Source organism: Helianthus annuus, chromosome 12 (genome assembly GCF_002127325.2).
Source record: "Helianthus annuus cultivar XRQ/B chromosome 12, HanXRQr2.0-SUNRISE, whole genome shotgun sequence".
NCBI lineage: Eukaryota > Viridiplantae > Streptophyta > Magnoliopsida > Asterales > Asteraceae > Helianthus > Helianthus annuus.
In genome coordinates this window covers 3,577,521-3,649,609 of record NC_035444.2, presented here as the reverse complement: position 1 = coordinate 3,649,609, position 72,089 = coordinate 3,577,521, and the positions used below count along the sequence as shown (strand labels likewise).

General features: G+C 34.9%; 2 protein-coding genes and 1 long non-coding RNA gene across 9 annotated transcripts; 2 read left to right on the top strand and 1 right to left on the bottom strand.

Moving 5' to 3' along the window:
- Positions 1-14,914: 14,914 nt before the first annotated feature.
- Positions 14,915-16,521, bottom strand: LOC110917982. Its single transcript, XR_002580991.1, has 3 exons — positions 16,074-16,521; positions 15,222-15,326; positions 14,915-15,103 (listed from the first exon to the last, which is right to left on the bottom strand). It is a non-coding gene; the product is annotated as an uncharacterized LOC110917982 (long non-coding RNA).
- A 3,724-nt stretch (positions 16,522-20,245) lies between these two features.
- On the top strand, positions 20,246-34,577 carry LOC118484758 (phospholipase SGR2-like). Of its 4 annotated transcripts, none has more exons than XM_035980729.1 (21): positions 20,248-20,828; positions 22,414-22,514; positions 22,639-22,833; positions 22,935-23,090; positions 23,995-24,066; positions 24,149-24,301; positions 24,947-24,997; positions 25,523-25,693; positions 25,770-25,919; positions 26,004-26,069; positions 26,602-26,973; positions 27,292-27,352; positions 28,024-28,124; positions 28,206-28,278; positions 29,682-29,784; positions 29,984-30,077; positions 30,819-30,881; positions 31,872-31,911; positions 31,996-32,099; positions 32,752-32,798; positions 34,063-34,577. In XM_035980729.1, exons 1-21 carry the CDS (start codon positions 20,633-20,635, stop codon positions 34,301-34,303), a joined length of 2,610 nt encoding a protein of 869 aa, XP_035836622.1. In that variant the 5' UTR covers positions 20,248-20,632; the 3' UTR covers positions 34,304-34,577. The 4 variants fall into 4 exon arrangements, with proteins under 4 accessions (XP_035836623.1, XP_035836622.1, XP_035836621.1 ...); XM_035980728.1 differs by having other exon boundaries at positions 20,250-20,828; positions 28,027-28,124; positions 31,993-32,099; XM_035980727.1 differs by having other exon boundaries at positions 20,250-20,828; positions 31,993-32,099.
- A 3,570-nt stretch (positions 34,578-38,147) lies between these two features.
- On the top strand, positions 38,148-70,814 carry LOC110877087 (sodium/pyruvate cotransporter BASS2, chloroplastic). 4 transcript variants are annotated; one of them, XM_035980726.1, is made up of 14 exons: positions 38,246-38,390; positions 38,478-38,580; positions 40,109-40,238; positions 40,313-40,354; positions 41,294-41,407; positions 41,506-41,568; positions 42,892-43,019; positions 43,151-43,232; positions 44,406-44,457; positions 45,305-45,402; positions 47,351-47,509; positions 61,231-61,320; positions 62,473-62,556; positions 70,669-70,814. In XM_035980726.1, the coding sequence occupies exons 1-13, from the start codon at positions 38,279-38,281 to the stop codon at positions 62,548-62,550; spliced, it is 1,251 nt and encodes a 416-aa protein (XP_035836619.1). In that variant the 5' UTR covers positions 38,246-38,278; the 3' UTR covers positions 62,551-62,556; positions 70,669-70,814. The 4 variants fall into 4 exon arrangements, with proteins under 4 accessions (XP_021980939.1, XP_021980937.1, XP_035836619.1 ...); XM_022125246.2 differs by lacking the exons at positions 61,231-61,320; positions 62,473-62,556 and adding exons at positions 48,698-48,787; positions 48,887-48,947 and having other exon boundaries at positions 70,647-70,814; XM_022125247.2 differs by lacking the exons at positions 61,231-61,320; positions 62,473-62,556; positions 70,669-70,814 and adding exons at positions 48,698-48,787; positions 48,887-49,203 and having other exon boundaries at positions 38,148-38,390; positions 40,112-40,238.
- Positions 70,815-72,089: the final 1,275 nt, after the last annotated feature.

The following is a 72,089-nucleotide window of genomic DNA, read 5'->3' as shown; positions in this document are numbered from 1 at the left end:
TGATAATAGTGTTGAAATTATGTCCATGCAAGTCTAAGCTTCAACGTCAATTTAGTGAAGAGGTAATTTTAAAATTTATTTAATCTTTTTTAAATTTTTTTATTCAATATTTGTTCTTTTTTTAAATTTATTTAATCATTTTTTAACTTTTTTATTAAATTTTTGTTTTTTAAGGATCGGAAGTATGAGAATCAAAATAAAAGATCTAAGAGACTCTCTGAATGGAAATGGGTCGAGATTATAAATTTAGATGATTCTGAGGATGATGAGAAAGAAGATGAATTAGATGATACTGCTGATTCGAGCACAAACAAGAAAAACGGATCAAAAAAGTAGAGATTTTAGATGAAATATATCAAGTGTTTTTATGTTTTTTTCATTTTCAGTTGTTTTTGTTTGATATAGACTATCACATGAATAATAAAGTTTATTTTATATTTGAAGTTTATGTTTTGTGTTATTTTATTGCACTTATAATTTACATCTCGATTGAACTAATATACTTTAGTACTTAATCATGTTCGTATTATATAATTTACATGTTCGTACTTGATCATTTCCAAAGAGATAAATTCGATTACCAAGAATGGCCAAAACATGAAAACTACCTCTTGGTTTGGAGTAAATTCAAGATTGTATTTACAAAGCACACTAAACTTATTCAATTTAACAGTCATGTTTCACGAGGATTTCGTATATATCCATTAGTGCCTTCTATAAAAAAAATTGTTGGACGACACGAGATATGAAAAAATAATTATATAATATTATAGATTTTTCGAATAATTTGTATTTCTTAAATAAAAAGATAAAGTTAATAAAGATATAAACTTTTACATCCTATTTTTTTTATAAAAACTGTTTTATAAAAATATGATTTTTTAAATATTTATAAAAATGAAATTTAACATTAGTTAAAGGTGTTTAAAACGTACCTACAAGTCACCTACTATTTTTTACTTTTTACTTTTTACTTTTTCAAAAACAACGAAAATTTTAAAATTAAAGTTTATTGGATGAGTATGATGTGGATATTTAAAAAAGTTATGGACTTTAAACAATAAAATTATAAACTTTATCATTTCACCAACAAAATAAACTTACTTTATAACGATAGCAACTTATTTTTTATTTTTTGTCATTTGTTTAGTATTTTTTATTAACAAACGAATCTTTACATGTTTAAAACAGTTTTTCTATACTTTATTTATTATTAATTTTTATAACAAAACAAAACTTTGATATTTAGTAGAAAGAAGATAAACTATGTTCCAAAGTTTTAGGAATTATTTAATACTAATTTACGGATTAGTAGATAGATAGTAAACTATATCCCAAAATTTTAGGAATTATTTAATACTAATTTACGATATTTAGTAGATAAATAGTAAACTATGTCCCAAAAAATAAGCTATATCCCAAAATTTTAGGAATTATTTAATACTAATTTACCATATTTATTGCAGTTATTCTTGGATATTAATCTAATAATTTGCATTTTTTAATTAAAAAGTAATAAAGTAATAAACTTTAAAGCTAAACTAAAAAACTGAACTTACTATGATATAAAGTTAATAAAAAAATAATTATTTTATAAACATTTTTATAACAAGTAATATAAATAAATTACTCCAAAAATTTACAACCTTTACTAGATAAATTCTAAATTGGGTTCCAAACTTTTAGGAATTATAAGTTTAACTATATTGTTATAGATAATATCAGTCAGTTCTAAAAATAATTATTTACCAACTTGACTAGATACATAGTAGTAGATTGTGTTGCATATTTTTAGGGATTATTAGTTAAAAGTAGACTCATATAGATAAGATTAGTTAGGAACTAAAAATTTGAACTTAGTATGATATAAAGTTAATAAGATATAAACTCTTATCATCCTATTTTTTATAAAAACAGTTTATGAAATCTTATAAAAATATAATTTTTTTATATTTGTAAAAACACGAAATTTAACAATTTAAGTTAAAGCTCTAAAACGTACTTACGAGTCAAATACTATTTTTTATTTTTATACAAACGAAAATTTTAAACTTAAAGTTTATTGGATGAGTACTATGTGGATATTTATAAAAAGTTATGAACTTTAAAGAATAAAATTATACTTTATAATTTAACCAATAAAATAAACAAACTTTACAATTATAACAACTTATCTTTTATTTTTTGTCTTTTGATTATTAATTTTTATACAAAAAAAACAATATTTTTTGTCTTTTGGTTATTAGTTTTTATAAAAGAACAAAACTTTTATATATGTGTAAACTTATGACATATATCCACCACAATAATGTTATCATAAATATTATACGAATAAGAAAACTACCAGAAACGAGTTTTGCAATGCAAAGTGTCGCCCCCGTCGCATCGTGCGGGCACCCTACTAGTTAGTAATAAAATGAGAGCAACAATTGCAGCCATTCTTTTCTTGTTTCCTTGACTTACGGCCCAACCCGTACTCCAATATCCTTGTGTGCGGCCCACACACATACTCCAAATCCAATTCTATTTTGTGTTTTTATACGATACGTAATGCATTAGTTGTATAACACCTCACAATTCAGAAAACCCTACAACACAAAACTGCGATCATACCACCTCCTCTCCTGCTATCGACCGAGATCAGGAGCATCAAGGCTTCAAACTTTCGATTCAAGGCTCAATCGAACTTCCTTTGCAACGCTAGGTATTATCCCTTGTCTGTTATCAATAGTTCTATTTGTTTATACATGTTTTTCGGTTGTAAATTTCTCATTCGTTGGCTGAGTTTTCTGATTGGTGATGAGTTTTGATGTTATGTGCTGATACATGTGATCTATGTGTTAGGAAAATCATAAATTTATGATGGTTTGATCGATTATGGTGTTGGTTAGTCGCTAGGGTTTTGACTATGGATTGAATCTAGTTGGTTCTTGATGCTTTAATGATAAATAATCTGAAGCTGACGATAACATGCGGTGTGTGATGTTTAAATGTCATTGTTGATCGCTAAACACGCTAACGGAACCACTCGAACTCGCATTTAGGCGTTGATAGCTGAAAACAGAAAGTTGTCCTATATTTACAGCAGACTTCCGTTGGCTATAACTGGGTCATAACATACTGAAAACTGAGTTTTCTGGAGTCCACAAAGTAGAGTTTAGAAATACAATTCAAACGGCATTGGAATCATAAATTTTCGACGTCGTTTACTATTTTAAATGGAATTTTTCGTTACAGTGCACTGGGCTGTCCATTTTCTGCAGAAATTGCAGGTCACGATTTCTGTCATATCTAAGGGTGTTGGTGCACTTTCGTCTGTCGACTACGTCTTTCATCGAGTCAAAGATTTGCATAGATTAGATATAGCACGAAAACCTAGAAACATGTGATTGTATAGATCTGCTTATGTGTCATATAGCTAGTTCCGCTTATATGTCATAGTCTAGGTTGGTCCGCTTATATGAACTTGTTAGTTCCGCTTATATGGCATGATGTAGGTCCCCTTATACGTACATGTACGTATAAGCGAAACCTCCTTGGCTATATAAGGTGATCTTTCAAGCGGACCATAACACATAGTTAAGGGTGTATTCTTCCGGTAAGCCACGAAGTGCTGCCGAAGTGCTGTCAGAACGTGTACTCGTGTTATTGATCAATAAAACAGCAATTAAAAGTGAATCCGGCTGAAATTGCACCAAATCATTAGCTTTCGCCTCTTGATTTGGATAGGAATTCTTCTGATCGACTCAAATAGGGCCGAACACGATCCTACAAGTGGTATCAGAGCCCAGGAGGAGGAGTTCGTGCCATTTTAGCTGCATTTCATCTATTTTTCTTCACTTTCTTCAAATTTTCAAAATTTTTCACGGTAAAACCAACTCAAAATCACACACTACACTCGGAATCATGTATTAGTAAACCCTTGAAGTTTTCAGATCTAAAATCGACCTAAAAAGTAGGATTTTAAGAGGTTCGCTTATTCGGACTTGTGCAAAAGATGATGTCATCAGGTAGTTTCGCTTCAATGACAGATTAGGTCCACTTCAAAGTACATAGTTCCGCTTCAAAAGTCAGCTAGTTCTGCTTCGTTGAACATATTTGGATCAGGTCCGCTTCAAATTACCAAATAGGTTCGCTTCAAGGGACAGGTTCCGCTTGAAAGGTCCGCTTATTCGAACAATTGAGGTTCCGCTTGTCCTGGTCCACTTATAGTGACAAGTGGTTCGCTTATTTGGACAACTTAGTTTCGCTTATTTGAACAAAGTGGTTTCACTTTTCTGAACAGTTTCGTTTCAAGGGTCATTTTACCTAAACTTGGAAATTTTTGAACTTTGAACAATGGACACTGAATTCTATAACGCCTTTGCTAGTCCGATTTCAGTTACTCAGAGTGCCTTGATTGAAAATGAAACCGGGACGTCTCAGAAACCGCCTAACTCATGGATATTGATGATTATAACGTATGGTCCGAACGTTTTGGAAACTGGGTCGAGGCTTATCACCTAGATGCATGGGAACACACTGAAGAGCCATATGTTAGACCCACGACAAATGGTGTGCAGCAAACAATTCGAGAAATGAGTACGGAAGATAAAAAGAAATATCGAGATGAGAAATTGATGGTGAGTCTGCTTCAGCAAGCAATCAAGGAGGACATACTGATATTGCTTCAACATAATGGAACTGCATATTCAATTTGGACAGAATTGGAAGCAAAGTTTATTGGAAGTGATGATATGCTCAAGAATAAGATGTCTCTCATGAAGAAAGAATTTGACTTATTCCGGGGTTTGAAAACTGAAAACACCAAGCAGATAATTGATAGATATTGTAACTTGGTGAGAAACATGTCAAAACTTGGAATTAAGAAAGATACTGATGAATTGGTTGAAAAACTTGCAGATGCGCTACCACATGAAACATGGGGAACGTGTCTGATGATGCTTCGATCCAACAGAAAAGATTACAAGAATATGACACTGGGAGATTTCATAAAGCACCTGGAAGCTCAAGAGATGGAGCAAAGGAAGATCGCGAGAATGAAGAATTATGATGGTGAACAAGACATCAGTTTGTATTATAAGAGTGGCGTTTCTGGAACGACAAATCATTCTCCGAAAATTGAAACTGCTTTCAGTGTTAAAGATTCCTCCGAAAAGAAATCATCTCAGGGATCAAGCAGCACAAGATTTTCATCATTCGATCCAAATATTTCTGCAACAAAGAACGGAAAAAGACTTCAGTGCAATATTGTTCTTAGTATTGAAAATGATGAAGATTACACTAAAGAGATTGCTAAAAATTAAATGTCTTTGTTGGGAATGGTATTGGAATCTTATAGTAGTTTTGTAGCAGGAAAGATCGGTAATCCAATGCTCACAAAAGAGGATTACGATCAAATTGATGCTGAAGAAATGGAATTAATGGATATAAAATGGTGTACGGCTAGTGTGATGAGACGTGCTGAAAAGTTTAAACAAATTACAGGCCGAGATGATTTTCGTGATGCAAATGTTTCAACTTTAGGCTTTGATAAATCTAAAGTTACGTGTTTTCGTTGCAGGGAAAAGGGACATTTCAAGAGGGAGTGCAAAAACCGTGAAGCTACTGGAGCCCAGAATCCTTTTGGAAACAACGATTATCACAAAAAGGCGATTTATCATCAAGTCACACCACCAACACAGCATCAGGCACAAACTGCTCATGGGAGAGATGTGATTGATAGTTCAAAAAGAGCATGTCTAAGCAAATATGAAAATTTTTCATGGGATAAATACATTCCAACAAACAGCAAAGTGTGCTTAGCAGAGCAAGATGATGAGAAATTGGCTGAAGGTTTCAATTGGGACAATTTTTGTCCGGATCAAGAATTTATGGCCAAAGAGATGACCAACAACCTTTTTAGTACTCATGCTTTCATTGCTAATGCTTATGATTTGAAATGTGCAGAAAGAACCAGAAGAGTCATAGAAGCTGTTGAAGCAAGACGTAGAAAGCTTGAAGAAGAGGAAGAAGAGGAAGAGAGATTAAAAGCTGAAGCTAAAGCTGAAAAGAAGAGAAGAGCTGAGTTTTTACAATCAAGCAGGACAGTCAAAGAGGTTCCTGAATTTGAAGTAAAAATTGATGCAGAACCAGTCAAAGTTCCAGAAAAATGCATGAACTGTGATTCTCTTATCAAGCAGAACAATGAATTGTTGCACAACATAAACAGATTGAAAGAATCCTATGACACAATGAACAGAGAAATCAACAAATATACGGATTCAAATGGTGAAAAAGTTGTGGCAATGAATACATTGAAGATAGCGTATCTGAGACAGCTTGATGATGCAAATTTTCATATAAAGAAATATGCTGATCTGGAGTTGGAGTTAGCAACACAAAAGATATAAACTGAGAAAGTAAAAAAATTATTAGAAAGTTACTCATGTTCTACTTTTGTTGTTGACAGGATTTATCCAGTTGTGAAAGATTTGAAAACGTTTGAAGAAGTGAAGACATCCGAAGAAAAGAAATCTGTTACAAAATCTGAAGAAAAGGTGAAGACTTCTGGTAAGAAATCAAGTGTGGTCTATAACAGATGTCCGCCCCCGGTCGAAAATGGATATTCACCTCGAAATCTAAATTCCGAAAGAGTCAATAAAGCAATCAATTTATAATGGGAGTCTGGGCCATCGGATAACTTGCCAGAAAATATTGATGTCACATACACGTCATCAGACACTGATCATGAGTCAAAGTTGATAAAAAGTGTGGTCGATCAGGTGTTAGATAAAGATGATAGTGAGGAGTCCAAACCCGAGTCAAAGTCTGGATCCAATGCGTCAAAGCCGACATTCATAAAGGACAAACGGGTTTATGACAAACAATTTTTGCTATCAAAATCTAATTTGAATGATGAATCATTCAAAGTGGCTTATACTTTGAAAGATTCTGACAAATTATATTCTGATGATATTTTTCCAATAAGAAGTGTTAGACTTGAAATGATTCAAAAGGTTTTTAAAATAACGGAAATTAATATTTCTAAAATAAATGATCTAAATCTTATTGGAAAACCTAAACAATACACTTCAAGAGAACAACAAAGATTTAACAAGAAAATGGATTACAATTGTGGTTATAGTTTCCAAAAGAAATCAAACCATAATCGTAATTTCAAAAAGAAAGGTTTAGGATTTACTCAACAGAAAAATTATAAAAATGAAAAAGTTTATAAACCAAAAACAGTGTTTGTTTTCAGGAAAAACAACAGAGGCTGAGAAAGAACAATCATTCAGAAAGCAGAAGAATCAAGAATTCCTTGCGAAGAAGCAAGATGACATGAAGAGGAATGATGTGCCAAAGAAAGTTGAAAAGAGAACTTGTTTTCAATGCAAGATTGCTGGTCATGTTGCTAAGGATTGTCAGAAGACATTCAGACCAAAACAGGAAGTCTTTGGTAAATTGAAAGAGAAAGTTGTTGAGAAAACTGAACTTTCAACCCGAAAGTTTACTGGCTTTGAAAATTCAACTTTTGAAAAAGGAGAATGTTCAAAGAGTATTTTGAAAAGAAAAGAAAATGTAATAAATCAAAAATGGGTTGGGAAAGGTTCAGGTAACAAGTTAGGTGATGAATCTGATTCCATAAAATCAGAGGAGCCACGTGTTGAGAAAAAGATTGAAAGAAAAGTTCCAACTATGAACGATGAAAATTTTCCACCATTGTGTGCTGAAAATTTTATGAAGAAAGTTGGAAAAGTCGAAATTTCAAATCAATTTTATTCTGACAAGAAGAAATTTGATGTTGAAAAGACTTTCAACGGAAATGTGAAAAACATTTTTGGCAAAATGGTTAATGGTAAGGCCAAAGATGTTAAAGCGTTTTATGCTGCCAAAAGAGGAATTCACAAGTCTGTTGAAAGCAAAGATGAACAAGAAAAGGTTTCACCCAAGGCTGGTCAGGCTTGGGTGGACATATTTTTCGTTGAATAGACACCTGACTTGCCGGAGATCCCAAGTTGGTAATAGTGGATCATGAATCAGCATCCTTCTAAATCTGTGTTTAAGTAGTTGCAGGACTTGCCGGAACTCCCAGGTTTGTAAGCGAGGAGTAGGAATCGGCACCTTGAGAATTCAACCAACAGATGGTAATTGGTTGAACACAGGTTTGAAATGCTTAACGGTTCATCTTACAAGTGGTTATATGATTGTGATTGTTACTAGTGGTTCAGAATGTGAACCAGATTGATTCTACAAGTGGTTAATCAAGGTTATTAAATTGAACTTGAATTAACTATCATTCAAAAGATTGGTAAAACAATGTGATGATTTGAACCCCAATTTTGTAAATGGTAAAATCAACAAACTTAGTTTCCAGAAAAACCATTCTGATTAAAACAAACTTAAGTGTTTTGAAATCATAATGGGAAAGTAGTTTTTGTTGTGAGGGGGAGTTCTGATTGTTTAAGCCGAACGGATGGAGATTTGAAGCAATTTGATATCAGTTGTCATGTTCTGTATAGTTTTTTTTCAATTTTCATTAGATGTATTTGAATTTTAGGGGGTGTAAGAAATTTTCAGAAAATCCAAAAGCATCAGAAAATTTGAAAAAGCCAAAAACATGATAAAACTGAAAAATGAGTTTCGTTGCATAAAAGAGGAAATGATAGTACATCAGTGAACTATCACAACATGCTAAAGATATGAAATGTTTAAAAGTGATAAACAATCTTACTGCAGATGTGTCAGTAGATTTTCACACACTTATTAAATTGAAACGAGATATAAATCTAAAAAACAAACTTACTTGATTTGTGGGTAACTATTCTTGGATATATAGGTAACCCCTGAAATCTCGTTTGATAGGTTTCTTTTTCTGATATGCTAGGTTCTTATACTCTGTGATATCTGGGGTATTATCCCGGGACTTCTGTTGAATGGAAGTTCTGACCTAGTCCTCGGATAATATTTGCCATGGTTGTAAAACAAGGTTTCCAAGGCCGAGTACTCCCCGAGTAGTCGCTACAAGGCAGGCTGCCGAGGCGACTTTCTTTGACTCCGCCTAATTACTCGGAGTCGGTCAAACACGGTCAACCTCGGCCAGAATTGGATCTAGTAGGTCAACTCGGGCCTAGTTTGACTTAAATAATAATATAACATAATTTCTATGCCTATCATATTAAAGAATGAATATCATTTTCACGTATTTTGTTATAAATATTAGTAAATTTGTGTTATTTGACATATATTTAATCTCCAAAAAGTAATTTCTTTATAATTTAACATGTTCGAGTACTCCCCGAGTACTCTCCGCGTAGACCGAGTACTCTCAACTCCCCAGTCGACCGACTAGGGAGCGCCTAGCGACTTTTGCAACCATGATACTTGCTACAAAATGCTTGAAACATAGCATTAAGCCCTCAGCTGATTAGACGATAAAATTGATAATCATGCTGTTGTAGCTAAAAGATCTCCTAAAGGGGACACACTGAAAAGTCGAAGCTGATATCTCTCTGCGCATACGGAAGTATCGACCTGAGATCCCTCGGCCCTCGCATACCCTTTAATTTATATACAGATATCATTTGTAGTATATTTACCTGTAAATCTGAACATTGAGATCTGGATACGGGAGTATATTCAAGTGGAGTGATACGCAATTAAGTTCAAGTCTCTAAAACATTAATATTGTATCTCGAATCAATTGAAATTTGTATGAAAATTTAAAATGGACCATTATACTGACAATCGAGGTAAATTGTTTAGAACTGAGAATGTTTAAAGCTTAACGGTGTTAGTGATATGTTTCATAACTGATATGATCCTCTTGCATGTTCTCACAAAAAAATATTGTTTGTAAATATTTCATTTCTGTATTTTCTTAATTCTTCAAGTAGTTTTAGAAAATTCAAAAATATTTTCGACGACTGGTATTGGAAAGTGGATATTCAAAATTCTAAGTGCTAAACATGAAGAAAAGGTTTGGGAGAGAGTATGTGATGTTATTTAGTTGGTTTGAAAAGAGACAGTAAAAGAGTCTGAATGCAAAATTATTACTGAAGTTTATCAACAAAGTTTCTAAAATTGTTGGAAAGATATAATTTTTGAAGAAACTTATGTTTGGGTAGAGTTTGTGCAGGTAAAGTTTGTCAGGTGATGATCCTGAGATAGAATAGAGTCAGGTTACAATCTTGAACCTGATGGAAGCCTGATCACGATCTAAAAATGAAGTTGTGAATTCCAGACTACGATTCTAGCAGTTTGAGAGGGGGAGTCTGAAGACACCACGTCAACATCCGAGAGAGAATTTGTTTGATAAAGATAGAGATTGAGGATTTTTGAAATGACAAATATTTCAGAGGAAGATCGAAGACCGATAAAGACTGTAGATTAGAAATTGAGAAGACTCGAAGACTCCGTCAACATCCGAGGGGGAGTTTGTTGGTGCACTTTCGTCTGTCGACTACGTCTTTCATCGAGTCATAGATTTGCATAGATTAGATATAGCACGAAAACCTAGAAACATGTGATTGTATAGATCCGCTTATGTATCATATAGCTAGTTCCGCTTATATGTCATAGTCTAGGTTGGTCCGCTTATATGAACTTGTTAGTTCCGCTTATATGGCATGATGTAGGTCCACTTATACGTACATGTACGTATAAGCGAAACCTCCTTGGCTATATAAGGAGATCTTTCAAGCGGACCATAACACATAGTTAAGGGTGTATTCTTCCGGTAAGCCACGAAGTGCTGCCGAAGTGCTGTCAGAACGTGTACTCGTGTTATTGATCAATAAAACAGCAATTAAAAGTGAATCCGGCTGAAATTGCACCAAATCATTAGTTTCCGCCTCTTGATTTGGATATGAATTCTTCTGATCGACTCAAATAGGGCCGAACACGATCCTACAAAGGGTGTATTGGGATATAAGTTACGAAATTTAAACTGTAGGAAATATGCGAGTGAACTGAAATTCTCCAACTGGATTCACCTCGTTCGGAGACTCGGTGATTTTTAAATAAAATAAACGGTGGGCAGGGGTCAGATTTGTAACAATTCAGATCACTGTTCATTGCTCGATCTTTTACGAAAAATCTGTAAACAAGTAGACTTTGAAAATTTTACAGGAACATGTCGAGACCTTTTCACATGTCATATATTTTTTTGGGAATTAATTGTGACCTGTAACTATTTTATAAAAATACCCGAAAACAGCCCAGTTTTGAGTATTGAAGCTGAAACGTATTAAGTCGCAATGTGTGCATCTGATTGTCAGTTATGTTATCTGATAACGATCCAACTTGTTATATGTCAATGAAAGTGTTATGTGAAATATCGTATGCTTGTTGGTGCGTAGTTATAGGTGGCATGTATATATGGGTGTGAACTGTTAAAGTGAGTGCATGTTATGTGATAGATGCGTGTAGGAACTACGTGCTTTGTTTGAAATCACTAATAAGTTAAATGGTAATCATACTAGGACGTGATTGACCAACCCCGGCCATTAGCTATTTTTAAGAGTCCAACCGAGCAACCAAAGGTGAGTTCACACTCTTTCCAAGGCATGGGATTCCCAAGGGTTGGGAATGGGTAAATGAACTAAAGGGTAATCACAACCATCCTCTGGGAGTAGGATGCCAAGTATACACACTGGACCAAACCTCTATCATTGAAGTCCCTCATTTATATCGACTTAATCGCCGAGGCCTATGGCGAGCGGGTCATTAGTTAATAGCGCTATTAGGTTTAACAAACCTCACACCGTGTCGTTCGAACGGGCGTGTACTAATGGACTATGGGCAAAGGGTCAATGCTGATAGACATTGACTTAGGGCACCTCTTACATTTTCGTTGCAGTCGATACACTCGGTCTAGTAACGCATGGGAAGCCCCCACTAATCTTCGCAAACATGTCTAGGAGACCGCGATACGAATTAATACGATACATGGTTTACAAAACGAACATATGCTTTACAAAACGAATACTATAACTGAACAACCAACTGTGAACTCGCTCAACTTTGTTGTTGACTCTCTGTTACATGCCTTGCAGGTCGTTAGGTACTCACGGAGCTTGCACAGGGAGGCGCGGTCGTTGTGGGACATGGCAGTGTGTGCCATGCTAAAAACATTTCTTTATTTCATACTTAATACTCACATTGGGTTTTACAATTATGCTTCCGCTAACACTTAACTATGTTTTTGAATTGAAACACCTTTCATATTGTGTGGTTGAATTTACTTATTGCTTGCTATGTTCAATATGATTGGTGGCTTGATCCTGATCAGTCACGCCTCCAAGCGGTGGTACTCCGCGTGTGGATTTTGGGGGTGTGACACCTTTAGAGACCCTAAACACTCTCAAGTCTTCCAAACTCTCTCTAAGTTCAAGTAAGTTTGTTCTTTCAAGAACTCAAGTTCTAGCAATCCTTTAAAGAATTTAGGCTTTTAATTCATGAAAGAACTTGATCATACTTCGAAATAATAGATAAATCACTCTTGAACGACACATTGATGTGTATATAGGATCTTCATGTGGTGATAGAGGAATCATCCATCATACTTGTGTATGTGCAAGGATGCTACTCAATGATTCACCCAAAACATGAATACACATTCAACACACCAAAACTAACATGTTCTATGCATCACATCTTGTGTTTCGATTAACAATTTTGAAAGATTCTTGAAATAATATCACTAATAAGTTGTTAAGATAATAAACATATAATTAATATAATTAATTCTGAAAATGGCCTTCAAATAGTTGGAAACTAATATATGAAAACAAAAGGTGTTAAAAATAAGCTTGAAATAAGCATTAAACTACGAGATGTTTTCTAAAGGGTCTAGATCCACCAAGTTATGACGGATCTGCAATTTTTATACTTGAACCACTTTGGGTAAGTGTTTGATGAGGAAAAAGTGGTGAAAAACAATACCAAAAAGACAACTAAAGGGTTTTTGCTCGTGCGATGCGCATGAGGAAGATTGACGCTAGTAATCACGTAAAATGTTTATTTTTATAAAATAAAAAAAACTATAATGATACCATAATTAATGCTCGTTTTTGCGGTGTAACTTTTTTTTAGAACATTAACGTACGAAAAAGTTATGAATCAACATAAATAGTGGGGTTATGGAGTTAGCATGGTTATGGAATAGTGGGGTTATGGATTTAGGATGGTAATGGATTTGTGTGGTTAGTAATATTGGGTCAGGTGTTACAAGTTATATTTGGGCCTTATGTTAGAACTCTACATGGGCCGGAATTATTAGTTGATTTGTGGGTCGTTTCGTAGAGCTTATAGTTTGAAAGAAAAAAAAAGAGGAAATTTGTTGAATTTTGGAGTTTTTGCAAAGAAAAAGGGATTAATTTTTCTTAACTTATTTGTTTCTTTGCAAAACTGAAATGCTCGTTGAACGTAACTGAAACAAAATCATGTTATAGTTTTGGATTTGATTCCTCGTGTCGGATATGGGTGATGACTAATTATGTTGATCACTTAATTCAGAAATCTCACATCAGATGAACTAATTTGGGTTCTCACTGTGTGTGATGATAAAATTAGGCGGGTCAATCTTTCTAGTTACTCTGGTTACATGATGATTACTATCGAGTTGGTGTGGTTGATTTTGTCAAGTGTGTTCATGATTCAGTTGAGTGTGTTTGTGATGAAACTGATTGGCCGTTGGACAATTAGTTGAAGATTGAACATTTATTATATGATAATTATAGTAGAGATGATTAGCATTCTTAGTCCTCTTCCAAGTTGGTTATTCCCGAATTAATCTGGAGGCCCTTACCTTGAGGGGGAGATCAGATATGAAAGACATCAGTTAATTGGTGGAGTCATGAAGATACCAGATGAAATCAGACACATCTGTTTAAGAAGAAGATCAAGTTTTGCTAGTTGTACAAAATATCGGACTTCAATTTGTTATTAACTTATCGAACTGAATTTCTTGTCTTTGTGGAAACAGATTTGTTGGATATTGAGCATTGCAATTTCATCCTCTCTATCATATGTTGGTTAAGTCCACTACAAGAAAAATGAGTTTTTAGTACACGCAAAAGCGTCCTAAAATGCTATTTTATAGGACCTTTCATTTAATAGGACCAACGATAAAAGCGTTTCATGTAAAGGGGTCGTAATAAGTCCCGGAACTAAAAAAGCGTCCTAACATCTCAAATAAGATTATGAAACCAATTTTATGGTCGCGTAATATGTCTTTGAAAAACCAAAATAGTGTCCTAAAAACATATTAGGACACTTTTATGATGTTCTAACATGTGCTTACATACTTTTAATCTTTTGATACACTTATAAGCATCCTTAGAAATTAATTGATAGGACCCTCATAATGTAACATTATAGCTAATTTAGTACCAAGAAAAGGGTCCTAATATACCAAATAAGATCATGAAACCAATTTTATGGTCGCATAATATGTCTATAGACAACTTTAATAGCGTACTAAAAAGAACATATTAGGACACTTTTACAATCACTACCAAAAATGCCATCTAGTGGCACACAAAAAGTGCCACAAAAACAAAAAAAATGCCACTAAAGACCATTGTTGGAATGGGCGGCACACAAAAAAGTGCCACTAGAAGCGGTGAGCTAAAGCCTTTTAGTGACACTTTTTTTATCTGCCGCTACAAACTTTTGGGATTTTAGTGGCACTTTTTTGTTTGCCACTATATAGTTTTGAGCTTTTAGTTGTACAAATTAAACGCCACTATAGACATTTATCATATTAGTTTTGATTAATTAAAATCATTATTTATTTACAATATAACATAAAAATAAAAATAAAGGTATAAAATATAGAAAGCATAATATCATAACTTCGATTAGCTTCCAAATGTCTAACAAGTGTCACATTAGGTCTAAATATCTAACATATAAAACAAAAACCTAACAAATATTTAAATAAAAACTCGAAAGTTCATTGTGCTCATAAATAATATCCTCATCAATTGTGTCATTCTTGATGGTTATCACCAACTCCCATTATACAAAGTTTCATATCACGTTCACCATTTGGTCCTTCACCCTCCTTACACTGGTTTGCAACAGATGACTTCCATCTTGCTAAACCAACAGCTCCCTGATTGAACATTGAAGACAAAAAGTATTATTTCTAAATTCCAGATGCACAAGTTAAAGTTTTAAAAATATTAAAAGAAACTAATTAATAGCAACAAGCTTTTTCAAGTGAAATTTACCATGAGAAGAAGCAAGATTCTATAATCATTTGCCAATTGAAACAAAAGTGGAACTAAGATCAAGGGTACATAATAAACTTAAGCCATGGTAGTAGCCATTCCACCCTGTCATGTAAAATCGAAGACATAATTAGTTGCAAAGAGCAAAATATTTAACATGTGAAAGTTGAAATTAGAGTTAGCCATTTTAGCCCATTTAATAAAGAACTAGCAAGTGCACCCGTGCATTGAGCTGGGATCGTGCTATTTGTAAATTTCAAATCTATCTATGATTAGCCATCTTTGAGAATAAAGTAGTACTAACTATAACCATGACGACCTCGTACTTACTTTAACAGTAAATACCGGTACCGAACTATAACCATGACGGTTATCTTTTATACCGAAAAGAGTTATTCTATTCCGGTTACTTTAACGGTAAATACAGATACCGAACTGTAACCATGACTGTTATCTTTTATACCGAAAAGAGTGAACATCAAGTTACCCAAAAAATCATGAACACCTTTACCATGTCAAGTTCTAATTTTCATATAAACATGTATATGTTTTTATTACCATTGATAATTATAAAATCCTACCATTCTAGCATCACATCATCAATTTCATCCCAAACTATTTTAAATCATGGCTTTTATAAAAATCCCTAATCTAAACATTTAATCCTACCATATGAACTTATGTCACATTGTGCGAAGAACTCAGTATTATCCTATTATCAAGAAATTAATAATCATGATGCAAGAAATGCAACTTATGTTATCTCGCTGACATCATTACTTGATAATGGCACAGGTTATTAACTATGTGATTATCATTATAATACAATCAAAGGAATGCAAGAAATCTAACCGATCAACTTGTGAACTGAAGAGTTATACACAGCCATCGTCCCATCTGCTAACATCATCTACCGGAACTGATCGCGGATACAAATCTTCGCCGCTGTGGCCCGGCGGCCACCGCCGCCGTCAGCCACCACCGCTGCCATCACCACAATCGGAGCTACTGTGCCACTGCTTCGCCGATGGCGCCACCGTCGTCGTCTCCCGCTCCTCCAGCCTATCTCTTTCTATTAGTTCAGTCTCTCTCTTTCTCTAATTTCTGGGTGCGTGTACGAAGATGATACCAAAAACAGTGGGTTTCGTGAGTGTGGGTGAGGTAGACATAGAAGAAAGTAGGATGTTTAGGATTGCTTTTCGGTCTGAAAGAGAGGGGCGTCGGAATCCATCTTTGGCCGCCGGGTGTTCTGATCAGACAAAGGAGGGAAATGGGGAAAGGGATTTCGCTATGTGCGACTATAAACAAAAGTGGGTGTTTTGGGTTAAAAAAAATGGTTAAGGGTTTTATCTAAAGAGTAGGGTTTTAGGTTTAGGAAATTGGGTTGGGCCTAGCCTATGAGTATATTCCGTATAATATTAGGAGCCCCGTTGTTAATGAACTGGTCTGTTTGACATAGCACTTAACTATGACGGTAAGTAAATAAATAGGCAAATATGCATGTGTGTGTAACGTGTTCGATTCGGGTTATCATTTAAATGATGCGTTCCTCTCGCCGTAGTTTATTTTTTAATAATAATAATAATAATTATAATAATAATAATGATAATAATAATAATAATAATAATGATGATGATGATAACAAAACTCCCTTTTCTCGATGATCGGGATCGAGAGTAAGGGTTGTCACAACCACTCATCACTACCTCTCACTAGCACCACTCACCAGCCACCACCACTACACACCACCACCACCACCACTCACCACCACCACCACTCACCACCACCACTCATCGGCCACCACCAGTATTCACCACCGCTACCACTCACCGGCCACCACCAGTACTCACCACCACCACCACCACCACTCACCGGCCACCACCACCACTCACCACCACCACTCACCGGCTACCACCACCGCCGGCCACCACCACCTCCGGCCACCACCACCTCCGGCCACCACTCTCCACCACCACCGGCCACCACCACTGCCGGCCACCACCACCACCACTCCCCACAACCTCTCACCACCACCACCACCGACCACCACCACCGGCCACAACAACCACTCACCGGCCACAACCACTACTCACCACCACCACCACCACCACTCACCACCACCACTCACGAGTCAATAACCTAGTGTTATTATAAACTCTAGGGAATAAACGTCCTATAAAACTTATGTTTTACGACTCATATATCAAGTGTCTTACTAAGTTATGTTATAATAGAACTCTAGCGAATAAACGTCCTATAAAACTGATGTTTTATGACTCAAATATCACGTGTCCTATTACAGTGTATTATAATAACACCACAATGATTAAGCGTCCTATAAACGTTAAATTTATAAGACCCAAGTGTCAAGTGTCTTTTTAAGTTATATTATAATAAAACTCTAGCGCATAAGCGTCCTATAAAACTAATGTTTTATGACCCAAATATCAAGTTCCCTATTACGGTATATTATAGTAATACCACAATGATCAAGTGTCCTATAAAGTTTAAATTTATAAGACCCAAGTGTCAAGTGTCCTATTAAGTTAAGTTCTAATATGACTTCGACTAGAAAGGGTCCTAGAACACTAAACATTTATGACTTAACTACAACGTGTCCTATAAAGTTATGTTATAATAGAACCCCAGATGATCAAGTGTCCTAATACAGTACCACATAATGGGACACTAACAATTAAATGTCTTATAAAGTACTCTATTAGGATCTACATTTTAAGTGTCCTATTAAATTATATGATAATAGGACCCCAAAAAAGTATCCATCCTATTAAATAGTTTTTTAGGACACCGGTTTAGTAGAGTATATTATAAAAGGACCCCAAAAGTTCATTAGTCCTATTAAATAGTTTTTTAGGACCCTCTTCTACAAGCGTCCTGCAGAAAAGGTCCTAAAAAGCCATTTTTGTTGTAGTGGTCTGAAGATCAGAGAATCGAGCGTTAATACCTTAAGTGGTTGGTTCGTGTTAGCTTAATTTGGAGGTGGTTACAGTTAAGGAGATAACTATGGTGTTTGATATTGGATTCGTCGGATTTCACAAAACGACCATACAAAATTGATCGACAACAAGTCTTTAATTAGAAGGGTCGAAGATCACAATGCAGATCCAGAAGATCAAGTCTTGCCAAAGAAGAGTGAAGACCTGATATGATCAGTCAAGGGGGAGTATGTTGATGCAGTATTTGTGACCGGTGATTATTAGTGTTGGATGATGTAGCTATCGTGGGCTAATAAAAAACAAGTATTTTGTACTTAAATACCTTAGTAGTATAGGTAAGTAAGGTTCTATCAATAAATTTTAAAAGTTTTATTACAAAGAACTTTTAAAATCAAGTAAAGTTACTTTTTTTATTTTCCTTGTATACGTCTTATAGTATGGATTTAGATAATTGAAGTTAAACCATATAATCAACAAACTAGGGATGAAAATCGAACCTGATCTGATGGATAAACCAGAACCCTGATACATTTGGGGCAAGTTTGGGTCAGGTAAACAAGTAGTTTGGATTAGCTTTTAGCTTTTTAGTGGGTTTAGGATGGGTTTGAGATTTGGTGATATATCCATTACCTAAAAGGCCAAATTCCCAACCGTCCAATCCGATTATATATCTTATGGCTTTTGAGTTTCTTGACGTTTCTCATGCTAACAATTACCAAAAATTAGCTTACCATACACGATTCTTATCATCTATGTATTTGTATACGTTGTAGTTATTTATATATTTTTGAGTAAATTGCCATTTTAGTCCCCGAGTTTTGTCCAAATTTGCCATTTTAGTCCAAATAGTTTTTTTTGCCTCCGGGTCCCTGACTTTTCCCTTTTGTTGCCATTTTGATCACATACACTAACTCCATCCAAAAACTCCATCTTTAACCAAGGGTATTTTGAAGATTTTCATTTTAAATGTTTTCAATTGCCATTTTGATCCAATTCCAAAAAATCAAAAAAATTCCAAACAATTCTAAAAAATCATAAAAATGCTAGAAAAATCCAAAAAATCCGTTTCGGCGCGAACCGTTTCGAACCCGAACCGTTTCGAGCCGAACCGTTTCGACCCGTACCGTTTCGGCCCGAACCGTTTCGAGCCGAACCTTTTCGACGCGAACCGTTTCGACCCGTACCGTTTTGAGCTGAACCGTTTCGACGCGAACCGTTTCTAGCTGAACCGTTTCGAGCCGAACCGTTTCGAGCCGAACCGTTTCAAGCGACGCGAACCGTTTCGACCCGTACCGTTTCGACCCCAATCGTTTCGATGCGAATCGTGCCTCGAAACGGTACGGGTCGAAACGGTTCAGCTCGAAACGGTTCGGTTCGAAACGGTACGGGTCGAAACGGTTCGCGTCGAAACGGTTCAGCTCGAAACGGTTCGGTTCGAAACGGTTCGGCTAGAAACGGTTCGGTTCGAAACGGTTCGGCTCGAAACGGTTCAGCTCGAAACGGTACGGGTCGAAACGGTTCGCGTCGAAACGGCTCGGCTCGAAATGGTTCGGGTCGAAACAGTATGGGTCGAAACGGTTCGCGTCGAAACGGTTCAGCTCGAAATGGTTCGGGTTCGACCCGGTTCGCGCTGAAACGGATTTTTTGTATTTTTTTAGAATTTTTATTATTTTTTAGAATTTTTTGGAATTTGTTTGATTTTTTGGAATTTTTTTGATTTTTTGGAATTGGATCAAAATGGCAATTGAAAACATTTAAAATGAAAATCCCCAAAATACCTCTGGTTAAAGATAGAGTTTTTAGATGGAGTTAGTGTATGTGATTAAAATGGCAATAAAAGGGAAAAGTCAGGGACTCAGAGGAAAAAAAAAACTATTTGGACTAAAATGACAAATTTGGACAAAATTCAGGGACTAAAATGGCAATTTACTCTATATTTTTTTCGTGAAAATGCTAAATATAATTTATTACTAGTTACCCAATAGATATCTGACGGATTTTGATACCCAACGGGTAATTCTTTTAATTAACTGGTTTACCCGAAACCCGCAATATACCCGATAGCCGTAGTTATCCGATAAAACCCGTGCCATCCCAACAACAAACAATCGCAAACCCCCCAAATCAATTCAAACTGCCTGCATCCTTCGTACGCATACCATGCAAGATTCTTCCATTGAACATCAATGTCGATTCGAATGATTTGCCTCCAATTTATCAATATATTAACGCATATCTCTTCATGTTCTTGATTGAAATGGCATCATCAGGCTACCCATATTCGTAACTTACTTCATCAACAAGGAACGTGTCTTCAATCATACCTAGTCTCACACCCACGATTCTTGATTAAATGATTCGAATTTACAACAAAATGGGTGTTTCTTGGTAATGCACGCCACCTGTTTGATGAATTGCCTGAACGAAACCTGAATCTGTATTGGGTCATCTCCAATGGGGGAAACTGATGGGGATAAAGAGGAGAAAAGTAGTGCTGATTTGTTGAAGAATACCGCGTCGAATATAATGAGATTGGCTGATGAAATACATCAGTGTGAGGGGAGAAAGAAGTATCTTGCACACACCAAAAGCCCATCTGATGGGGGTGATGTTAGGTGGTATTTCCGTAAGGTTCCGATGGAGAAAAATGGTGAGTTTGTTGGTAGAATAGTTGTAACAATGTGCCACATTTTATATGTTTTGATAATTTGATCCAAATGGTAAATACTTTTGTAGTTGAAGTAGTTGTTATGCTATACATTGCATTTTGGCCTGAAGTTTTTGAGTTTTTAAGGTTCTAGTTTGGTTAGGGTGTTAGGAATGGAGCGGCAAAGTGGTCGGCAAACGGTTTTGCCGATCGGCAAACACCGCTGCCTACACTTTGTCGTTGCCGACAAACGCTTGGATCGGGGAGGGGAAGCCGACGCGGTGAGGGGAGGAAGGAGAGAGACAGAGGGTGTGTGGGTGGGGTCCATTCCATCTCTCAACCAATCACACCTTTTTCCTTTTTTTTTTAAGTTTACCACTTCACCAAGTGTCTAAACCATTGCCAACACTTTTCACTAAAGTTTAAACACTTTTCACTGATTGACGTGACACACTCTCATTGGTTGATTTTTTAGTTTGCCACTCTCAAGTGTTTAACCACTCCTAACACCCTTATTATTTTGTGGAGTAGCAAACATGGTATTTGGTCTTGATGTCTTAGGAAGTTATCTTTACACCGTTTTTGTGTTGTTTTGTGTTTTTAAGAAGTTCTAGTTTATAAAGATGTTAGATATAAAATTATGAAACTCTAGAGAAATTATTTTTTTGGCGATGAACGATCTCTTATAACTTATTTGGGATCTAATGATTCCTGAAAGACGGAGAACCATTGAAGATGTTAGTCTTACGCAAAAGTAGGGTGTATGAACAACAAGGATAAAGACAGGATATGTTTCATTTCAATGAACAGGACGAATTACATAAGGATAGCAGGTAGAGGGGCAACAAACTGCGCCGCCATCCCCTTCTGAATAGAAAACCCTAATCTACTAAAAACAAAGCCTCGCCCCTGAGGGGTCGAAAATCAGACATTTCCATTTAACTGATAGGATATGTGGTGTATGACATGGTGATTGTTGATATGATTTATGGGTCTTATGTTGTTGGCATTTAGTAGTTTTCCACGTAAGAGTGGACGTTTGGCAAAGCTATGAATAATATTGAAAAACATGTTATAGCACCTTTTCTTGAAGATCATATCGTTTTTCCCGAACATAGTTAGGATCATATTGTTTTCCTATAACTTAGGTAACATCACTTTTAGTAGGTCAACTTATATTTATTCAACTATTGAGACTGTTACGAAGAAGATTATATTTCTAGCAAAATAGCAAGATAAATACAAAAAAGTGATATTAATATGAACAAAGGATCTTGTGTCTATCTCTTTCTCTCTCTCTATATATATATGCATGCACACACATATATAACGAGTTCGCACATCTTTAATAAATTAGCTAGGCGTCAACTTCAAGATTAAATTTTTTTCACGTTATTATTCCACGTCAAAATTCCATGTACTGGTGATATAGTTTGTATACAATTTGTTTTTATTTCAAATTTCAAAATGCCTCGAAATTACAGATTTCCATGTTTGGCGTTATGAATAACTAATTACTTTCCTTAAGGATATTAGCCAAACAATTTATACAATAATGTGTCATCTTGATTCCACTGCTTATGTGCAGAGGTAGCTGCTGCGGTCCCGCGTGCAGAAACAGTAGAGAAAAGTGAATATTTTCGATTTGGTATGAGAGATTCTCTTGCAATAGAAGCATCATTCTTGCAGGTCATACTATAAGTGTTTGCAGTTATTAATGTTCATCATTATTATATAAACACTTCCCTTTATATAAACTTTTGTACCGTAGTATACAAATGAATCATTATATATATATTTGTACATATAACAGCAAGAAGAGAAATTGCTATCTATATGGTGGAAAGAATATGCTGAATGTAGTGACGGTCCAAAAGGGTCACCGGCTTCAGTTTCCAAATCAGATCCGCTGCTAAAACCGTTTCCGTTAGAGGACTCGAAAGCAGCAGAACCGTATTTTAATGAGGAAGAAAGAGTCGGTGTCCCTGTGAAAGGAGGCTTGTATGAGGTAATACGCGGGTTCGGTAACAGGTCTAAATAACAAATTGAAATTGCTTCGTCTAGTTCTTATGTAGATATCTTGGAATCATTTTATTCTTTCAATTGTAGGTAGATTTAGTAAGAAGACATTGTTTTCCTGTTTATTGGGATGGAGATAATCGTCGTGTTTTAAGAGGCCATTGGTTTGCTCGTAAAGGGGGTCTTGATTGGCTGCCACTTCGTGAAGATATTTCCGAACAACTGGAGTTTGCTTATCATAGTAAAGTAAGTTACTCATAACCCATTTATAAGTTCAACTTTTGTTTTATCCTACACCGGTAAAATAAAGAACCTAGCTTCTGGGTTTTAAAAAGTGCGCCTGAGGCGCACCTAGGCGCGAGGCGCACTAAGGCGCAGCCTCTGGGGCTTTTTCGCTCAGCGCCTTGTGTAATTACAAGAAGCGCCCAAAAAGCGCAAATTTTAGGGTTTTTTTGGGGGCTTTTTGGCCTGAGGCGCGCGCCTCATGTATCTGAGGCGTTTAACTGCAAAAAAATGTTGTACCTTGGGTTTTTTGACTTGTACATGTAAGTAAAATGGTATAAAAGCCTTATTTATAGCTATATTTTGGTTAAAGGAAGCTAAAAACCTATGGGATATATAAAATTATATAAACATCTTGCGCCTAAGGTACGAAAAGCCCACCGCTTTTGCGCTTCGCGCCTCAATTTTAGACCTCGTCGCTTTTGTGCGCCTCTCGCTTTTTAAAACCAAGCCTAGCTTCAAAGGAAATGGGTTAAAACTTGAAAGTCATCGTTAAATGCACAAAACCTTGTAAAAAATTCCGACAAGATGTGTTTCAAGTCAACCCGGCCTGTAAAAAGTTACCATTGTGACCCATGATCCTGTTAGGTCTCAAGCGGCGTAGCGGAACCAACACACACGCACAAACGATATAATACGCAGACAGAAAATAAACACGACACGAGATCTTACATGATTCAGTCCCAGTGGGGGGACCTACGTCCACAGGCTGCAACTAAGTTATATCATTAAGCCCAGACAAGTTTTACAATTGCATATGACATGATACACATAGAGAATAATATAGGGTTTTAAGCTTGATGAACAAGAAACCCTAATGGGTCTATAAATATCCGAAATAAATGAAATGATCGTACTTTTTTTGTAGGTTTGGCATCGAAGAACATTTCAACCATCTGGACTATTTGCAGCTCGAGTTGATATGCAAGGGTCTAGTCCTGTATGTTGTTTAATGCAAATTTAATTTAGTTATCATAGCTAGTGTCTATCTTTCGTATTTGCATCTTGCTTGTTGCCTACAGGGGCTTCATGGTCTTTTCACCGGAGAGGATGATACATGGGAGGCTTGGTTAAATGTTGATGCCTCCGGAATCTCGAGCATTGTTAAGTTCGGTGGGAAAGGCGTTAAATTAAGACGTGGTTATGCTCCATCGAAGTCACCAAAGCCGACCCAGGTCTAGATCTATTTCTTATAGTATAACATTTTGAGTAAATTGTCATTTTCGTCCTTGAGGTTTGGCCACATTTGCGACTTTCATCCAAAGGTTTGCTTTTCCGTATCTGTGTCCTCGTGGTTTCAAAATCTTGTCATTTTCGTCCTTGAGGGCCAAACCTCGAGGGACGAAAGTCGCAATAAATTGCGAAACCTTAGGGACGGAAATGGTAAGTTTTTGAAATCCCGAGGACCCAGATGCGAAAAAACAAACCTTTGGATTAAAGTGGCCAAACCTCAGGGATTTATCTAACACTCAACCACAGCGCAAACAATACATTACGAACATTTCAAAACACTAAAAAATTCCTATTTACTTATTCCATAGTAAATAAGATAAAACCACTTACTGCCTTTTCACTAAAGAAACGTTAAGAAAATTATGTGCTGTGATGATTGACTGTAATAACATATTAACATTGTTATCCTATTCGTTTATCTAGTGAAACAGATTGTTTTGAATGATTGACTTTTTATTAATTTATTAATCATAAACTTGGTATATACGATATTTTTATTGTTCTGAGAGTGTAGCTTTGATATTTTGAAAATTTAAAATTATATTTAATATATGTGTGTATCTTAACTAATAGATTCTAATTTGTAGGATGAGTTACGACAACAAAAGGAGGAAGAAATGGATGATTACTGTTCCCAGGTAAAACTCTGAAACTTTTTCATACAATCTCACTTATAATAGACTTGGTTTTAAAAAGCGAGAGGCGCACAAAAGCGACGAGGTCTAAAATTGAGGCGTGAAGCGCAAAGCGCAAAAGCGGTGGGCTTTTCTTCCCCAAGGCGCAAGATGTTTATATAATTTTTTTATATATCCCATACATATCCCATAGGTTTTTAGCTTCCTTTAACCAAAATATAGCTATAAGCAAGTATTTTATACCATTTTAATTACATGTACAAGTCAAAAAACCCAAGGTACAACATTTTTATGCAGTAAAATGCCTACGGTACATGAGGCGCACGCCTCAGGCCAAAAAGCCCACAAAAAAACATCAAAAAATGCGCTTTTTGGTCGCTTCCTGTAATTACACAAGGCGAGAAGCAAAAAAGCCCCAGGCCCTGGGCCTTGCGCCTAGGGGGCGCTTTTTAAAACCAAGATAACAGAGATTCTTTCTGTTAAAACATCATTATATCTTTTTTTCTTTTGATTTTTAATTTATTTAAGGTTCCAGTTCGGCATCTAGTGTTCATGGTTCATGGTATCGGTCAAAGGTTAGAAAAAGCGAATCTAGTCGATGATGTCGGCATTTTCCGCCATATTACCGCCAGCCTTGCTGAACAACATTTGACATCGTACCAACGTAGAACTCAGCGGATTCTTTTCATTCCATGTCAGGTTTGTAATTGTATTTACCAAAACATGAATTTTTGTGAAATTGTTATCTTTGATGTGACGGGATTTGTGTTACTAGTGGAGGAAAAGTTTAAAGCTTAGTGGTGAATCTGCTGTAGAAAAATGTACATTACCTGGTGTACGTGGATTACGTGTAACTTTAAGTGCGACGGTTCATGATGTTTTATACTACATGAGCCCCATCTACTGCCAAGATATTATTGATTCGGTATGTTTTAATCAATAACATACGTTATTCTATAAGTTATATAATGTGATATTTTACTTAGTGATACAATGGAGTTTTGGGCAGGTTTCGAATCAATTAAATAAGTTATATTTAAAGTTTCTTAAGAGGAATCCTGGTTACGATGGGAAGGTGAGTGGTTGGTATAGCCGTATAGATCATGCACTTAATTATACTTCATTAATTTTTGTAAACTGCCATTTTGGTCCCTGTGGTTTGGTCACTTTTGCCACTTTAGTCCAAAACTCAAACATTTTGCATTTGGGTCCCTGTGGTTTCAGTTTTATTGCCATTTTGGTCCAAAAATGAAATCAGATCATATTTGTCTTATAAAATCCTGCAATTTTGTCATTTTCCTCAGGGGTAAATCAGGTCATATTTGTCTTATAAAAATATGGTATTTATTTATAAAAGAGAAATGATCATTTTGCCCCTGCGGAAAATGACAAAATAGCAGGATTTTATAAGGCAAATAGATTTTATAAGGCAAATATGACCTGATTTCATTTTTGGACCAAAATGGCAATAAAACTGAAACCACAGGGACCCAGATGCAAAAAGTTTGAGTTTTGGATTAAAGTGGCAAAAGTGACCAAATCACAGGGACCAAAATGGCAGTTTACTCTTAATTTTTTTATAATTTAAAGTTGACGAAATTGCGCAGGTTTCTTTATACGGTCATTCTTTAGGAAGTGTTCTTTCTTACGACATTCTTTGTCATCAAGAAACTTTGACTTCACCGTTTCCAATGGAATGGATTTACAAGGATAAGATTAAGTACGAAAGTTGTACACCGAATGACATGAAATCATCTGGTCATGATTCACGGGGCAAGAATTTCAATGATATTGTCACGTTGGATCAAGTTGGTCTTGGAGTTGACCGTGGTCAAAGTGAAACGGTGTCTGGGGAGGAAGATGGCCCGGATGATTGCAAAAAAATCGATGGTGAAGTTTTAGCTTGTGGCTTGGATCAAACCGATGAGGATGTATATCGGCATGATGAAAATACCACAGTTAACTCACTGAGGGATGAGGTAACCAAATATTAATATTGAGTAAAGTACACGCATGGTCCCTGTGGTTTGCACTTTGTTACGCATTTAATCCCCATCTAACAAATCTAAAGTTTTTAGCAGCTCCAAGTTAGGGACTAAATGCGTTACAAAGTACAAACCACGAGGACCATCCATGTACTTTTGGCAAAAGTTGGGGACTGAATTTGTTACAAAAGGCAAACCATAGGAACCATGTGTTTACTTTTGGAAAGCTTGGGACCAAATCCAAAATTTTGGTCAACCACAGGGACCATCCGTGTACTTTACTCATTAATCTTCCATTTGTAAAAAATGCAGATTGACCGTTTGAATGCCAGAATTAAAGAGCTAGAATCAAAGAAGGCTGAAGGTGGTCAAGGTACATTTAGACTCTGATGAATAATGATAATTTGTTTAGAATGATCGGTATCGGTTATTTAGAAGACCTAGTTTATTATTATATGGAATATTGGATTTTAATAATCCTAACTATTCGCCGTTGGCCGCCAACAGTCCCAACTTTAAAAATAACCACTGACAGTCCTAACTTTTAACCTATTGGCCTCCAATAGACCCTGACTAATAGAACCCTAACGTCGTTAGTCTCCAGTCGCTCGCTGGAAAAACGTTTTTTGTCCGGAAAACTCAACATTTGTCCCGAACCTCTTTATAACCTTATTATGGACCTTTGGGAACCTTTTTCTAGTAAAAGCCCCAACTATTAAAGACGCCGGAAAACTCATTTTTCGCCGGAAAACTCAACTTTTTGGCCGGAAAATTCAGCATTTTCGTCCCAAACCTCTTTGTAACCTTAGATCGGACCTTTAGAAACCTTTATCTGAATGAATACGGTTTTCCGGCGACCGGAGACTAACGGCGTTAGGGTTCTGTTAGTCAGGATCCATTGGTGGCCAATATGTCAATAGTTGAGACTGCCAGTGGTTATTTTTGATGTTGGGACTCTTGGTGGCCAACGGCGAATAGTTGGGATTATTAAAATCCAATATTCCTTATTATATTAAGATAGTAATTTGGTAATCATAATTACTGCAGTGGAAAATGAAAGTGTTTCCAAAGGTTCTTCATGTCACCAAAATGAGACACTAAAGAGTTACACGCCCCTTATAAAGTACACAAAGTTGGAATTCAAGGTAAATATCTATCAACTTGTTTGTTGAACGTTTTTAATATATATTTAATTTGGTCATAATTATATTTTAATTTCATGCCAGGTTGATACATTCTTTGCTGTGGGGTCTCCTCTTGGTGTGTTTCTTTCCCTTCGTAACGTCCGTATAGGAATCGGTAAACTCTTTTTTCTCTTAATTTGAAATATGTTTTTATATATTTAGCCCTTATATTAATTTATGGAAAATCGGATTTTAACATATTGTCCGACAACAGTAACAACTAAAGAAATGTTTTGTGACAGTCCGAACTTTTAACCTATTTTCCCTTGGTGATCCCATACTAACTAAAAGTTAACCCTGTTAGTTTTTGCTGATGTGGATCGCTTATGTGCCAAAAAGTCAAAGTTTTGCTGAGGAGCCTGACGTGAAGTGCTTATGTGGCAAATAATTCATGTGGACTACTTATGTGGCAAAGTTTTGATGATGTGGACGGCTTATGTGGCAGCCTACGTCAGCAAAAACTATCTGGGTTAACTTTTAGTTAACATGAGATCACTGAGGGAAAATAGGTTAAAAGTTGGGACTGTCACCGGCCAATAAGTTAAAGTTGGGATTATTAAAAGAGTAAAGAGTTAATTACTGTTTTCGTCCCTGTGGTTTGTCAAAAATCACTATTTCAGTCCATTAGTTTAAAAATTGCGATTTCAGTCCCTATGGTTTCACTTTCGTAACCATTTCAGTCCCTGTGGTTTCACTTTTGTAACCATTTCAATCCATTTTTCTGTTAAGTACAGGGACTAAAATGGTTACGAGGTGGACTGAAATGGTTACGAAAGTGAAACCACAAGAACTGAAATCGCAATTTTTAAACTAATGGACTGAAATAGTGATTTTTGACAAACCATAGGGACGAAAACAGTAATTAACTCAAGAGTAAATTACAAAAACCGTCCTTATTGTATGTCACTTATTGCAAACTGTGTCCTTTGTCTTCAATAATTACAGAAAACGTATTCGATGTTTGCAAACCCTTGCAAGTTATGTCCTTTAGACCTAACTCAGTTAATTTTTGTGGTTAAATCTGACTAAATGGACCCCACATGAGAGTATTTTTGTGGTTAAACTAACCAAATGGACCTCACATGAGAGTAAAATGACCAAAATACCCCCATGTGGGGTCCATTTGGTCAGATTTAACCACAAAAAATTAACTGAGTTGGGGCTAAAGGACATAACTTGCAAGGGTTTGCAAACATTGAGTACGTTTTCTGTAATTATTGAAGATAAAGGACACAGCTTGCAATAAGTCACATACATAAAGGACGATTTTTGTAATTTACTGTTATTAAAATCCAATTTTTCTTAATGCATGATGTTTCTTTAGTCAGTTTGTTACACATAGAATAAGTTTGTGGCAAAATAACCTACATCTTTCATTTTGTTTTTTCAAATATGTTTTTTTTCTTTTGAAATATGCATAACGATTCTTCCGTCAATTATTTGCCCAATATACAGTTGTTATTTCGCATACGATTCAATAGATAAAAGTCCATAATTTTTGGATCTTTATTTCCGCAGGGAAAGGAAAAGACTATTGGGATAATGAAAATATAATTGAAGAAATGCCATCTTGTCGGCAGATGTTCAACATTTTTCATCCTTTCGACCCTGTGGCATATAGGTAGCTCCGATCCCATTTACATATAAACGGGTTGATTTCGTTTATGTTTCTAACGGGTCAAATGGGTTGACAGTTATTCGAGCTGCACTACAATGCATAAAACCTACTATGTGTATTTAATATAGAAGTTAGATAATTATTTTAATAATATAGTTTTTATAGTCATAACCACACTAAAAGAGTTGCCCCTTTTTGACAGAGTCGAACCACTTGTTTGTAGAGATTATTTCAACACGCGCCCGGTCATTATCCCGTATCATAAAGGTGGAAAACGATTGCATATCGGATTTCAGGTGGGGCCTATATAGTGGTACAACTTGTACCTATTTACTTGAGTAAAGTACACGGATGGTCCCTACGGTTAAACAAAATTTTGGATTTAGTCCCTAGTTTTTCAAAAGTACATGGATGGTCCTAGTGGTTTGCACTTTGTAACGTATTCAGTCCCCAACTTTTGCCAAAAGTACACGGATGGTCCTTGTAGTTTGCACTTTGTAATGCATTTAGTCCCCAATGTTTAGTGACTAAATGCGTTACAAGGTGCATACCACAGGGACCATCCATGTCCTTTTGGCAAAAGTTGGGGACTAAATGCATTACAAAGTACAAACCACAGGGATCATCCGTGTACTTTAAAAAAGTTGGGGACTAAATCCAAAATTTTTGATAACCACAGGGACCATCCGTGTACTTTACTCTATTTACTTATTAATAAGTTGAGTTGGTTGTGTTTTATCTCTAACATCTAAATTATAAAAGATTATATAGAAGGCGAACAAGTCAAATGAGTCGGGTAAACATGTTGAAAGTCGCCCAAAGTCTTCAAGTATATAACTATACAACCTCCTTAATCTTTTTCTATTAAAATATTTAGATCATTTTTGTAGTAATATCATGTTCATAAATATAATATAATTAACACAAATTCAGTTATAAACTTATAAAAAATGTTCATAAAACGATCGTGGGCCCAACCTGACCATTTTGCCACCTGTAGGTAGTAACATTCAATGTGATATTGCTTAATGATTCAGGAATTTGTAGAAGACGTTGCATCAAGTTCCCACGGGGTAATGGAGCGCATGAGTTCTGTAAAGGTATGTATACCGGATTTGATTCAATTTATGTTTGTCAAATAATGAGTTATTGACTTTATGAACAATCGTTGGTGGATTTTTGTTACAACAAATCATGGTTTTTGAAAAAAACTCAATGGAACACTACTTTTGAAATGTTTATTTTAGATATATGTGCACAACTTATTATAGACTAAATTGCAATTTATGACCATTATGCCCTCATGTGAGTGGCACATGTTAAGAGTTAACAAAAAAAAAATTAACAGGGTTAGGGCATAAGGACACCGTCTGATGAGAAAGAGTAACATAAAGGACATCCGGTGTAATTTCGTTAGTTAAAGGACAACACCTGCAATTTGGCCAAAACTTAAAGGACGTAAATTGCAATTTAATCTTTATTATATCAACTCACTCTTGAAAATACAATGTTTGTATACATTTTTTTTGCTAGCATGATGGTTAGTCTTCAACTAATACCCAAGCATGATACCATGATGGTACAAAAAGTCAAGCACGTGTCACATTTAGTTTCATTCTAATATAATGTGTTATTCTTCCCTAATGTTACATTAATTTTGTCATCATCATCATACTCAGTAAATTCCACCAATAGCAAAGCAAAGGTAGGGTCTGAGGAGGGTAAGATGTAGACAGCCTTACCTCTACCCCGTAGGAATAGAGAGGCTGCTTCCAGTGAGACCTCCGGCTCGATAGTAGTTTTGCATCAAGCCTTGGACATAAGGCACATAACACTCAGCAATCGGGACAAAGACCAATTAGTGCATGTACCCTTTTGTCTTTCGGCTATCAACGCCACCACATGATGCATGATTAACCGTCCTCAGCTTTTAACGTTATTTTCACGAAATTAGTAAAATAACGTTAAAATTAGTGCACTTTCACTTTTCCCTAATGTTACACTAATTTTGTATGATAACTAATTTGGATACTTGTTACTTTATGGTCAAGTGAATTATGAACCATTATTGAACTTCTTACCTTTTGTAGGGAAAAATGCTGGCCCTATTGGATGGTGATGTTGTTGGAGGTACCTTAAGTGTACATATTTATTGTGTTGAACATATTATTTATTAATATATAAATAAATATGCATTTTGTTTATGCTCAGAAGAGACGACACCAGAAGAACCAGAAGTAGTGGAAAGATCATATGGTTCAATAATGCTGGAGACGTTAACAGGGAGTGAAGATGGGCGAATCGATCATGTTCTTCAAGTATGAATTCTTAATTTTTTTTAGAGTGAATTTCAAGGATTGTCCTTTAAGCGCTGTCCTTTATGTTCAAAATTGACGAGTTTTGTCCTTTATGTTTTCATATCATACACGTTTTGTCTTTTAGGCCTAACCCAGTTAGTTTTTTCAGTTAAATTTGGTCATGTGCTTTGCACATGAGGGCATTTTTGTCAGTTCAAAGGTTGCAGAAGCTCTGCGCTGTAAATCTGCCGTTGAACTTACCATTGAATTGACAAAAATGCCCTCATGTGCAAAGCATATGACCGAATTTAACTGAAAAAACTAACTGGGTTAGGCCTAAAGGACAAAACGTGTATGATATGAAAACATAAAGGACAAAACTCGTCAATTTTGAATATAAAGGACAACGCCTGAAAATGGGTATAAAGATAAAACACAATTCTTAAAATTCACTCTTTTTTTATTAGTCTTTTGATAGAGATTCTTAACTAATTTTCTGGATCAAGCCTCAATTCAAGAAATTCGTCTTAAATTGGTTTTCGATTAAATTTCAAACATGGCTCGTGCGTGTATATAATCTGTCTCATGCTTTCTATAAGTGTTGCTTTTGATGATTCAAATTAATAAAAGCTTTAAGTTACTTGACTTTCTCTTTTTAAATTACTCAATTCAGGATAAAACATTTCAACATCAATACATTTCCGCCGTGGGAGCACATACGTAAGTATTTATCAATTTTGAAATGATCAAGAAATTAATTTTTAGAGGAAAATGTCATTTTGTCCACGGGGTTTTCGTCAAGGTTTGTTTTTCCGCATCTGGATCCAAAAGGTTTGAAATCTTGCCATTCACATCCGGCTCGTTAACTCCATCTATTTTTCTTCATTAAGTCAGGGGTATCTCTGTCTTTTTTTTTACTTAAAGGGAAATTCAGTCTTTTTCATGGGTTCAATCTTTTTACATAAAGTGAAAAAGACCGAATTGCCCTTTAAGTTAACAAAAAATACGGAAATACCCTTGACTTAACGGTTTGAAATCCAAAAGGTTTGTTTTTCCGCATCTGGATCCAAAAGGTTTGAAATCTTGCCATTCACATCCGGCTCGTTAACTCCATCTATTTTTCTTCATTAAGTCAGGGGTATCTCTGTCTTTTTTTTTACTTAAAGGGAAATTCAGTCTTTTTCATGGGTTCAATCTTTTTACATAAAGTGAAAAAGACCGAATTGCCCTTTAAGTTAACAAAAAATACGGAAATACCCTTGACTTAACGGTTTGAAATCCAAAAGGTTTGTTTTTCCGCATCTGGATCCAAAAGGTTTGAAATCTTGCCATTCACATCCGGCTCGTTAACTCCATCTATTTTTCTTCATTAAGTCAGGGGTATCTCTGTCTTTTTTTTTACTTAAAGGGAAATTCAGTCTTTTTCATGGGTTCAATCTTTTTACATAAAGTGAAAAAGACCGAATTGCCCTTTAAGTTAACAAAAAATACGGAAATACCCTTGACTTAACGGTTTGAAATCCAAAAGGTTTGTTTTTCCGCATCTGGATCCAAAAGGTTTGAAATCTTGCCATTCACATCCGGCTCGTTAACTCCATCTATTTTTCTTCATTAAGTCAGGGGTATCTCTGTCTTTTTTTTTACTTAAAGGGAAATTCAGTCTTTTTCATGGGTTCAATCTTTTTACATAAAGTGAAAAAGACCGAATTGCCCTTTAAGTTAACAGAAAATACAGAAATACCCTTGACTTAACGGAGAAAATGGATGGAGTTAACAGGCCGGATGAAAATGGCAAGCTTTCAAACCTTTTGGATCTAGACGCAAAAAAAAAAAAAGAAACCTTTGGACGAAAGTCGCAAAACTGGCCAAATCTCAGGGACGGAAATGGCATTTTATTCTATTTTTTAATTATTTTTTCGTATTTCCGTAGCATATATATATATCTATCTTTCATAACTTGTAGATGTTCTTTTGATTTTGACAGAAATTATTGGAAGGACCTCGATACTGCATTATTCGTGTTAAAACATTTATATCGCGACATACCAGAGGAACCCGAAGCACCAGATGAATTCATGGAAAATGAATCAAATGACGGAAATAGTGACTGGAACGGGTGGTATGATACTGAAGAGTTAGCTGAGGAAGATCTCCCTTTAACCTTTTCGAATATTAAGTCTGTGAAAAGGTTCACTAGGAGAGCCAAAAGTTTTATTGGTCCCTAACTTTTTTACTTGTATAAATGCCGTAAAAACATTGTAGTTTGCAAGAATGAAGGATTTTAGACGAATTATCATAAGATTAATTAACCATAAATTTATTTGAAAAAAAAAAACGCTCATTCTTGAGAACTGTAGTGTCGTTATTGCATTTTAACAAGAGCAATTGATCGTTTGCAACAGAAATACGAGTACGATTGTCAAAAAGTCGATTGTGGCTTTTGCAAAGATGCTTGTACAGTATGTAATATAGGTTTATTTATCCAGGATTGTACATGTTTTTTTTTTTTTTTTTGCTAGTGCTGAAAAGTTGATTGTGATTATGTTGAATTGTTGAGTAATGGTTTTAACTGTTTTAGTTTGAGCTGTGAAACCAGATGGTTGCTACAACGGTCTGTCGGGTTGAGCTTGGTTGTCAGTTTGGTCCATGCTTGCAAACATTGTAAATGGTTCAAATGGTTAACATTTTTTACATGACACGAATATAATCAAGTTTTGGGTTGTTGTATCCAAACCCTTTTAATAAAAGGGCCATGTTAGATTGACTTGTTTACTAAACAGGTGAAGAAACACCAAGTTAATCTAAGGATTAGCTTCTGGTTAGTGTCTCGTCAAAATAAAGTTTAATCTTCTCCTGAGCACGATGAACAACTGCTAATGATCTTGCAAAACAATCAACACACCGTGAAGCTCGTTACAAGGAGGAGAATAGGGGGGGGGGGGGGGGGTTCTCCTTGTAACCACCCTCCGGCGTGAGAATAAAAACTTGTTTTGAGGAATAAAATGTGTATTAAGTGAGAGAGCAGAAGAGCGATGCTTGAACCTGTAGTCGTAGTTCTCTATTTATATCCGAGGTGAAATTCTGAAGGAGATGGGCTGATGGGCCTTGGACCTGAGCCCGACAACAAGGAATATCCGGTTTGCCTCCCCTGTCACGACCGTTAGTGTTTATAGGCGAGGGCATCGTTGGCGCACGTTGAATGGATCCACGTGTCCTGACGATTATCCTTCTTGTCTGGCCTGTCATCAGCAGATAAGTGGAGATCATGGAGCAGTGGTCGGCGCACACTGATTGGTGCCACGTACGTGTCCTTGTGTACTTCTTTCTCCTGCACGATTGCTCATCGTGCGGCACGATAGAGTACAACCTGTCATGCGCTTATTGGCCAGCTGCTCTGCTGATCGTACTTTCTGTCATGTCCAACGTTGGCGTGCTGGCGCAGAGATCTCTGCGCTTACTGGACTAGTGCCATTTCGTTTGAAGAAAAGGCTGTGTTAAACTTGATTTGTTTTGGACTTTACCCCGCACGTGACCTATGGTTAGCTTATATAGTCGGCGCAAGGTCAGGAAAACCCAGTCTTTCGCTAAGTGTTAGATTTGAACTGTTTTGGGTATGGTTTCTCGCACGATCTGAGGACAACTCGTATGGTCGGCGCAAGATTAGGGACCATACCCCTTCAACGGGTCATACTCAAGTTGACATATTTAATCTATTTAAGTAAATAGGTCGACCTTGTATAACCCATTCATTACAACCACCAACCCGATTAACACGTTTGCAACTTGATTACTACCTGTCATTCTGCAAACTCATTTTACACGTTTAGGTTAATGAGTTAAATGGACCATTCTCCGCAGGGGCGGACCTAATGTAGGTTGGGGCGTAGCACGGGCTACGGCTCAACTTTTTTCCGGTAGTGTAAAATTTTATTTTATTTTTTCGATTTTTATACTAAGGACACCTCTCAACAAGTACTAGGACACCTCTAAAAAAAAATTTACAAACTGAAATCAAGCCCAAATAATACTGATTATATTAGCCCAAAAAAATGATAGCCCAATAGTAATTAGCCCAAATAACCAAATAATAACCCAATAGTGTATTAGATTGTTGTGCTAATTGTGATTGTGAGTTGTGAGTATTCTTTATTTCTTTTCTTCTTGAGTTCTTGAATTGTTTAATTTCGATCTAAAAATTAAAAATAAACCTAGCCCAATCTAATATCTAAAAACTTATTGTCAATATTAATTCATAAAGCCTAGCCCAAATGTGATATGCTCAATATTGATTCGTTAACCTAAATACTAATAACTTAAAAAAAAACTAGTTTATAAAATTTAATTCGGTAAGGCCTAAGGGCCTTTTTTTGGCTCACCCAGGGCACTTGAATTTTCAGGATCGGCCCCGCCCCGTAATGCAGGTAAAAAAAATTTGTTCTATAAATGTATCGTAAAAAAATTTGGGATACCCCTGAATATTTCTTCTAGTTCCGCCACTGATTCTCCGTTTAGGGTTTTACATGAATAAATATACGAGTTGAGTTTGGGTTGAACAATTCAACCGGGTCACCCTTATCTATATTCAAAATTAGAGGTCAGGAATAAATAATAGTAACAACAGGGACCTGAAAGGCTGAAACTAATGAGCCCATATCGAATCTGAGCCTAGTAAGGTGCTCAATATAGGTGGACAGATGGTACATCTACCTTAGGCCTGCCTAAACAACAAAAAAATGTAACTATTTTAGGGCAAACTACACAATTAACAAAAAAAAAACAACCAAAAAAATTAACTATTTTAAGGCATACTTTCATAACTAAAAGTTTTATGGTCAAATTATAAAAGTTCATTCATATCTCAAACGAGCCCACAAGATGTTCTTGGTTGACCTTAGGTAAGACGAAAGATAAAAATATAGTTGTAAAGATTTTAAACACATGCTTATACCAAATACCCTAAAGTATTTATGTTATGGCCTCTATTTAAGATTTCTCACCATAATAATACTACTAAAATCAAAATCAAACACATCATTATGAATATTTTGCATTTCTTTGTATATCATTTATAATACTGATTAAATAACACACCTCATTTGTATTAAGATTAGGCAATTAGTGATGTAAAGTTTCCGGTAATCGGGCCGGCTATCGTCTAATCTCGTACATGTCCCATACCTACAAAATTTTAGAAACTAACCCCATATACGGCCGATGCCCGTCGGGCTTCAAGTATATCCGTCCCATATGTTCGGGTTTCAGGTGTACCCATCGAGCTCGGGTTTTTTTTGCCATTCCTAAGTTTATGGACCTTGAAACCGGATAGAATCCGATCCGGATTTTCACAATCCGATTTTAACCATCATTTTATCCGTATTTTCACAATCCACGTTATTCTATAAAATCTGGTTTGCGCACCTCTACTTCTGTCATGTTCACTTAAAACGTATGGTTCACAAGTACCCGATCCGTTAACCTGTAACTCAACCGTGAACTTACAACCCTTATTTTCAATATAAATTTTTGAGTTAAATGCCATTTTAGTCCATGTGGTTTGGGCCATTTGCTAGTTTAGTCCAAAGGTTTGAAACGTTGCCATTTTAATCCAAACAGTTTCAAACGATGCCATTTTAATCCACTAGGTTAACTCCATCCATTATTTCTGTTAACTAGAAGGGCGTTTTGGTCATTTTATATGTAATTCTGTTAACTAGAAGGGCAATTCGATCATATAAAATGATCGAATTGCCCTTCTAGCTAACATAAAAAATGGATGGAGTTAACACAGTGGACTAAAATGGCAATATTTGAAACTATCTGGACTAAAATGGCAACATTTCAAACCTTTGGACTAAACTGGTAAAATGGCCCAAACCACAGGGATTAAAATGAAATTTAACTCTAAATTTTTATTCAACAAAATCACCAATGTTTCCTTTTATAGCATACACCCACTAAACCTAACAATATTCAATTTTCCAACTTGATAACAACATATCATGTGACATTTGTGGTTTAAATTGGTACGAAATCTGGTGTGTGGTTCCTTTGGTTTCCACGACCCCCTCATATCCTTTCAACAAAATACCGGACCCATCTGGCCATCTCACTCTCTTCACTCCCCAATCACATAAATACCCAATCGTATACTTAAATAAAGATTCAACCCCTTTCACTATCGCCACTTTTCTTGAACATTCATGGCGTCTATTTCAAGAATTGTCGCTAAAGATTGCAACTTTCGGTCGTCTAATGCTGTTGTTCACAGACCCAGATGTGATTTGCCTGCAAGAACGATTACCAATCATGTTTGTATGTAAATTGATTAACTTTGTTTGATTTTTGTATTGGTTCGGTGATGATTGTGTGTAAAGTTTTGATTTTTATGTGAAATTGCAGCTTTTGGAAAGAGGGTTTGTTGTTTTTCTGGTGATGGTAAAGGGTGTTTGGCTATTCAGAGTAAAAGATTATGTTCAGGAGTTGTTCAGTCTTTGGATTACAGGTACTTGTTTGGGGTGTTTGGGAATTGGGATTTGAATGTTTATGGGAGGTGATAAAGTAATTTGGAGTGTTTGGATGAAGAAAAGTGGTTAGGTGGATAAGTTGTTTTTGAGTAAGATGTTTGAGATATATAGTTATTTGTGGGTGTTTGGATAAAGAAAAGTGGAGTTAAATGCCATTTTAGTCCCTGTGGTTTAGGCCAGTTTAGTCCAAAGGTTTCATTTTTCGCTTGTGGATTCAAAAAGGTTTAACCGTTGCCATTTTAGTCCATTGAGTTAACTTCATCCATTTTTTCTGTTAACGAGAAGGCCAATTCTGTCATTTTATATGTAATTCTGTTAACTAGAATTGCACTTCGGCCATATAAAATGACTGAATAGCCCTTCTTGTTAACAAAAAAAATGGAAGAAGTTAACTCAGTGGACTAAAATGGCAACAGTGAAACCTTTTTGGACCCACAGGCGAAAAATGAAACATTTGGACTAAACTGTCAAAATGGCCCAAACCATAGGGACTAAAATGGCATTTAACTCAAGAAAAGTGTTTCAAATAGTATTTGTATTGCTTATTTCAAAGATACCATTTGGGGGGAGGGGGGGGGGGTGTGCGTTTAGAATTACATGTTTACCCTTAGTGCGGAAAAAAAAATCAGTTTTTGATAAGTCGATTATCTGTTTCTGATTATAAGCATAAACAAACAAACCAGACAAACAAACGTACCAAGTAAAATCTCACTCATAACATGGTTGGTAGGGTTCGGGATTTCTTGGGGGTATTCTTCTTTGACGTAACTCGCCACGCTGGTACGAACTAATGCGGGCCGGGGAGTATAAGCATAATAAGATATTTGATTATGGAATCTGAAACACCTTCTAAGGGAGTGTTTGGATGTGCTGTTTGAAAGTATTTATATAATATTCAGCAATCATATTAAGATATTTATTAAAATTTTAAAAATGGATTTGAATGTATGCGTTGGCAAGTTCATAAGACACTATGACCTATGGCCATAGTTGTCGATAGCGAATAGCGACAAGGCATGGCTAGGCTACGTAGCGAATAGCGACAAATAGCGACGGCAATTTTATAAATAGCGATTACACTAGAGAAAGAATTTTGAAAATTTTTATATGTATATTTCATCAAAATACCCTTGTATATATGCTATTTTACATGTATATTTAACAAAAACCTATAAATCTAGCTATTTTATAGCTATAACCCTTTATAACATTAAAAAAAAATAAATAAATAATAACTGTCACTAAAATCGCTATTCATCGCCATGACCAACTTAGCGACACATAGTCGCATCGCCATAAAGCGCGCTATAGCGACCGCTATGGTCGCTATTAACAACTATGCCTATGGCGCACATAATTTTATAAATAATAAAAAACTTGGTTTATTTGAGAAGGCTTTGTATTTATTTAGTATTTTCCATCTATTTAACAATGTATGTTAAAAAGATGTTACATTAATATCGTTTCTTTGGCTTATCGAACGATTTTGTTTGATTTTGTGGTTAGAAGTTCCAAATTTCGGTGCCAAGCAGCAACAAATGTACCAGGAGATGTTCCTACCAATGCAAATGCTTCAAGCGGAATGTCAACATATGAAAAAATAATTGAAACTTTAACGACCCTTTTTCCTCTATGGGTATGTTAAAACGACGTTTTCAACACAATTTTGATATTTTGTATCTACTAACTAAAATATAATGCAATTGACAGGTTATTTTAGGTACAATAATCGGGATTTACAAGCCTTCTGCGGTATGTTTATTAAATCATTCAAAATTACAAAAAAAAAAAAAAAAAAAATTATAAGTTGTAAAAGCCATTTAACTTCTTGGAAACCGTTATAGATATCATCCATATCTTGAAATCATCACAAAAGCTGGGGTTGATTTGGGCTGTGTTTAATCTCAAATGGGTCAAATAAAAAAAGTTAGCCAAACGGGTTAAAAGCCGCCCAAAGTATATTTTAAATGTGTATTTCCTAAGGGGATGGTTCAAATGAAAACCACTTTTATCGCGAAAACTCGAAAACTAACTAAAAAAGCCTAAAAACATACAAAAAAAAAATTTTTCAATTTTTTTTTTTTAAAATCGCTAGTTTTTTTATATAAAAAAAACTTAAAAAAAAAATTTGTAGTGCACATGTGTAATAATTCACATGTGTAGTACACATACACATATGTACTATTACACATGTGCACCACAAAAACATTTTTTTTTTGAAAAAAAAGTTTTTTTTATATAATTTAAATAGTTAAAATTGGTATGCAAAAAAAAAAAAAATGGTATGTTTATTAGGCTTTTTTAGTTAGTTTTTGAGTTTTCGCGATAACTAGTGGTTTTCATTTGAACCTTCCCCTATTTCCTAAATCATTTTATTCAAGGATTTATATAATTATTGTACTAACATTGTTTTTATAACCATTGTTACTGCATTAATTGGTTATAAAATAAATGAAAAATAACAAATAAATATGTCTGCCCATTTCACCCGAATCCAGTTTGACCCGTTACCATGTTCATCTTTCCAATGCTAATACAACTCATTCAACTCCATCAATTACATAACACACTTTTTTTAACTGAATTTTATCATTTATCAAAATAATCAATTTAAAAATGCATGTTTCTATTTATTGCAATTTACGGTAGTAAAATGGTAGTTAATTTCGGACCATTTGAGTCAACATGCAGGTTACATGGTTAGAAACAGACCTTTTTACCGTTTGCTTGGGTTTTCTCATGCTTTCAATGGGACTTACATTAAAATTTGAAGATTTCAGACGTTGTTTAAGGAATCCATGGACTGTAAGCATTTCTTGTCTCTTTTTTTTTTTTTTTTTTTTTTTTTTGGAGTTTATCTTCTGTATTGGATATCAAAGAGGAATATGTTTTCGGTTTTTTAGGTTGGCGTAGGGTTTCTTGCTCAGTACTTGATCAAACCCTTGTTGGGATTCTTCATTGCAATGGTACGTGACAATGCCTATGGATATCGAGTATTAACTATTAGAGTAAATTACGTTTTTGGCCCCTGTGGTTATATCACTTTTACTATATTAGCCCAAAATAAGAATTTTTAACATATCTGCCCCCATGGTCTCTATAACTAACCATTTTGGCCCCCAAGTCTACAGATCATGGGGGCTAAAATGGTTAGTTATAGAGACCATGGGGACAGATATGTTAAAAATTCTTATTTTGGGCTAATATAGTAAAAGTGATATAACCACAGGGGCCAAAAATGTAATTTACTCTAACTATTAACTAAAAAAAGGTTACATGAAAGTGCACTTATTGTGAATATTGAGGTCAAATGAACAAAAATTATATTTTCGTCTTTAAATATGAGTTCGTTAAATATTTACAAAGCTGTAATTACCATGTCAAAATATTTTATAAATGCTATGAGTTAGACGATGTGGATGCTATATTTGTTGCTCCATAGTTTGTACTTTTCGTAAAGAGTAAATTACACGGATGGTCCTTGTGGTTTACCAAAATTTTGGATTTGGTCCCTAACTTTCTAAAAGTACATGGAGGGTCCTTGTGGTTTAAAATTTGCAACGCATTTAGTCCCCGACTTTTACCAAAATTTTGGTAAACCACAGGGACCATCCGTGTACTTTACTCCGTCGTAAATGAATAGGAAAATGTTTGACCGTAAAAGGGTCAAACTAAACATTTTTTAATAGTTGAGAGTATTAACTTCAAATCCACCAAAGTAAAATTCGTTGCTTTTGTTTTTTGTACTAATCGGCAACCAAAGAATATTATTATAATTTTTTTTGGAGTGAATTTCAAGGATTATCCTTTATCTTTATACCGATTGTCTGACGCTGTCCTTTATGTTCAAAATTGACGAGTTTTGTCCTTTATGTTTTCATATCATACACGTTTTGTCCTTTAGGCCTAACCCAGTTAGTTTTTTCAGTTAAATATGTGCTTTGCACATGAAGGCATTTTTGTCAATTCAAAGGTTGAAGAAGCTTTGAGCTGTAAATTTGCCGTTGAACTTACCTTTGAATTGACAAAAATGCCCTCATGTGCAAAGCACATGACCAAATTTAACTGAAAAAACTAACTGGGTTAGGCCTAAAGGACAAAACGTGCATGATATGAAAACATAAAGGACAAAACTCGTCAATTTTGAACATAAAGGACAACACCTGAAAATGGGTATAAAGATAAAGGACAATCTTTGAAATTCACTCTTTTTTTGCATCTTCATTTTTTTAGATTTACTGTTTTTTTAGGGTGTGTTATTGATATAAAAACTTGAATTGTATCAACAGACTCTAAAATTGTCGGCCCCACTTGCAACGGGTTTGATTCTAGTTTCATGCTGCCCCGGGGGCCAAGCATCAAATGTTGCAACTTATATATCGAAAGGAAATGTAGCACTTTCTGTTCTCATGACAACGTAAGCTTCCGTTCTCTTGTTTAATATAATCTTTGTTGTAGAGTATGATCCAATTGTCCATAGTATAACCCATTTAGTGCTTATATTTATATAAAGAATCTAACAAGCAATCTTTATGTCGGTTTTTCCAGATGTTCGACTATTGGAGCTATTATCATGACACCACTGTTGACTAAACTTCTAGCTGGTCAACTTGTTCCGGTTGATGCTGCAGTAAGTGGTCAAATTGCCATTAGAGTTAATTACTGTTTTTGTCCCTGTGGTTTGTCAAAAATCACTATTTCAGTCCATTAGTTTAAAAATTGCGTTTTCAGTCCCTGTGGTTTCACTTTCGTAACCATTTCAGTCCACCTCGTAACCATTTCAGTCCCTGTACTAACAGAATAAATGGATTCAAATGGTTACGAAAGTGAAACCACAGGGACTGAAATGGTTACGAAAGTGAAACCACGGGGACTGAAATCGCAATTTTTAAACTAATGGACTGAAATAGTAATTTTTGACAAACCACAGGGACGAAAACAGTAATTAACTCTTGCCATTATCTGAAGGAGTAAATTACAAAAATCGTCCTTTATATATATCACTTATTGCTAACTGTCTCTTTTGTCTTCAATAAAGACAGAAAACGTACTCGATGTTTGCAAACCCTTGCAAGTTATGTCCTTTAGCCCTAACTCAGTTAATTTTTGTGGTTAAATCTGACCAAATAGACCCCAAATGAGGGTATTTTTGTGGTTAAATATGATCAAATGGACCCCACATGAGAGTAAAATGACCAAAATACCCTCATGTGGGGTCCATTTGGTCAGATTTAACCACAAAAAAATTAACAGAGTTAGAGCTAAAGGACATAACTTGCAAGAGTTTGCAAACATCGAGTACCCCAAATGAGGGTATTTTTGTGGTTAAATATGATCAAATGGACCCCACATGAGAGTAAAATGACCAAAATACCCTCATGTGGGGTCCATTTGATCAGATTTAACCACAAAAAATTAACAGAGTTAGAGCTAAAGGACATAACTTGCAAGAGTTTGCAAACATCGAGTACCCCAAATGAGGGTATTTTTGTGGTTAAATATGATCAAATGGACCCCACATGAGAGTAAAATGACCAAAATACCCTCATGTGGGGTCCATTTGGTCAGATTTAACCACAAAAAATTAACAGAGTTGGAGCTAAAGGACATAACTTGCAAGAGTTTGCAAACATCGAGTATATTTTCTGTAATTATTAAAAATAAAGAACACAGTTTGCAATAAGTGACATACATAAAGGACGATTTTTGTAATTTACTCTTATCTAAAGTTATAAGTTTTTGTTAAAGATGAAATCTAAGTTGATTTCTTATATTTATAAATTTTCTTTCAAATTCATTTCAGGGTCTTGCCATTAGCACATTTCAGGTCGTGTTGGTACCGACAATCCTTGGAGGTAATTTAGAGGCATTTATAACTAAATTGAAGCTCCTTCTTAGCAATTTATACCGAGATTTCGAAATTTGACGTAAAACCAGTGACTCGATGATTTGACGGGTCAAAACCGCTACCAAGAAAACTTTTCAATGGTACACTTAATGATTAATAAAAAAAGGTAAATTGCATATTACATCCTTTAAGTTTCAGCAAAATTGCAGGCGCTGTCCTTTAACTAACGAAATTACAACGGATGTCCTTTATGTTCTAATTTCTTTACAGGCAATGTCCTTTCTCCCTAAAAAGATTACAAAAATAAAGGACATCCGCTGTAATAAAGGACATCCGTTGTAATTTCGTTAGTTAAAGGACATCGCCTGAAATTTTGTTAAAACTTAAAGGACGTAAAATGCAATTTAGCCTCAATAAAAATGTAAAAGTTCATATTTGGAGAGGGGATAGTAAATGAAGTCGTCCCTCTAATCTTTGTAGTTAAATAAGCCTTTTGAAATCTTTAATCCAAATTTTTGTAGTTGGTCAAAGTTTTTTGATGGGAATCAGCTATGAGGGTATTCTTAAGGGGCTAAAGTGTAATATGGGGGGTAGTATAAGTAATAGAGAATAAGGCATGTTAGAGATAGGATTGAGTTTGTTAGATCGATTAGGGCTCCTGCGTTTGTGCAGTGAGAGAGGGCGTAGCCCTGGGATCACTTCGGTGATTGCTTATCTTCGATTTGTATTTCAGTTCAGTTTATCGCAATTATCATATATCGATTCCTATCATTTTTTGTCGTTGACTAAACTTTGTAACCACTTTATAAATTGTGTAAGCATGGTTTTTTTTTTTTTTTTTTTTTTTTTTGCAGTTTTGATGAATGAATTCTTCCCCAAATTTACTTCGAAAATCATCACGGTGACACCTTTGATTGGAGTTCTCCTTACGACTCTTCTTTGTGCTAGCCCGGTTAGTTCTCAATATGGCCTATAGCTTCTAATTTAAATACGCAAATTGGGTGTGTTTGGGTTTGCATTTTGAAATTGATAATCTCATTATTCCAACTTATCAATTTTTAACTAGGTTATAACCCCGTGTATTACACGGGTAAATAAATGAATTTTATATACCAAATAATAAAACATTATCTTTTTAAAAGCCTCCTTTATTGCACGGGTTGAAGAAATGTAATTTTATATATTAAATAATAAAATAAGTTATATCTATAAGAACCATATGTATTGTACGGGTTAAATAAATGTAATATTATATACCAAATAATAAAAAAATTATATCTTTAAAACCATTGTATTACACGGGTTGAATAAATGTAATATTGTTTACCAAATAATAAAAAAAGTTATATTTTTAAAAACCCCCTTGTATTACATGGGTTGAATAAATATGATTTTATATACCAAATAATAAAAAAATATTATTTAAAAAAACTAACGGATTTTTTTATATTTAAAGTAGGATAAGATTGAATATTAATCTGAACTAACGGATTTTTTTTTATATTTAAAGTAGGATAAGATTGAATATTAGTCTTTATTTATTTAGTTAATATAAAATTGAAAAATCATATGATTGAATAGGTGGGAGGTTGTATGATGATAAATTGGTTAACCGTACTGAATGATAAAGATAATAGTGATTGTTGAACAAATTAATTAATCGAACTTAACAGAAACATTTATGATGTTAGATGGATTTTTTTTAATTATTTGAAAGTTAATATCAACTTTGGAATTCGTATGAATTCTTATTAGATTTGATTAAATATTATTGATAATAAAAATTTGTATTAGATTAGATTTTAGATTTGATTAAATATTATTGATAATAAGAATTTGTATTAATTTAGATTAAATAGTATTATTATTAGTATTATTAATAATTTTAATCAATTAAATGAGAGAATGACAAGTGTCCCAAAACAGGTTTCTTTTATTATAGATTACTAGGTTAGAACCCGTGTATTACTTTGGTTGAATGAATGTAATTTTATATATACTAAATAAAAAAAACATTATATTTTAAAAACCCCATTTATTACACGTGTTGAGTAAATATATTTTATATATTAAATAATAAAAAAATTATATCTTTAAGAACCTCGTTTATTGTGCGGGTTGAATAAATGTAATTTTATATACCACACTATAAAAAAAGTTATATTTAAAAAAACACCCTGTGTATTCACGGGTGGAAAAAATATAATTTTATATACTAAATAATAAAAAAAATTATATTTTAAAAAACTATGTGTATTGTACGGGTTGAATAAATCTAATTTTATATAGCAAATAATAAAAAAATGATATATCTTTACAAACCCTGTGTATTACACGGGTTTATCTATTGTTAAAAAAATCTTTCTAAATCAAAATGGATTTTTTTTACTATTTTTAAATTAGGTTAATACTATTTTAAATTTTTGGTTTGATTAATAAGTTGTTTAATATAATTTCCCATAGTTAACAATAATAACATTAATAATAAATAATATGCATGTTTATCTACTGTTAAGGGAAACAATGCTTTTTAGTAATAACATTAACAATAAATAATATGCATGTTTATCTCCTGTTAAGTAAATCAATGTTTTTTAGTTTAGATAAGACTTTACGATTTGAAGTTAAGTTTATGCCAATTAAGGATGGTCTAGAATAATGACAAGTGTCCCAAAAGGTTTCTTTTATTATATAGTATACATGTTTGAAATAAACAAATTCTTTGTGTTTTTTGGATTTACACTAGAATTTCTAAACCCTCAACATATGATTACTTTATTGTTACAACTTAAACACCAGAAGCACATCCAAACATTATCCTCTGCAATCATAATTATAGATTATCTGATTCTTTTTAGCCAATAAAATCGGTTATTGATTTGTTGCATCTTTGGTTTTAGATTGGACAAGTCGCCGATGTTTTGAAAACACAAGGTGCACAATTGCTACTTCCAGTGGCACTACTACACGGGGCGGCATTTTTTATCGGTTATGCAATTTCTAAATTATCATTTGGTGAATCGACATCTCGTACCATCTCCATAGAATGTGGGATGCAGGTATAGCTTATTTTTTCGCTACGTTTTTCCATTTCATTTGTTTCCTATCTTCTAAAGGTGGTAAAATTGGTAGGCCAGGTAACGGGTCAAAATAAAAGGTCAAGCTGGTAATTTTTTGTACTGGTCGGTTTGACTTTGACCCGCACGCACTTTTTGTCCCTTTTCTAAAAGGACAAGTGACAGAATAGCAATATACTTTTGCTTTTGGTTGGTTTTGGTAAATTATGCTTTTTTGTAATCTATTTTGTAATTATAAGTTTTGGAACAACCGACTTTGGTGATTAAAGTTTTGAGCAAAGTACTAAAGTACACGCATAGTCCTTGTGGTTATTCAAAATTTTAGATTTGGTCCCTGGCTTTTCAAAAGTACACAGATAGTTCCGGTGGTTTGCACTTTGTAACGAATTTAGTCCCCAACTTTTTGCTAAAAGTACATGGATGGTCCTTGTGGTTTGCATTTTGTAACGCATTTAGTCTCTATCTTGGACCACCTGAAACCATTAGATTTGTTGGCTGGGGACTAAATGTGTTACAAAGTGCAAACCAGAGGGACCATCCGTTTACTTTTGGAAAGCTAGGACCAAATCCAAAATTTTGGAAAACCACAGGGACTATCCATGTACTTTACTCTTATGAATGGGTAAATTACTTTTTGAGTCCCTGTGTTTTAGTGGTTTTAACTAGTCGAGTCCAAAAGCAAAAAGTTAAACGACCTGAGTCCCTATAAGCATTTTCATTAACCATTTGAGTCCAAATTTTAACCTTTTGAGTCCAATTTTTTGGACTCAAATCGTTATAAAATGAACAAAATTGGACTCAAAACGTTATAAAATAAATGGCTAGGGACTCAGGGCGTTAAACTTTTTGATTTTGGGCTCAAGTGGTTAAAACCACTAAAACACAGGGACTCAAAAAGTAATTTACTCCTTATGAATAATTAGTGCGTTAAATATGATTTGCACAAAGTACATTTTTAAATAAAACTATGCTCTTCTAAAATTGAATTGTTTAGGAGATTTTAAGCATTATAAATACACTTTCATCGCTTTCGTCCATTTCCATCTCACTACAACCCAAATCGACCCGTTTATAAGTAAACGGGTCGAAATTCATACCTCTACATTGTCTTCTAACAAACGAAGATTAACCCACGAAACAGAAACTTCATTAACTTTTTTGGATCTACAGAGTTCTGCTCTAGGGTTTTTGCTTGCTCAAAAACATTTCACCAATCCTCTCGTAGCCGTACCTTCTGCCGTTAGCGTTGTTTGCATGGCGGTACAAACCTTTTTCCCTTTTCTTCAAAATTTTAAATTAATAAGTTCTTTTCCGTCCCGAAAATAATTTAATTTATTGCATTTTTTTTATTAAATGCAGCTTGGTGGAAGTGCTTTAGCTGTGTACTGGAGGAACCAACCGATTCCTGTTGATGACAAAGATGATTTCAAGGAGTAAAAAAGGTTGTAGCTTTCTGTTTTCTTGTATTCGGGTTTGACCATTTTCAGCTTTCTGCGAAGAAAGACCGAACGTTAGGCGATTATGCGTTATTTGATGTTGTAAGAACGTTTTCGATTTGTTCCGGAAGAGTAGGGATTTTGGTAGTTAATGTGTTGCTAGTTGTATGCTGTTGTGTTGGATCAGTGAAGCTGCAAGTGAAAATTATTTCAAAAAGGAAATGGTAAGACTCATCATAATTATGAATCCAGAATTGAACAATGAAACAACTATGAGTAAAAGCATTTAACAATATTTGTATAGCCAATGATCTCTAGATCAAGTGGTAGAAGGTTTGCATTTCTCTTGACTCTTGAGAGATGCAGGTTCGACTCTCACTTGGTGAAGAGTGAGGCGCTGGTGGGCAATGATAGGAGACCCAGTGAAACCTGTGTTGGATCCTTGAGCCGAACGGGTTTTACTGGTAATTTCACCATCGTGCCTACGGGCGGGTTGGTTACTGGGTTTTCCTCGGAATTGGTGGTGGACTCGGGTTACTCTCGGAGTACTCCGTTTGTCCAGTGGGTGCCCTAAGAATGCTCGGGATTGATTCTGTTGGCTGTTTAAAAAGAAATTATATGTATGCTAGTTTTATATTTGACTTTTTTTGATATAAAGCATTTAACAATATTCTTTAGGTTGACTTAGCTATTTTTTTTTAGTTTCACGGGCTTATGACAAAAAAACAACTTAAATTGACTCATTCATAACATAAATATATCAAAATTGACATTCTTTTAGCTATTGTTAACAATATTTTTAGCTTGACTGAGCTACTTTTAAAACTTTTCACAAGTTTTTAAAAATTTGGCAAATTGAAATTTAATAATCCGAACCGGCTCTTTGTGACCGAGAATAATCCCAACTCAGTTAATTACCCACAATAATCTGAACTCTTCCATTTTGTTTGTAAAATAGTCCGTTGTTAAAAAAACATAAAGGAGTTAAGTTTTTTTCTTTCCAAATTACAATCTGATGTTTTCGGGCTTTTGAAAAGAAAGAACGAGGATACGAATCGATTGATGTAAAACTTACCTCGAAACAGTTCTCTAAATCCATATATGCCATGTGCCTTAGTCCTCAGTGGTAATCACCACAAGATTCAACATAAAAGATGCCATATTTGATATTTGAGTGAAAGCAGGGGCGGACCCAATGCTTTAGCAGCCATAGCACAGGCTACAGCTCAAGTGCGCATTCATAGTGTATTTTTTTTTTCCCAGTTTTATACCAAAGATACCCCTAAAATAATAAAATGATACCCTAACCAACCCAAACTTGTAGAATAAGAGAGCCCGATTGAAACAGTGACCCGATTACCCAAATTATTAATAATATGATTGAAATTCTGGCCCAATTAGTTAGGTATTTGTTTTAATTGATTTATTTATTGTCATTTTTTTATATTGTATGATTGTACGGTAAAAAAAAATTTGGGATACCCCTGATTTAATGGGCTAGTTCCGCCACTGAGTGAAAGGCTGTAGGGTTTGATTTGTACTTCGAACTTGAGGGTAGTAAAAAAGAAGTTTCGGGGGAACGCCAGAGAGTGTTTAGCTCTTGTAGTGGCACAACGTCTGTTAAGTGGCAGTCGACGGTATGGTTTCCCGGGGTAACGCCCAAACCAAACTCTGAAGCCAGCATGGACCCAGGTAAGACAAGATGGCTGGAATGGAGCAACGGGACTCTACAATTTGGGAAGTGCGGTGGACTAACACAAGAAAGATGCCGTTCAAAAAAAAAAGAAGTTTCAATTTTCTAACCAATATTCACACCTAATTATTAGGAATCCTGTAACAAGAAATCTAACTCTTTTTGTGGTAAACGTAATGATGTACTTTCTAAATTATATTAAGTTGACACGTTTTATAAAATATAGTATTTACACTTCTTGTTAGTTAATCCTCAAATGAACCTACACCTCGTTTTATAAAATATAGTATCTACAGTTCTTGTTATATAATCCTCAAATGAACCTACTCCTGTTAACCAGATTTTTTTAATAAAAAAAGATCAAAGACAGCGAAGCTTATTATGGACTTCATATAAATTTATTGATTTTTTTAGAGAGGAATATGATCTAAAGGCATGGATTGACAGAAAACCCCCACTAACGAGATAACTAAAAAACTAAACAATAACCATTGATCTTACAAGATCTATGGTTGTAATTAAAGGATATGGGAAACTAAAAGGGGTTGGGTTTTAAGTAAGGGAGGGTAAAATTGGAAATAAAAAATGCACTAATCAATTCCCCTCATTCATACTAATGGGAAGTGTGCTAATGAGGTGGTGGTGGAGTGATAAGGGAGAGATTTAGTGTTCTAAGGGTGTACGAGGCGTTATCGGGGAAGGGATCGGTGACCCTTGTCCCCGATCGGGAACACCGCCGCCATCAAAGCGGGGACCCGAATCGGGGGGGTCGATCGGCGTGGGCTTACCGCGTGGTTTGGCACATTTTTCGAAAGAAGACCCTTGTCAAACGGTCATTTTTATAAAAAAAAAAAAAAAAAATCAACTTTTTTAAACAATATATATCTAACCAACCTAAATCAATTTTTTTACCACACTCACCACTCTCAAACTCACACCAAAACTCTCAAACTCAAATCTTTCAAATACAAAATGGATTCCAAGCTTCCGTTTCTTTCTACCCTACCCGACTTTCCCGACGATGGAGATGCATCATCAAGCGATAGTAGCTTAATTTTCTTCCAAAATCTCATCCAACAAGCGGAGCTACTAGACACGGCATCGTCTAGTAAAAAAAATTATGTCCGTCGAGATCGTGAGGGGGGCCATGAGACACTCATGGCCGATTATTTTGATGAAAATCCAAAATTTAATGACGATACTTTTCGTCACGGATTTCGTATGTCCAAGTCTTTGTTCCTAAAAATTGTTAGTGACGTGGAAGCATATGACGAGTGGTTTAAATAAGGCTTAGACGGGAGAATGAAGAAAAGTTTTACACCGTTGCAAAAGGTTACTTCGGCAATTAAACAACTTGCAACCGGTAACCCACCAGACGAGGGGGACGAGTATTTAAATATGTCTGAAAGGACCTCTCGTGAGTGCCTTGAATATTTCTGCGAGACGGTCTGTAAAAGGTATGGCGGTGAATTCCTACGTAGACCAACGAGCCACGACGTCGCGCTATTGTATCAGGCTCATGAGGAGAGGCATCACCTACCTGGTATGTTGGGTAGTCTGGATTGTACACACTTCGTCTGGAGAATGTGCCCCACAGAATTGCGTGGACAATACATGAGAGGCGATCATCAATACCCGACGGTTATGTTAGAAGCGGTGGCGTCTCAAGATTTGTGGATTTGAATTGCTTTTTGTGGCCCGGCGGGTTCACAAAACGACATCAACGTGCTGCAACAATCTCCATTATTTCTTGCTCAACGAAACGGAACGGCGCCAAATTGTCCATTTCAAGTGAACAACCACTTATACAAACGCGGGTATTATCTTACTGATGGGATCTACCCTACCTGGTCTGTGTTTGTGAAGTCTTTTCCATATCCACACGACTCGAATGAATAAAAGTTCAAGAGGCAACACGAGGCCGCAAGAAAAGATGTGGAACGGGCGTTTGGTGTGTTAAAGTCGAAGTGGGGAATACTAAATCGTCCAATGCGTTCGAAAACGGTGAGAAAGATAAGGTCCATCGTGTATACGTGCCTTATTTTACACAACATGATTATAAAAGACGACGGAAGGGCGATAGCACCGGTACATATTCAAGATCCTCCAGTCGAACCCGTCTTCGATGATACAGCTTATACGGAGCTCATTGACGAAGACACGCATTGGAGACTAAAACACGATCTCGTTGAGCATCTCGGAAGTTTAGATCTGCCTCACCTTGAAGTTGATTCGGACGACGAGTAGTTTGTTTTTATATTTTTCTAGTTTGAATGTATTAGGGGAGTTTAAGAGGGGAGTTGACGTGGCACTGATTGATTGGTTGGGCGTAAGAGAGGGGACTCACCTCTTAGGTGAGCACCCCTTACACCCTAAGAACCCAAGCTCGATTCCTGACATTCCCATTATTTTCTGCGTTACCCCGTGATGATGGGAGGCTAGTCGAAAAGGTGGAGATCGATAGTTCGATCGTTGAACTGAATGGGTTTTACCTCACCACATTGTCGTGTCTTTGGTCGAGTGTTCACAGGCTTCGGCCCTAGGTGAGGGTTTTCCACAGTTTGGAGGCGAGTGTATCCCGATGTGGTGAATTTCGCCATTGCGGATTCGTTGGCCGTTCAAAAAAAAAAAAAACTAACTGGAAGTCCTTGTTCTCTCTCATTGGTCTCTCAGACAACATTTTAGGGTTTCAAAACACTGTAATTAATCGACAATCCACTATGAAATCAGTCAAACTAATGAAGATCAATATCAGGTACACACCCATATTAGTTTTAACCTCGCATTATCATCATAGATTGTGAGACTGAAGATATGGGCTGGATCAGATGTGATGAAGACTATTGGTGAGAAGTGAAAGCATAAACCTAGGGGGAGATTGTAAGGCTTGTATTATTCGTTTACGCTTTAATATTGTTTTGTTAGTGTTTACAAGTATCTAGTATAACTTGTAAACATTTTGATGATTACTAGTGGGTTTGGTAATTGGTTTGGGCTTGGGGTGATTTACCTAGAGACCTATATAAGGACATATTTTGTCCATTATTAGGGGAGACTTCTATATACTATCATAGAAAAACGCAGGAACTCTAGGGTTTATATACTTGAATTGCAAATGAATACAAGTGTGCATTGAGGCCTACACATTGTGTGTTTGTGTGTTCTTGAATCACAACTTTGATTAGATTCCGCCTAATCAAACTGTTTTACTTGATATCATATTGTTAAAGATCCGTCTTGAGACTTACATAATGTATAATATAACGAGTTAAATTTTGTCTCTCGATCCAAACTTTTTTATTCATATCCAACTAAATTGTATCGTTTAAAAGTTTTCTTTTCTAACCCACGAAATTAAGATATAAACAAATTAAGTGTAAGTTCATGAGAATTTGATAATAAAATATTTAAAACGGTGGTTTAATTTGCATGAATTTTATGTGTATATATGCTCATATCATTTAATCCCAACTACGACCATTCGGAACTCTTTCAAGTGATATTCGCGTGAAACCGAAGTTTCACCTCTCCTCAAAACCGTATGGCCAATACAGGGCAATCGTAAACAAAGGAAGTTCAGATAAATCAGTTCGAGTGTCACCTATTAGGGTAGTGTAGTAAGATCGATTATAATTGGAGATTTACTAATATATTTTAATACCGTGACGGGTTAAAAAATATTTTGGACGACTTATACCATAAGTCGTGCGCAATTTAGTAAAATTAAATTGACGTTTGTTCGTGATAAGTTTAAAACTCCTTTCAACTCTCAACACAATTGATTTTAAATACCCTATTAAAACTATGTTAGTTGTTTATCGCAAAATTGATTTTGAACTAATAAACTCTTTATTAATTGCGCTATTAGAGTAAACAAATTTAATTTAAAATCCAAAACTATTTTATCTTTTAATAAAACTCCTTTTATTAAATTACACCAGTGGGGTGCCCGCGCGTTGCAGCGGAGACCGCAACAGTTCAGTTGGTGATTTTAAGGGTGTGCACAATGCGGCGGGAACGCAACACTTAGGTTAGTGATTTTAGGGGTGTGCATCGGGCACTTCGGTTAAGTTTGAGTTCTGTTTTGAGGCATAGCCATATAACAAAACCAAATTAGTTATAAAACATGACATTCTAATGTACGTAGTTGTAAAAAATAAAATTTACTCTTATCTTAGACCTACTAATTGAACAGGTTTCATCTCCTGTTTATGGTAGTTCAGCCCCTTTATCCAAACTAATTATTTTACTTGTTTATGGTAGTTCAGCCCCTTTATCCAAACTAATTATTTTACTTACTATGTGAATAGTTATGAGATAATCAAAATTGGCTTGAACTTGGACTCGACTTATAAAAAAACTTACATGCACAAAGGAAATTTTCACTTGTGTATTGATAGAAAAATTGTGATAAGAAATATATTATAGAAATATAAAAAGTAGTTTAAGTAATAAGAAGATGAACTGATGAAGTATCATAAGAAAACAAAGCGTAAAATAGTAGCCATGTTCTTTCAATAATATAGTCCTACAACAGAAATAAATAATACATACATACATACAACTTAAGGTTAATTTTCTATCTTGGCGGGTTGTTTTAGACCGACTTCCTACAGTAGTGGACTTAGCTCGGCTGAAACATTTCTGTCCCATCGGTTAGATGTAAAATTCGTGACGAGGGTGACGAGTCGGCAGTCCATTTGTTTGTGACATGCAGACTGGCCAAACAGTTATGGGATTTCTTAGCCCATTGGTGGAAGCTCAACTCTTTTTATGCTTTAGAAACAAGGGATCTGCTTACTGTTCAAAATCAAAACCCTGGCTCGGCAAAATGGAAGAAGGTAACTCTGTCACTTATTTAGATTGCTTTGTGGGTTTTGTGGAAGAGCCGAAATGATTTGGTATTCTAACAAAAGCAACCAGTGGTAATTTCTGTAACTACGACGGTAGACTTATTTAGAAAGAAAACTGCGGAGGTGGTGTACCATGGTGATTAAGATCGAACAGAATGGCAATGGGGAGTCATGAAATTGAGATGTGATATATATACTTAAGAGTTGCTCATCATGGCTATTCAATGCTAACATAACAATGTTTAATTTTCATATAATTGCCATAAATCTGATCGGTTATTAGACGTCCTTTCAAATCCCTCCTCGTGGCCCAGTGGGTATCCCCATGTGGTTAAGCTGGGCTGGCTCCTCCTTGGAGGTCACCGGTTCGACTCCCACCTGTGGCATTAGGGGGGGGGACGTCCCAATGATGGCTCGTTTCCTACCGAGGCATGGTTCGGGCTGGAGGGCAACCCGGTTTTACCCAGCTGTTATCCCAGCGAGTCTCTCATGTGGGGGCAGTATGGTTTCCGGGCGGAGGTCAGCTTGCGAGGGGTCGGGGCCCGATCGAACATCGCGTTCCCAGGGGCTGGGCTGACGGGAGATTGTCTTTGACAAGCTCTCGGTGACCTATGGTCAGTATATAGAAAGTCACCTTCCAAAAAAAAAAGACGTCCTTTCATATTTTGAGTCTTGAGATGTCATAAATCCTAATTAATTTTCATATTAAATTTACGTATTAAGTTTTCATTTAATTAATTTTTGCATGTAGAAAGACTTACTAGAGCCAATGATCTCTAGATCAAGTGGTAGAAGGCTTGCATTTCTCTTGAGAGATGCAGGTTCGACTCCCACTTGGTGCAGAGTGAGGCACTGGTGGGCAATGATAGGAGACCCAGGGAAACCTGGGTTGGATCCTTGAGCCAAACGGGTTTTACCGGTAATTTCACTGTCGTGCCCACGGGCGAGTGGGTTACCGGGTTTTCCCCGGAATTGGTGGTGGACTCGGGTTACTCTCGGAGTACTCCGTTTGTTCAGTGGGTGCCCCGAGAGTGCTCGGGATTGAGTTTGTTGGCCGTTCAAAAAAAAAAAGAAAGACTTACTAGAAATTGTTAAACCTAGTGATTTATGTTCATTAAGTTGGGTAACGATTCATTAACTTATCATGGTGCATAAAGACAAATTTACCCCTCAAACATAATTAATATATGCATTTTGTGTTGTATCCTAAGCATTTCTACTTGTACCTCTTAAATTTTAAGAAGTTCTTGAGGAAATATTTTATAATATAGTATAGTATAGAATCTATAGATTACATTGCCGAGTTAACTTAAAACACCTCTTAATATATCTAACCACACCTAAATTAACTCGAGTTAAAATTGGCAAGTTAACTTACGTTGCCAGAGTAAACTTAAAACTCCTTTTTTGTATAATTTCCTAAATAATATATCCAACAATACATAATTAAAAGTAATAAACTGAGTCTCTAGTGTGGTTTGTTTGTTTTGTTCAAGCCATTGAACGACTCCTGAACCAGTCTAAAAGGGGACAAAGATTAACTTTTTATCGTGTTGGCTCTTACTTAGTCCAAGATCTCTATCTTCACGTTCGGTCTGTCTTTGTCTTCGGTCTTCAATATCTTGTGACATAGGGACTATCGGAGAAACGAGTGTACAAACGGTGGGGATCAAGGATGTAATTTTAGAAAGGTGATGACTATAGGAAAAATTTCAACAAACTAGGGATTATCCGGACATTTTCTTTAAATTGATTGTTCTCTGTTAGAACAATCAATGGCTATACACAAATCACTAGGAGTATTATTCCTAGTGTGAGAAAAAGAGAGGGCAATTTGTGAGAGGGGCATTCTGTTTGTACTTTTTAATGTCAATTTAAATAGACTCTGTGATCACTTCATCTTTATCATTGTTTATTGTTTAGTTTTAGTGTGAATTGATCTAATTAATATAAAAATAAAAGATAACATGTAATAAAAATTAATATATATCAAATCTAACTCGTAAACTTTAATCTTATATTAATCTCATGATACTTACCATAGTAAATCGCATTTAAACATCAAATTATTTAACCACTTGGGCTAGCTCAAGTGGCCACCGACATCCTTGCTAAAGTCTCTCGGGGACCCTCATTTGGAGAGGTCTCGGGTTCGATCCCACTCGAGTACGACTAGAGGATATTTTCTGCCAAGAATCTTTGTTGGGTAGTGAACTGGGAGGGGAGATCCCCTCTGCGGTGGGGGTTACCGTGCAAATTAACCTTCTTTACCATAATAAAGTTCAAAATATTTATTAAACTCACAATTGGGGCCCTTCGTTATTTTGTGAAGATCAAAACAGTTAAGCCTCAAATAAGTTTTGGTTAACATCGCATTTAAACATCAAATTATTTTTATATTTTCTTTATTATTTATAAAAAAGAAAAGAAGGCCTATAAATCAATTTATTATATGATATATAATCGTTAAGAAATTACAAACTATGACTCTTTGATATCGATGGCTACTTTCATACCCTTTGAACAATGAATTGTGCAAATGAAATAGTAAATTTTAACTTTATAAAGGACTGAAAAGAAGCCGTCTACGTCAAAAACGGGCGGGATAACAGCGGTGGTGTTGCATGTGTCGTACGCCTCCTTTGATGATACTTCTCCGACATTATATTTTCGTTCTTTAATCACCCAATAAAAATGATCGCCTTTGATGAATTTCTTTCCTTTGGTCCATGCTTCATAATGGTTGGGGTTTTGAGGCATAGACCACCCTTTGGCACCACCGACTACATAGGAAGTTACAGCCAACGTTGTGGGAAAATGCATACATGCGATCACGATGGTCGTAACCACCGTAAAAGTTAGTCTCAAAGATGCCATATATGATCCTTTAGTTAAAGGGCTGTATGGTTGATTTGTACTTATAGACTAAGGGTGGTAAGAAAGAAGTTTTGGTTTTCCAACTAGAATTCACACCTAACTTTTAGGAATCCTTCAACATGCAATCTAACTTTTCTAGCAGTGTAATGGAACCTCAAACTAAACTTACACACATACACACACACACACACATATATATATATATATAGGGAGCCGCTAGAATGAGAACCACCTCGAGTTGTAAGAACCGCGAGAACTACACCCCACGGAGCGCCGTTCGCCATGATTTTTTTTTACAAGTAGATGTGTATATTATAAACACAGCCGTAAAAAATCATGGCGAACGGCGCTCCGTGGGTGTAGTTTTTTACACCACAAGTTTGGTGAAAAAAAAAAGAAAAAAGAAAAAAAATTAAAAAACACCAAACTTGTGGTGTAAAAAACTACACCTCACGGAGCGCCGTTCGCCATGATTTTTTACGGCTGTGTTTATAATATACACATCTACTTGTAAAAAAAAAATCATGGCGAACGGCGCTCCGTGGGGTGTAGTTCTCGCGGTTCTTACAACTCGAGGTGGTTCTCATTCTAGCAGCCCCATATATATATATATATATATATATATATATATATATATATATATATATATATATATATATATATATAGGGGAAAGATAAATCGAAAACCCATGTGAGTTGAGAAAACCCAAATAAACCCTATGTAACATTTTTATTTTTTTCTAAAAAAAATAGGGAATGTAACATAAATGTACACGGACCTATTTATGAAAAAAAATGTAAAAAACGCTTACTAGTTTTTTTTTAAAAAAAATGTTGAAAATTTGTATGTTAATTTTTTTGGGCATAGATATTATGTAACCTGAAATTTGTAACATTTTTTAAAAAAAAAAACTACTCGGTGTTTTTTTGTGTTTCTTTTTTAAAAATGTTCAAATATATGTATATTACATTTCCAATTTTTTTTAAAAATGTTTCTTGAGTTTACATGGGTTTTTACAAAGGTTTTCTAAGTTTTCTCAACTCAAGTTATATATATATATATACTAGCAGGATGCCCACGTCATGTGGGGGGGTGTGATACATCGCATTGCGATACCTGTTTTTGAAAGTTTTCTTATGCATATAATATTTATTGTAGCATCATTGTGACAGATATACATTAAAAGGCGAAGGAAGTAGGGAATCCATTTCATTATGTTGTGCATGGTTAGGTCAGTTCTGTTATTATCCTCAACCGAAGCCGAAGCCAAAGTCATTCGTTAGTCTATTTTATTAATCAATCGGTTTTCGGTTAATCACGTTGATTTATTCGGTTATATTGACGGTTTTTGGTTTGGTTTATTTAATTTCGGTTAATAAAAAAAACCAAACTTGGGCTAAAACTTTTGCTTAGAAATATATGAAATTGAGGTATAAATACAAGAAATGAAAGTATAAATATATGAAATAAAGACATAACATACGAGATATATGAACTGGAAATATAAAACCTAGAAATATATGAAAATATCAATGATTCGGTTCGGATCAGCTAATTTTGGTTAAACGAGAGTACAAAAAAATTGATAAACGGTTTTGGTTAATTTGGTTTCCAGTTATTTCAGTTTTTGGTTGATTTTGGTTCGATTTGGCTTAGATTAACGATTTAGTCATTGCTCATCAGTAACCCGGTTTTGGTTAATAAACGATAGGCGTGTGCGCGAGGCGGCGGGAAACAAAAACATTGCCAGGGTGTGCATTCTTCGGTTGGTTAGATTATTATCATCAACCAAAATCGAGGTCATCGATTAGTCTGTTTTATTAACCAATTCGTTTTCAGTTAATCAGTTTGGTTTATTTTGTAAGATTGACGATTTTTGGTTTGATTCATTAAATTTCAGTTAATAGCCAAAACCAAACTTAGGCTAAAACATTTGATTAGAAATACATGAAGTTTAGGAACAAATACATGAAATGGATGTATAGGTTTATGAAATGGAGGTATAAATACATAAAATGAGGATATAAATATGAAATAAATGAACCCAGGGTACAAAAGGTAGAAATATATAAAAATATGAATGACAATAGTCCATCTGTCTCATTAAAAGTGTCACTTTTTGTCCCTTTTCTAAAAGGACGAGTGACATAGAATAGCAATATACTTTTGCTTTTGTTTGGTTTTGGTAAATTATGCTTTTTTTTTAATCTATTTTGTAAGTATAAGTTTTGGAACAACCGCTATTGGTGATTAAAGTTTTGAGCAAAGTACTAAAGTAGGTTATTCAAAATTTTAGATTTGGTCCATGGCTTTTCGAAAGTACACGGATAGTCCAGGTGGTTAGCACTTTGTAACGAATTTAGTCCCCAAGTTTTTGCCAAAAGTACATGGATGGTCCTTGTGGTTTGCACTTTGTAACGCATTTAGTCCCTAACTTGGATCACCTGAAACCATTAGATTTGTTGGCTGGGGACTAAATGTTTTACAAAGTGCAAACCACAGGAACTATGCGTTTACTTTTGGAAAGCTATGACCAAATCCAAAATTTTGGAAAACCACAGGGACTATCCATGTACTTTACTCTTATGAATAATTACTGCGTTAAATATGATTTGCACAAACTACATTTTTAAATAAAACTATGCTCTTCTAAAATTGAAATGTTTAGAAGATTTTAAGCATTAAAAATACACTTTCATCGCTTTTGACCATTTCCATCTGGATACAACCCAAATCGACCCGTTTATAAGTAAACGGGTCGAAATTGATACCTCTACATTGTCTTCTAACAAACGAAGATTAACCCACGAAACAGAAACTTCATTAACTTTTTGTGTCTACAGAGTTCTGCCCTAGGGTTTTTGCTTGCTCAAAAACATTTCACCAATCCTCTCGTAGCCGTACCTTCTGCCGTTAGCGTTGTTTGCATGGCGGTACAAACCTTTTTCCCTTTTCTTCAAAATTTTAACTTAACTAGAATTACGACCCGCCGCAATGCGGCGGGGATTCTTTAGTTATAACTAAGTCGATTTAGGACGCTCACGTTATGTTGAACCTGTCAAACGGGAAAAAAATAGACGATGTAAAAACGTTCACCCACACACGCACGTTGCGTCGTGTTAACTCGCAAAATTTAGAATGAAACGTAAAAACACTAAACCAGAGACGCACGTTGCGATGTGTTAAGTCACAAAATTTTGAACGAAGCATAAAGCGAAAAATTTGTGGAAAATGAAAACTATAAAGGACCAAAGTTGAAAGTAAAAAAAATTGTGAAGATAGATTGCAAAAGACAAAAAGTTTTGTGTTAAAAGTAAAAAAAAAAACAAATAGTTTTGAGTTAAAAGTAATTTATGAAACACTTTTGGATGAAAAGTAAAAAAATCAATTTTTTTTTGAAGAACCCTTAAAGCCAAGGTTACAACAACCATATGCATAACCATTTTTTCTTTGAAAAACCCCCAAAGCCGAGATTACAACACATAAGTAAAAAAAATTATGAAACACTTTTGGGTGAAAAGTAAAAAAATCAATTTTTTTTTTTTTTGAAAAACCCTTAAGGCCAAGGTTACAACAACCATATGCATAACCATTTTTTTTTTTGAAAAACCCCCAAAGCCAAGATTACAACACATAAGTAAAAAAAATCAAAGTGGTTAAATCGCAAAAGATGAAAACTTTTGAATTAGAAGTAAAAAATCAAATTAATCAAATGGGTTAAATTACCATATATTAAAACTTTAAACTTAAATTGTCAAAGATTAAATCTTTAGGGTTAAAAAGGAAACAAAGATTAAAAATTTTAAACTTAAATTGTCAAAGAATAAAACTTTAGGGTAAATTGTCAAAGATTAAAACTTTAGGGTTAAAAAAGAAACAAAGATTAAAAGTTTATACTTAAATTGTCAAACATTAAAACTTTAGGGTTAAAAATGAAAATTTCCATTTTTTTTTTTTGAAAAACTCCCATAGCTAATATTACAACACATATATGCATAGTTATGTTGCTTTTTTATAGTGTTTAATAAGTTCTTTTCCGTTCCGAAAATAATTTAATTTATTGCATTTTTTTTTATTAAATGCAGCTTGGTGGAAGTGCGTTAGCTGTGTATTGGAGGAACCAACCTATTCCTGTTGATGACAAAGATGATTTCAAGGAGTAAAAAAAGGTTGTAGCTTTCTGTTTTCTTGTATTCGGGTTTGACCATTTTCAGATTTCTGCGAAGAAAGACCGAACGTTAGGCGATTATATGATGTTGTAAGAACGTTTTCGATTTGTTCAGGAAGGGATTTTGGTAGTTAATGTGTTGCTAGTTGTATGCTTTTGTGTTGGATCAGTGAAGCTGCAAGTGAAATCAGTTTTTAGTGTTTAATGTTTCTTTTCTTTAAGACTGGTCGGTATGGGGGACGTCCCGGGCCGGCGACGGGCCTACACACCGGCCCCCTAGGACCGTCCGCGTCCTCTTCGTCCGCCCACAGCCGATCTCACCGGGCCACCTCCTCTCACATAAACCTATACATACATACACATATATACATAAAGGGGTTCATCCCCCACCCCTTTGGTCCATCCCCTTTAGGTACATCCTCACACCCGCTTACGTGGCGGTCTACGTGGCGGCCCATCCCCTTGAGGATGACCCTCACCATACCTTCCAGTCTAAGTGAAAATTATTTTCAAAAAGGAAATGGTAAGACTCATAATTATGAATCCAGAATTGAACAATGAAACACCTATTTGTATGCTAGTTTTATATTTGACTTTTTTGACAAAAAAAACATTTAACAATATTCTTTAGGTTGACTTAGCTATTTTTTTTAGTTTCACGGGCTTATGACAAAAAAAAAAAAAAAAAAAAAAAAAAAAAAAACCAACTTAAATTGACTCATTCATAACATAAATATATCAAAATTGACATTCTTTAGCAATTGTTAACAATATTTTTAGCTTGACTGAGCTACTTTTAAAACTTTTCGTAAGTTTTTAAAAATTTGGCAAATTGAATTTTAATAATCCGAACTGGCTCTTTGTGGCCGAGAATAATCCCAACTCAGTTAATTACCCACAATAATCTGAACTCTTCCATTTTGTTTGTAAAATAGTCCGTCGTTAAAAAAATAAAGGAGTTAAGTTTTTTTTTTTTTTTTTCCAAATTACAAACCGATGTTTTGGGCTTTTGATCAGAACGAGGATACGAATCGATTGATGTAAAATTTATCTCGAAACAGTGCTCGAAATCCATACATGCCATGTACCTTAGTCCTCAGTGGTTGTAATAATCACTACAAGATTCAACATAAAAGATGCCATATTTGATACTTGAGTGAATGCAGGGGCGGACCCAATGCTTTAGCAGCCATAGCACGGGCTACGGCTTAAGTGCGCATTCATAGTGTATTCTTTTCCGGTTTTATACCAATGATATCCCTAAAATAATACAAGGATACCCTAAACCATCCGTAACTTGTAGAATAAGGGAGCCCGATTAAAACAGTGGCCCAATTGCCCAAATTATTATAATATGATTGAAATTGTGGCCCAATTAGTTAGGTATTTGTTTTGATTGATTTATTTATTGTCCTTTTTTTTATATTGTATGATTGCACGGTAAAAAAATTTTTTTGGATATCCCTGATTTAATGGGCTAGTTCCGCCACTGAGTGAAAGGCTGTTGGGTTTGATATGTACTTCAAACTTGAGGGTAATAAGAAAGAAGTTTCAGGGGAACGCCAGAGAGTGTTTAGCTCTTGTAGTGGCACAACGTCTATTAAGTGGCAGACGGTGGTATGGTTTTCTGGGGGAACGCCCAAGCCAAACTCTGAAGCCAGTGTGGACCCAGTTAAGACAATATGACTGGAATGAAGCAACGGAGCTCTACAATTTAGGAAATGCGGTGGCCTAACACATCTAAAAAAAAAGGAAGTTTTGGTTTTCTAACCAACATTCACACCTAATGCTTAGGAATCCTGTAACAAGAAATCTAACTCTTTTTGTGGTAAACGTAATGTTGTACTTTCTCAATTATATTAAATTGACACGTTTTATAAAATATAGTATATAACTTCTTGTAATATAATCCTCAAATGAACCTACACCTCGTTTTATAAAATATAGTATTTACACTTCTTGTTATATAATCCTCAAATGAACCTACTGCTATTAACCAGATTTTTTTTTCTTGTAAACCTGTTTTTCCTATAATTTATTAGATTCATTAGGGAGATACTCATGTACATTTGACGAGCCGACTCGTTCCGAGTGTGTTTAATAAAAAAAAATCAAAGACAACGAAGCTTATTATGAACTTCATATAAATTTATTGATTTTTTTAGATAGTATAGTAAATATAATGCATATATGTGCTACATTCATGTAGTTATACTTATGTGTGTCACGTGTGTATTATCCTTGGGATAGTTAATGCTAAATGAGATTAGGCTTGTTTGAAATGTATTGCACATATGTGATACATATATTTAATATTTGTAGTTCACATGCCTATCTTTGGGATAGTTTATGTTAAATGATATTAGACTTACTTGAAATGTATTGCACATATGTGATACATATATATTTGTAGTTCACATGTGTATTATGCTTGGGAGCATTAAAGCTAAATGATAATAGGATTGTTTGCAGTTTATTGCACATATGTGATACATATATAATATATTTGTGTTTCACTTGTGTATTATGATTGGGATAGTCAATGTTGACTGATATTAGGCTTGTCTGCCATGTATTTCACATATGCGATTAGTTGTACAACATATATGTAGTAGTTGTTTTTAATATTGGAATTATAATATTGGTGCATAGGTATATGTATACTACATATGTATAATGTATTAGAAGTTTGCAAACCTAATATCGATGCGCATGATTAGTTGTACTGCATATATGTAGTAGTTTTTTGAACATTGGAATTATAATGTTGTTGCCTAAGTATAGGCAAGGTTGGAGAACTCGCTAGTCGCTAGCGGGTCGGTACTGAGGTAGGGACTAGCGACTACTCGGGATTACTCGGGATTAATCGGATCGGACTTTTTATGTATAATTTTAAGTTTTTAAAGATATATACATATATTTTTATAGGTAATTTTTTTAAGTGGACAAGTTTTGACCGGAATCTGGGAGGTTTTGGCCGGAATATGTGTTTTTTTCCGATTTTTTCTGATTTTTTTTTGTTTTTTCCCGATTTTTTCCGATTTTTTCCGACCGACTAGTCGCGATTAGGGCCGACTAGGGCCGATTAGGGCCGACTAGGCCGACTAGCGATTTTTTTACTGATTAGCTGAACACATTCGTAATGAGTATGGGTCTAGTAGGTGTACTAGGAAGGAAGCGAGGTACTGAGTTTAGCATCGAAGCGCTAGCAGACCCAAAAGCTAGCACGGAAAATAGGGAGCATTGCGCCTTAGTCGACTTCCAAGGCTGACAGCTAGTTGCTTTCTGGTGAGTTGCTATCGCTCCTCTCCTTTCAGTCGAGCTAGGAACTAGTACCTGAAACTTACAATCTCGAGCTCTAGGGCTTACTGCTTAACTTAATAAATACTACTTGTAGGCTTACTCCTAGTACCAGCGACTAGTCAGCGATTAATCGCCGGCTAGTCGCGATTTTTGCAACCATGAGTATAGGTACTACATTTGTGTAGTGTATTAAAAGCTCGTAAACATAATAATACCAATGCACATGATTAGTTGTAATGCATATATGTAGTATTGTTTTAACATGGGAATATGAATGATATTGAATGAGTTTAGTTATATTGCATATATGTAGTGTATTAAAAGTTTGCAAAAATAATATCAATGCACTTATTTAGTTGTATTACATATATGTAGTATTGTTTGAAACCGAGGTTCCACCTCTCCTCGAAACCGTATGGCCAATACAGGGCAATTGTAAACAAAGGAGGTTCAGATAAATCGGTTCGAGTGTCACCTATTTAGAGTAGCGCAGTAAGATAGATTATAATTGGAGAGTTACTAATATATTTAATTACCGTGACGGGTTAAAAAAATTTTGGACGACTCATACCATGAGATAAGTCGTGCAATTTAGTAAAATTAAACTGACGTTTGTTCGTGATAAGTTTGAAATTCCTTTGAACTCTCAACACAATTGATTTTAAATACCCTACTAAAACTACGTTAGTTGTTTATTGCGAAATTGATTTTGAATTAATTAACTCTTTATTAATTACGCTATTACACTAAACAAATTTAATTTAAAATCCAAAACTATTTCTTTTAATAAAACTCATTTTATTAAATTACATTGTCGAGTTAACTTAAAACACCTTTTAATTGATATATCTAGCTAGGGGAAGGATCCACTAAAAAGTGAATTTTGCCTAAGTAGCCTAAGAAGGATTGTGATAATGACATGTGGCACTCCTAATAAATAGAAATGAAGGGCATTTTAGTCGTTATAAATAGGAGTGAAAATAACATGTGACACCTCTTTTGTTTTTTAAAAATACAACAAAAAAATCTAGTAAAAAATCTAGCACAAAAAATCTAGTATAAAAAAATATAGCACAAAAAATGTAGTACAAAAAATATAGCACCAAAAAATTCAGCAAACAAATGTAGTACAAAAAAATCTAGCACAAAAAATTGAGAAAAAAATTAAGATAAAAAAATCCAGCACAAAAAATTTAGCACAAAAATATAGTACAAAAATCCAGCAAAAAAATGTTATACAGCATAGAAATACAACACATTTTAGTGGGTTTTTTTAGTGTTCATATTTTATATAGCAATATGGTACTCAAATTAAAGATAAAAAGACGCTCGATTTTACGGTGAAATTTTTATGAAAAAATAATGCCGTGTAAAAAAATTATGAACGTTTAAAAAATGAGGGTGGAATATGCATGTGCCTTGCATGTGGAGAGAGAAAGTCCATAAATAAGATTTTACCAAGATACCCTTGCACTCCTCTTTTCTCCTACACTTTATCTTAACCATTGATTTGAAAAATGAATGTTAAGATTCCTTCTCATCCTGGCAAAATCAACTTTTTATTTGATTTTACCCCTGTCTAGCTATACCTAACTTAACTCGAGTTAACATTGGCAAGTTAACTTACGTTGCCAGAGTAAACTTAAAACTCCTTTTATTTTTGTATTATTTCCTAAATAATATATCCAACAATACATAAATAAAAGTAATAAACTGAGTCTCTAGTGTGATTTGTTTGGTTTCGTTCTTGAATGATACTAGAACCAGTCTAAAAAGGGACACAAATTAACTTTTTATCTTGTTGGCTCTTACTTTTACTTAGTCCAAGATCTCTATCTTCACGTTCGGTCTGTCTTTGTCTTCGGTCTTCAATATTTTATGGCATAGAGACTATTGGAGAAACGAGTGTGCAAACGTTGGATATCAAGGTTGTAATTTTAGAAAGGTGGAGACTATATATGAAATTACAACAAACCAGGAATTATTCGGGCATTTTTCTTAAATAGATTGTTCTCTGTTAGAACAATCAATGGCTATACACAAATCACTAAGAGTATTATTCCTAGTGTGAGAAAAAGAGGGAGCAATTTGTCAGAGGGGCATTCTGTTTGTACTTTTTAATGTCAATTTAAATAGAATCTTTGATCACTTCATCTTTATCATTGTTTATTGTTTAGTTTTAGTGTGAATTGATCTAATTAATATAAATATAAAAGATACACCAAAGGGCCATTACCACTTTGATAGGTGGTAGAGGCTTTGTGTTTCTTATGGAGTGACCAGGGTTCAATTTTTGACATAGGGTAAAATTTGGTGTAATTTAAGAGTAGTGTTATGTAACCTTTGTCGTTCAAAAATAAATAAATAAATAAAAGATAACATGTAATAAAAAATAATATATATCATAAACTTTAATCTTATATTAATCTCATGTATACTTACCATAGTAAAGTTCAAAATATTTATTAAAATCACAATTGGGCCCTTCGTTATTTTGTGAAGATCAAAATAGTTAAGCCTAAAATAAGTTTTGGTTAACGTGACATTTAAACATCAAATTATTTTTATATTTTCTTTATTATTTATAAAAAAGAAAAGAAGGCCTATAAATCAATTTATTATTTGATATACAATGGTTAAGAAATTACAAACTACGACTCTTTGATATCGATGGCTACTTTCATACCCTTTGAACAATGAATTGTGCAAATGAAATAGTAAATTTTAGCTTTATTAGGGATTAGAATGAGGCCGTCTATTTCAACAAGGGGCGGTATAACAGCGGTGGTGTTGCATGTGTCGTACGCCTCCTTTGATGATACTTCTCCGACATTATATTTTCCTTCTTTAAACTCCCAATAAAAATGATCGCCTTTGATGAATTTCTTTCCTTTGGTCCAAGCTTCATAATGGTTGGGTTTTTGAGGTACAGACCACCCTTTGGCGCCACCGACTACATAGCCGGTTGCAGCCAACGTCGTGGGAAAATGCATACATGCGATCACAATGGTCGTAACCACCGTAAAAGTTAGTCTCAAAGATGCCATATATGATCCTTTAGTTATAGGGCTGTATGGTTGATTTGTACTTATAGACTAAGGGTGGTAAGAAAGAAGTTTTGGTTTTCCAACTAGAATTCACACCTAACTTTTAGGAATCCTTCAACATGAAATCTAACTTTTCTAGCAATGTAATGGAACCTCAAACTAAAGTTACACACACATATATATATACTAGCAGGATCCCACGTGAGGTGGCGGGTGTGATACATCGCATTGCGATACTCGTTTCTGAAAGTTTTCTTACTCATATAATATTTATTGTAGCATCATTGTGATAGATATACATCAAAAGGCGAAGTAAGTGGGGAATCCATTTCATTGTGTTTGCATGGTTCGGTCAGTTCCGTTATTATCCTCAATCGAAGCCGAAACCAAAGTCATTGGTTAGTCTATTTTATCAATCAATCGGTTTTCGGTTAATCACGTTGATTTATTCGGTTATATTGACGGTTTGTTGTTTGGTTTATTTAATTTCGGTTAATAAAAAAACCAAACTTGGGATAAAACTTTTGTTTAGAAATATATGAAATTGAGGTATAAATACAAGAAATGAAAGTATAAATATATGAAATAAAGACATAAAATACGAGATACAAGAACAGGAGGTATAAAACCTAGAAATATATGAAAATATCAATGATTCGGTTCAGATCAGCTAATTTTGCTTAAACGAGAGTACAAAAAAATTGATAAACGGTTTTTGGTTAATTTGGTTTCCAGTTATTTCAATTTTTGGTTGATTTTGGTTCGGTTTGGCTTAGGTTAACGATTTAGTTATTGCTCACCAGTAACCGGTTTTGGTTAATAAACAATAGGCGCGCGCGCGATGCGGCGAGAAACAAAAACATTGCAAGGGTGTGCATTCTTCGGTTGGTTAGATTATTATCATCAACCGAAATCGAGGTCATCGATTAATCTGTTTTATTAACCAATTCGTTTTCAGTTAACCACTATTGTTTATTTTGTTAGATTGACGATTTTTGGTTTGATTCATTTGGTTAATAGCCAAAACCAAACTTAGGCTAAAACATTTGACTAGAAATACATGAAATTTATGTACAAATATATGAAATGGATGTATAGGTTTATGAAACGGAGGTATAAATACATAAAATGGGGATATAAATATGAAATACATGAACCGAGGGTACAAAAGCTAGAAATATATAAAAATATGAATGGTTCTATCAGTTAATTTTGGTTAAATGACGGTACAAAAAATCGATAACCGTTTTTGGTTAATTCAGGTTTCGGTTGATTAGTTTTCAGTTAATTCAGCTTTTGGTTGATTTCGGTTCGGTTTTGGTTAACAGTTCAGTTATTACTCACCTTTAGACATTGTTAATTATGTAACATATCAGTTTTTTAATTAAAAAACTATAGCAATACTCTACTCAAATTAAAGAGAATAAAATACTCGTTTATATGGTGTAATTTTAAAAAATAAAATATTAATGTACCAAAAAGTTATGACCATTTAAAAATCATGAGGGGGGGGGGGGGTGTTAGGTTTTCATAAGGGGAAAATTTTAAATACTAACTAATTATCTATAATTTTGTTAAAGATGAGGGATTAAAGTGTAATCTAGATGGGAGGATTAAAATGACGATATTTAATCACTTAAAATTCTCTACCTATTAAACATTATGGGATAAAGACTAAGTACGTTGGGTTTTAATCATTGTACACTAGGGCCTCGTCTACTTGGAGTTTTTAATGACAAAGATGATTTCAAGGAGTAAAAAAGGTTGTAGCTTTCTGTTTTCTTGTATTCGGGTTTGACCAATTTCAGCTTTCTGCGAAGAAAGACCGAACGTTAGGCGATTATGCGTTATTTGATGTTGTAAGAACGTTTTCGATTTGTTCAGGAAGAGTAGGGATTTTGGTAGTTAATGTGTTGCTAGTTGTATGCTGTTGTGTTGGATCAGTGAAGCTGCAAGTGAAATCAGTTTTTAGTGTTTAATGTTTCTTTTCTTTAAGTGAAAATTGTTTCAAAAAGGAAATGGTAAGACTCATAATTATGAATCCAGAATTGAACAATGAAACAACTATTTGTATGCTAGTTTTATATTTGACTTTTTTGACAAAAAACATTTAACAATATTCTTTAGGTTGACTTAGCTATTTTTTTAGTTTTACGGGATTATGACAGAAAAAAAAAAAAAAACAACTTAAATTGACTCATTCATAACATAAATATATCAAAATTGACATTCTTTAGCTATTGTTAACAATATTTTTAGGTTGACTGAGCTACTTTTAAAACTTTTCACCAGTTTTTAAAAATTTGGCAAATTGAAATTTAATAATCTAAACCGGCTCTTTGTGACCGAGAATAATCCCGACTCAGTTAATTACCCACGATAATCTGAACTCTTCCATTTTGTTTGTAAAATAGTCTCTCGTTAAAAAAACATAAAGGTGTTAAGTTTTTTTTTTCAAAATTAGAAACCGATGTTTAGCAGCCATAGCACGGGCTACGGCTCAAGTGCGTATTCATAGGGTATTTTTATTTTTTTTTCTGTTTTTATACCAAAGATACCCCTAAAATAATACAAGTATACCCTAACCAACCCAAACTTGTAGAATAAGGGAGCCGATTGAAACAGTGGCCCAATTGCCCAAATTATTTATAATATGATTGAAATTGTGGCCCAATTAGTTAGGTATTTGATTTAACTAATTTATTTGTTTTGGTTTTTTTATATTGTATGATTGCACATTAAAAAAAATTGGGATACCCCAGATTTAATGGGCTAGTTCCGCCACTGAGTGAAAGGCTGTAGGGTTTGATTTGTACTTCGAACTTGAGGGTAATAAGAAAGAAGTTTCGGGGGAACGCCAGAGAGTGTTTAGCTCTTGTAGTGGCACAATAGCTGTTAAGTGGCAGTCGGCTGTATGGTTTCCCAGAGGAACACCCAAGCCAAACTCTGAAGCCAGCGTGGCTTCAGTTAAGACAATATGGCTGGAGTGGAGGAACGGAGCTCTCCAATTTGGGAAGTATGGTGGCCTAACACAAGAAAGTCGTCTTTAAAAAAAAAAAAGAAAGAAGTTTCGGTTTTCTAACCAACATTCACACCAAATTCTTAGGAATCCTGTAACAAGAAATCTAACTCTTTTTGTGGTAAACGTAATGTTGTACTTTCTAAATTATATTAATTTGACACT

Coding starts and splice junctions, on each gene's coding strand:
- LOC118484758 (XM_035980727.1), top strand. CDS start 20,633: ATGGGGGAAACTGATGGGGATAAAGAGGAGAAAAGTAGTGCTGATTTG. Junction 22,834..22,934: donor TGAAAGGAGGCTTGTATGAG/GTAATACGCGGG, acceptor TTTCAATTGTAG/GTAGATTTAGTAAGAAGACA. Junction 24,302..24,946: donor AGTCACCAAAGCCGACCCAG/GTCTAGATCTAT, acceptor TCTAATTTGTAG/GATGAGTTACGACAACAAAA.
- LOC110877087 (XM_035980726.1), top strand. CDS start 38,279: ATGGCGTCTATTTCAAGAATTGTCGCTAAAGATTGCAACTTTCGGTCG. Junction 41,569..42,891: donor TGGGATTCTTCATTGCAATG/GTACGTGACAAT, acceptor TTGTATCAACAG/ACTCTAAAATTGTCGGCCCC. Junction 45,403..47,350: donor CTCTTCTTTGTGCTAGCCCG/GTTAGTTCTCAA, acceptor CTTTGGTTTTAG/ATTGGACAAGTCGCCGATGT.